Genomic DNA, 70,981 nt, shown 5'->3' on the forward strand with positions numbered 1-70,981 from the left:
TTTAGCAAAGTTTATCTGCCGGAGATTTAATCTATGGAGACTGGAAAGGAACTTGGTCCACAGTTCCTATATAGATAGCAGAAGAAGCAGGTTGCCCAGGACTCGCAGCTCTCCAGGCATGCTCAACACTTCCTCAGATTAGCGATAGGTAATTTGGCACATCTCAGAGTGGCATTCTTTTAAATGCCAACAGGAAACAGATCAACATGACACACATCCAAGCAGCCCCAGAGCATGTGAAATGGCAGCAGACTCATCTTGCTGCCAGGAAACATGGCTGTAAAAGCATTCCAGTAGTTTAGGCCCCGAGGCCTCGTTTGATGAAGTGGTTGCAGCACTTGAACAGAAAATTAATTTGCGACTAATAAGGCACAATGTCAAGCCGCAGGGCAGGGAGTGCCATCCGGGCTACTTGAGGGGGAGCCACCATCAAACTGGTTTGAGAAGGTGTTATGTAGGGTGTCAGCAACCAATTCCTTTTTGGTTTTCGTTAGTAGTGTACTTTACTTGTGCCATTCATGAGAGTGTTCAGGGTCATGGTCTCCTTCATTACAGTGGGGTTGCCCTATTGAAGTCATTGAGAGGAGTATTTGGCCCGCCGTGCTGTCCCCAAGAGACACTCTGGACTTACCCTACTAGAACCAAGGTAAGAAGCTGGCTGAGAAGCTAGTGATCTTTGAAGGGCCTTCCTCAAAGACCGGGGGGGGTTCAGTGAAGCCTGTCTGTTCCTAACCACAGGACCAGTACAACAAGCCTCTAATACCAGTGGGACTGGACTGTGCAGTGTCAAAATCAGTCCAGGTGAAAGTGGGCACCCAAGTCAATGAAAGGTGATACAAGTCAATACTAAGTGGGCACCAAAGTCAACCCCTGACCAACCCGATTGCCTTCTACAATCAGGTCACAAAAATCACTGGACGCAGGTGTCGCAGTGGACTTAGTCTTTCTGGACTTCAGCAAGGCCTTTGACACTGTCTCCCATCCCATTCTCATTAAAAAGCTAAGTGACTGTGGCACTGATACCTACACAGTCAGCTGGATTGCAAATTGGCTGAGTGGTCGTACACAGAGAGCAGTGGTGGACGGGTCATTTTTGACCTGGAGGGAAGTGGGCAGTGGGGTCCCCCAGAGCTCGGTCCTTGGGCCTGCACTGTTCAATTTCTTTATTAAGCAACTTGGACGATGGGGTGCAGAGCAGCCTGTTTAAATTCACAGATGACACCAAGATTTGGGGTGAGGTGGGCACGCTAGAAGGGAAGGACAGATTACAGCAGGACCTGGACAGGATACAGGGGTGGGCAAATGAAAATAGGATGGGATTCAACACTGACAAGTGCAGGGTGCTGCACTGGGGCTGTAGGAACCAGCAGCATACCGACAGGCTGGGAAACAACCTTCTTGAGAGCACAGTGGCAGAAAGAGATCTTGGAGTCATTATTGACTCCAAAATGAACATGGGCCAACAATGCGAGAACACGATCAGGAATGCCAACTATACCTTGTCGTGCATCCACAGATGCATCATGAGCAGGGCCAAGGAGGTGACCCCCCCTCCCCACGTGACACTGGTCAGGCCGCAGCTGGAGGACTGCGTCCAGTTCTGGGTGCCGCACTTCAGGAGGGATGAGGCCAGCATGGGGAGGGTCCAGAGGAGGCCACTCGCATGATCGGGGGGCAGCAGGACAGGCCCTACGAGGAGAGGCAACGAGACCTGAACCTGTTCAGCCTCCACAAGAGAAGGCTGAGGGGGGACCTGGTGACTGTCTATAAACTCACTAGGGGGGACCAGAAGGGTTTGGAAGAGACCCTGTTCCCCCAAGCACCTCCCGGAGTAACAAGGAATAACGACCATATTCCTAGAGAGTAGGTTCAGGCTGGACATCAGGAGGTGCTACTTCACGGTCAGGACAGCCAAAGTCTGGAACCAACTTCCAAGGGAAGTGGTACTGGCTCCTACCCTGAGGGTCTTTAAGAGGCTTGATGATTACCTGGCTGGGGTCAGTTTTCTCTCCTGCCCACGGCAGGGGGTCGGACTACAAGATCTACAAGGTCTCTTCGGACCCTACATCTATGAATGGAGTTGCTCTCATGTCAAGAAGATGTTTCTAAAGGAGGGCAGTTGTCACCCAGGAAGGCGATTCTTGGCACAGCTTTAACTGAAGTTCACCAACCCCACGTCTGTTGGCTGAGTCCATGTACCTTTCCTTAGAGCAGTTCCTGGGGTGCAACACAGCAAAGCTCTGGGGTCCCCCCCACCACACACCACAGGCAGGTGTGCCATCAGGAGGCTACGTAAACTAAGGGTTATAGCCAGAGACCTAGACTCAGGAGTTGTGGCTGCTTTGCTCAATTCTGCTATCAACTACCTAAAACCCCTCCGTCTTCTTTTCTCTGTCTTATTAATAATGAGCAAAACCAAAGGAAGATGGGTGCCAAGTCTGTGGATGCACAAGGCTGTGCTCTTTTCATGGCTTTCATCTGGCTGGCTTCCTTTCTCTCAACGGTTAGTCAGTCACAATCCCCCTCAGACCACTGGAAAGAGAGAGATAGCAAAGCACGCTCTTTGGGGCAACACTGTCTAGGCTGAGCTCCTGTCTGCCTGTGCGTCCCTCCCTGAGCAGTACCAAGTTACAGGTGAAATACCCAGGTCCTCCATAGGACAGATACCCTTTGTTTTTATACTAAAGCCTTTTATTCCACTTTGCCAGAAAAACCACTTAGAAGCAAGTCGCTGGATCATCTGCCCAAGAGTTTGAACTGATATCAGTTGAAGTGTCATTTCAGAAGGCCCTGACAAAGCAGTTAGAGAGGAGGGCCTCAACATTTGTAGCCAGGGGACCAGCTGCTTTCCCACTTTGAGAAAGGTTTAAGATGGTTGGAATAGTCCATCTTTTCTTGCCATCCCTGCATTCAAGATCATGTCAAGAGTTCACGATATAATTATGATACCAAGAGGTGAGTAATAGTTGAAATTCCTTGGTCCAGACTCTCCAGCCACAGGGTAGGAGTAAATCCAATTGACTTCAGTTAGAATTACATGTCGCCTGGCAGGGAAGAATAAGGCTCTTGCAGTCAGACACACATTCCTCTGAGTTCTTCAAGCACAACAGGGAATTTATGAGGCCAAATTCAGTCAAACGCATCCTGAAGGAAGCAGGTGCAGGTCCTCTGGACACTCACGGGTCAGAATCCATGGCAGGAAGCAGTGGTGCATGTTGAACACATGCTATACATTGGTTAAAAGCTGAAGAGTGGGAAAGCAGCGCTACATGAAATGCAAGCAGTCAGACCAACTAGACAATTGTAAAAAAAAAAAAAAAAACTTTATCTGCAAGCTTTCGGGGTCACACACCCTTCCTCAGGCATAGGAGAACGCAAAGATTATAACATTTCACCCATGTTACATGAAATGGAAATTTGAAGTTGCACTGAAATTTAGGAGCGTACGACCCGAGTGAAATGTGCAGGGAGAAGGGTACAGAGAAGGGCTTGTTTAGCTGGCTGGCAATGCAGTGAAAAGGTTAAAGATAGGCACGCATGACTTGAGATCAACCTGTCCCCCATGCTGCTAGGTCCAAAGTCCTCCCTGACATGAGCAAGAGCATGTCTCCAGAGAGAATGGACCAGGCCCAGAAGCAACTTGTGCACAACTACTGCATGCCCTGTTGGTACAAGTCACACACGTCTCTTGTTCCCTGCCTCCCTTGCGAGGGATGCCTCACCCTCCCCATCACTCTCTCTCTCTGGAGTACCACAGAGAGCGGGAATGCCCGACTCACCCCACACTCTTTGACCTGAGCCAAAGCAACAGACCGGTGGTTGACTACAGGGTCTCCACCCTCCACAGAGCTGGACGAAGCCGTACCAGGGCCGAGGAACTGCAGTGTAACAAGGGACAGAAGATTTTCCTCTTACCCTCTGCTTGTGGTGAACCTACAGCTGGACAGACTCATCAGTCGTATCAAACCTCTTCCCGCAGCCCAGTGGGAAAGGCGGTGTAGCCAGGCAGGGGGTGCATGGCTAGCCTGGCAGCTGCTGTGGAAGTGTCTTACGGAAACCAGTGTCAAGCACTTTAACGCTGGTTTCTGGTGGAGTCCTGCTGCATTCGCCATGGGAGGAAGATGCAGGAGGTCGGACCAGCTCCCTGAACAGTTCCTTTGGGCCTCCGATTCTGGGAACGTGCCGTTTGGAGGGAACGTGCCATCTAGGCCTCAATGGGCACATGCGTTAGCCATGGTGCTCTTTCTGGCCATGCCTAATTCCTCTCTTCCCCTTCATGTATCTATGTTCTCCACCAGCACAGAGCAATGGCATTGTGGAGCATAATTATCATTCCTATGCTTCAAAACTGCAACTGCTCCAGCTACAAATCAACAGGAAGCTTCAAGCAACCTGTTTAATACAGGAAAAAGAAGGTAGACATTCTTTATGCCTCGGGTGTCAGAGCATTACAGCTGCACATAGTCATTCTAGCAAGAGCAATATTATGGGGACTGACATGAAAAAGCTGAGCTCAGTAAAAGTGCCTCCAATAAATCCAGACTATCTCCTACATTCTTCAGCGGTTGGAGAGGGAGGAGTATACCTTGGATTTTCTTTAAATCCCAACTAAATACCAGCAGAGAAATGCTCGACATTCCAGATAAAAGTGTTGTTCTTCAAACAAATCTTTGCCTTGTTGCATTTAGACTCGGGGTGTTGTCTTCCTAGTTAACCTGAGCTGGCATGTTTTCAGCATTATGAAAGTCCTTGACTCTATAAATTATAAGCAACTACAATTTGGCTGTGGCTATCTGAGTGGCCCGCATCAGTGGACCTGGTTTGTTCCAGCAAGCAGAGTTGCTCTGAAGGCTTTCAAAGAGCCTGGAGAATAAATTGCTTTAATTTATTCCCATACAGCTGACATTCCTACCATGCCATCACTCACAAGCAGGGATTTGTACATTAGAAACTCAGACTCACCATCCCAGGCAGGCTTCAGTCCTGAGAGGGGAGTTGGGGCATTTGGAGGAATCTTTCCACTTCGACTCCGCGCTGGCTCAAGCTGCTGGGAGCAGGAGCCCAAAATTCATTTGATGGCCCAGAGAGGTAAGCAGCCCTTTCCATTTCTGGCATACTGTGCACTGCCTTGCATTGGGGTTTTTATTTTCAGTCCCAGGTCTACAGAGGCACCAAATCTGTCTTTCTTCAGCTACTGCAATGCAAGACATGCTCTGGCATGCAGTCAGGCATGCAAGGTGGGACAGGGGGTCTTTGTTATACGGGTGGGATGACCTATTTGGAGACCAGGACAACTCAGGAACAGAGACAAATCTACCTGGGACACAGGCCCTGTGATTCCAGTGCTTGATTTCCCCCACCACAATGCTTAGATGCTAGGGTGACAGCCACCACAATGACAAAATGCAAAACTCCAGAACTCTTGGTTCAGAGATGGCACCTTTTATTTGACCAACTAAGAAATCGCAAAAAAAAAATCTTTTTCTGAAACCTTTGGGGCATGCGCCTTTTCTCAGGCTCTGGGAAAATTAAAAATGGTAAAAAGTCCCCATAGGTAGAAAATAAACTTCACTTTTGCAGAGGAAGCTGAAGGTGAAACTGGGGCTTTCAGCCGTCAGGGCTCAGCACAGACAGGCTGAGGCGTGAGGAGAGAGAAGACATGACTCTTGGTTGCTGTTTTATACTTATCTGGGATTCAGAGTACCATGGCCTCCATCCTCAAGTGGCTCATTGGGGTATAAGGGCCCAGGGAGGAGGCAGCAGCACTTTTGGGAAGGGGGAGAAAGAAAGTCTTGAATCTGTATTCTACAGCAGCAGGGATAAGAAAACTCCTCCCTTAACACTGGGAATAACCCTCCTAATACATGTGGGAAAGCAGCTGAGACAAAGGTTCGAGCTGCATCTCCTCAGAGCCCTGTGACCCCACTGCTGCATTTCAAGTAGCCACGGCTATCCCCACCGAGGTGAGCATTTTCTCACTGACCTCAGGTTCCTGGGCCTGATCCTAAGTTCATTGCAGTCAAAGGACTTGCTCCTTTTCAGGCCACTGGATGTTGGATCCAGGTTCCCAACATCAGCATTGGAAAAACAACCTCTGGCACCAAATTAGAGTCCATCAGACTCAAAGGGAGTCATGTACTGAAAGGTACTGCCAGGCTTCTGCAAGGTACCTATTGCTTGTGTAGCCAAACCGGTGGCTCACTCACGCTGTGTTGCTTCTGTTTTTGACAGAGAAACTTAAACCACACAGAATTACATTGGATCCTCAGGATTTCCCCAGTTAATTCCAAAAAAGGAAGTACTTTGAACTTTACAGCCAGCATGGACTTTTTTTGTTGTTCTTTTAAACTCTCTCCAAGTTTCTATTGTATTAACTGGCACCACATAAAACCCCTCGGCTATTGAAAATATCACCGCCAGCTTCTTACGGCTCTTATACCAATTCCTTGCTTGACGTTTCAAAAAAATACCTGGGGAAAATTCATGGCTGGTATAACTCCAGTGCATGAGGGATGAACTCTGCTCAATTACTGAAGGGGCCAGTAGCAGAGATTTGAATTACACCCTTCCACTCTCACTGCCCCTTCCCCTCAAACCTGTGAAGTTTGAAACTTGTGAATTCACCATCTCATCTCTCTGAAACCTATCCCCATGTTTTTCAGTCACGCAGGACCTGATTTTTCACCGCTTAGCATGGAGCCGTTTATATTATGATGATTGCAAAGTTCATAAGCCTGATCCAAAGTACATGGAAGTCAGTAATAAGTGACTTGCTATAGACTGCAAGGGGCAATAAGCCAGGCTCAAACTGTGGTTGTGCCTACAGTTCACAGCCAGCTTGAGTCCCATTGTGCGAGGTGCTGTGCAGGCGTGCTCGTGAGATGCTACCAATTCTACTTCACACAGGGGCCAGGGAGCTATATAAGGGGCAGGCACGGGGGTAGGGAAAAATCATGCCCCAGGCTTTCTTCTATCATACTGTACATCACGAGGAAAATAGATCAGGTTAATTCTTTGGAAAATGTGGTCTCTCTCAAAAGAGCAAAGGGCTAGCTACGAAAGCGCTGGGTACTCAGTTTGCTGCAGAATTCAATGCCCAGGTTTCCTGGCTTCTCTTCCTAACAGAGCTCCCTATGTGGTGCTATGGAGCTTGGTATTGAGTAGCGCTAAGCATCTGCCACTCCCACTGAAGTCATCAGGACCGGTGGGTGCTGACTGCCTTTCAGTCAGGCCTGGATCCAAGAGAGGCCACGTCTGACTCATTTAGCAGCTAACCATGTTCCAGCAGAGCTGACCCTAGAGGCATCATTGAAGAAAGCCAGGGTTAGCAGTTCAAACAATTAACTGGGAAGCAAGAGATGTAGATCCTAGCTTCTGCTCCACCCCAGCCTTCCCAAGGGGTGTCCCTGCGCAGTCGCACTTTGCGCTTTAGTTGTACAAGATTAACATCTGGGGCAGGGGGCTGGACTCAAAGATCTTCTGGAGGTCCCTTCCAGCCCTAATGTCTATGAAATCTGGATTCTGGTGTCTGCCCTATTCAGACTCTAAACAGCTTGGGTCAAGGAACGTGATTCTGCTTCTTCACTGAATGCACTGGAGAAAGCTTAAAAATGTCCCAGATCTGGGAATCTAAACCCCATTGGCACAAAGGAAGCATCATAGTTAGGCCCTGACATTTGCTACTAGCACATTGTCCTCCCTGCTCATCTGTCCCTTCCCCCAACTCCTGTCTTGCCTATTAGATCCTAAGTCGTTGTGTGCTTGTGCCATGCCTCACACAACTGGACCCCATGCTTGATCAGTCCTCAAGCACTGTAATAAATGTAGTCAATAAATAATAGCAGAGGTCAATGTCAATAGGATTTAGGTCCCTGAATTATTGGCATTCTTTTGAAAACATTATCCTTATTATTATACAGTGATATTATGGTGTCTCTCTGGTAGCTCACCTGTTCCTTACCTGTGAACAACACTCACCTACCTTACAGTGAGTAGTGAAGCTGAAGTCTAAAAAATTGCATGAAAACCCTTGGGCTCTAGGCACTAAGGAAAAAAACAAAGCATTATTCTTGTCTTGTTATGATAAAAGAAAATTGGGGTTTTTTTCCTTCCTTCACTCAATTATTTCCCCCATTTTCAACATTTAGGCTTGAACATTATTATACATAATGATCTATCCTGCGATAAGGTCTACAGATCTACAGATCAGATTTATTTCTATAGGATATGACATTGCTGTGTAAAATGCCAGAGTAATGGACTCAGCTGGTCAAGACAACATCATGAGTTACCTGCATCACACACCAAACACGGTGCATTATGCGAACAACACTTGGAGATATTTTTCTTGGTGTGAAGTTGTCACTCTCACATGCCCCGAAGTCACGGGTGGTTGCGTGTGCACAACTGCTGGGTGTAGTCATTAATGCCCATTGGATGGCTGGGTTACGCTGCGTCCAAGGAGGAACACAGATCAAGGTTTTGTTTCACGTTGACACTGGCTGCCAACACAAAATAAGATGGCATCTTCTTTCACAGAGGTCTGAGTTTGAATTAATCTCGATGATTTTTAAGGCACATTCAGAACAAAATATCTTTATAAAGTTTCTTTTTAAAAGACAAAGGGACTTAGACCTTGGCCAAAGTTCCCCACGCTCACCTTTTACATATTAGCCCTGGCATCGAAGGTTAGGATCAACACTGGACTGCAGTTCCTCTCAGGTTTCCAAGGCCTCGTGTAATTAAGCATTATATTTTGTCTGTGGAACACAACAGCAAGAGTTCAGTTCACAAGCAACCTCAATAATCAGGCTTTGGCACACAGAAAACTTGATCTCAGCCGTATTTTTAGTGCTTTTCTACCTAGGAATCTCATGTCAGCTGAGAAAAAGCCAGAAATCTGAGCACACACTGAGATCACTTCCTAGATTTATCCTTAAGTAATTAGCATGACATCCAGTAACTCAAGAGACTACCAGCAGCCCAGTCTCAGATCATGGGTGGCTGTCAATTGAAAACATTCGCAGAGTGATTTGCATTCAGCACTGCTAAAAGAATTTCCTGAACCAAAGTGCGTGGGTTCAGATTTTCACTGTAGGCACCTTTTCACAACAGAGGGGCAGAAAGAGAGAAAGTATGACCAGAAAAGGTTTTCACCACTTGTAAACAGAAACAGGTATGTACTAGCATGAAATTTAATCACTGGGCACGAAAATCAATCAATCACGCCTCTGTTTGCTAATTAAATGGCATTAAATTCTAGTGCTCTGGGTACTGCACATGTTCTGAGTACCTTGGAGAAGCCATTGCTTTGACTGACATTTAGTCGAGTGTGAGCTAAGACCAAAGCATTGCTTTCTAGTTTGCCTTTGGGGCTAAATGCACATATTTGATTTAGCAACGCACTTGGGCTGCTTGACAGGCCAACAGATTTATACAGCGCCAGCTGCTTCTATATTAGATGCTGCACATCGTTAAAATTAGAAATTAGATGGATCGGATTTCCTAGGGGGGATTCTGCTCGCCAGCCCACTTCGACCTCTGCATGGACTCCCAACAACAGCAGACTTATCTCTTGGCCAATATTCAGTAGCAGCTATTCAATTAAAGCCCAAAAAGTCTCTTTTGTTTGTTGAACTGATCATATGTTTTGCTGAAATGTAAGTTGCAGCATGGACAGCCACCCTAAAAGTCAGTGTTTTAGGGCCTAGAGAGCAATTAAAGTTTATGCTGGGTGAAGACTTGGCAAAACTGAATTGGATATCATTTTATTTTAAAATCCTCAATTTTAATTCCATTTCTATGCTATTGTATGTACCGGGACACTTTTGGGGGTCAATCTAGTTTTGTGTTAAACAATTCTGGTTTTGAAATGTTATTTTTGGAATCTTCATTGAGAACTGGGTCTTGGTATCCCGAACAGGATTGACAAAAAGGGAAGGGAAAAAAGAAATATTCAAGTTTTCCAAATAAGTAAAGTAATTAGCATGACACCTATGCAAGTATTCCTTCTAACTGCTTTGTAACCAGTGCCTTAGCACTACATACATGCCTTGCAGGGACCAACTTTGATATTCTGTGCGCTTGCTCTCAGCTTTCCTGATTTATCTAAGTTCTTTGGAGCAGGAACTGTTTCTTGTTACATCTTTGCTCAGTGATGAATGCAATGGGTCCCAGATGGGAACTTCTCGGCGGCATTTCAAAATGCATAATGAGTGATTGTAACTCTTCAAAATGTATCATTCCTAACTGGTTTAGAGGATATGAGCTGTCAAGCCTGGATGCCCATTAAGTAACACACTTACAGCATTTTTAAGTCTTTGGTGTCAGCTCAAAATTGTGGTAGCTGATTTTAATTTTGTATAAAAACATCGGCTAATTACGAACAATTAAAAGTGAGTGGTAACAGGCTCATTCTGTTTAAAGCAGACCTACAGAGAGAATGATGGTAAGACTAGATCAGTGGTTTTCAACTGGCAATCCATTGATGCCTGGGGGTCCGCAGAGTATGTCTAAGGGATCTGTGAAAGATGATCAATCAGAAGTATGTGAATACCCACACTTACAATTCAAAGGAGTCTGCACCTCCATTCAAAATTTCCAAAGGGGTCCACAATGAAAAAAAATGTAGAAAACCACTGGACTAAATACTTTGGTACAGCAGGAACTCTGCTTCTCTTAGGGATCAGCAACATGTGAAGCTAGCATGAGGGACGGGTTTTTCCCACCAGCTTCAGTGGGAACAGGATGCAGACATTTGATTTTCACAGTAATGATCTGCCAGCAACAAGCTGGTCCTAAGTCACTCTGGGGAGCTTCACATTAACTGCAGCCTCCAACCAGGGAGAGTTACAATGGTTGGATCTAGGGGAAGGTCCAAGGACTTGAAGTCCTACTGACGATGGCCAAGCAACATTTCTGGGGTCTTACCCTTGTCTTCCTGACTGCTGCCAATAGCCAGGATCTACACGTTTACTGCAGATTTGAAAGCCAGTATAATAACACTGGCTTTCAAAGCAGTCCCTACAATGTCAGTACATATAGGCACACGAGAACTGAGCATAGGCCTGCCAGCAAGAAGACATTACATTCAAATCCCGGCTCCAACATGGAGTCATTCCACAGCCTTTAGAGGAGCCAGGCCAAACCAAACTTCAAGCCACTTCCCGTTGCATTGGGGACTATTCCTTCATGGACTGAGGGAAGCATTATCTCTCCATGTGCACCTCAGCCATCATGATCAGCCAGGGTATGTGGTCCTCTCCACAGAATAAATATGAAGCTGTGCTCCACCAGAAGCAACCAGACACCACTTCCTGGCATCCCAAGTTAGGAAGGGACCAAACCCTGGCTTCCTCTTTTGTCAGATCCTGTTCTTCAAATCCCCAAACCCATCACGGGATCAATTATACTGGGGGCAGGTGGGAGAACAGTTTCCCAAGCCTACCCCTTGATGCTAAAGGAAACTGTTTTACACAAAAGTCACCCCCATCCACAGCATCTCGCCATGATGCTGCACTGACCAGTGGGAATTCCAGCTGGTGGATCACATGTGGCTGGCCCTCTGTGTTCAGGACACGTCTCAAGCTTGCCCCAGCTGCCGACCTCGACTCCTTCAGGAGCTGAAACTGGCTGCACCAAAACAGCAGAGATGGATTCTTTTCTTCCAGGATGCCAACAGCCTCAAGCAACTCCAGACCCGGTTAGCAGCAATTGAAACTGGAGAGCTTTGTCCTTAAAATGCAGCCTCCAGGGAAAGGGACTTGATGAGCTTTGCCCTAGGACCTAGCACAACTCCAGCCAGGGGAGCCCTGGGGTAGCGGTAGATGTTTTCAGCTGCTTTGCTTACTGGAGCTGCCCTGAACAGGCTTAAACCCTAGAGGGGCACAGCAGCCTTAGAGCAGTCATTACCAGCCTTGCTGCAGCCATCCTGGCTGTCCTTAGGGAGGTATTTGGAAGAGAGCTCAGTGTTGGCTTGAAGCAGCCCCTTCTGGTCTTTCAACAACAGGTCTCCAAGCCAGGGTTCTCAGCATTTCTGGGCTGTAAGGTCACTTTAGGGTCCTGAAGCATTAAGGTCTCCATTGCTCTGCACGGGCTCTTCTGCCTGGTCTGCGAGAGAAGCAGCACAAGCAGCAACCTTTGCAGCACAGGTGTTTAACTATGCACATGGGACTTAGTCAGAAGTCTCCTGTGTCCCGAGCAGGGCAGGAAGGAAGCAAACAACCCCTTGACTCCTCCTTGGAGACTCACTGCCAGCTGCCCATAGGGTGCAGAGCAGCTATTGCAAGGTGCTCCTCCTCCTACCAGTGTAGTGGGCAGGGAGGGCAGCAGAGACATGGCTTAGACCCCAACACACCGGCCTGCACACCAGAGCCAGTTTGATGACAGAGGCCATCTTTAGCAATAAGAGGGCTAGTGCCTGCCCCCACGGGCCCAGGACTGGGGGGAAGCTGTGGACTGTCCCCGAATTGTCTGGATCATACAGTTCGAGCCCAAAGTACCTACCTTTACATGAGATGAACTGATAAACATTAGGGGCAACTGGTTCTAGGCCTGAGCCCCTCTTAGTCAGGGAACTGCCTATTGTTTGCTTCCCTGGAAGAGAAGCAATAAATAGACATACTCTTGATAGCAGTTTTCAGAGTAGCCAGACTTATTCTCACTCTGTTTTCTTGCTCCTCTTCCTCTGCTGTTTGCATCCTTCCAGCCACCATCAAAACGTTGGTTCTTGCCTCTCTAGGAAGAAAAGAAAGTCTCCCAATAAATTTTGAAATGACCAGAGAGAAGCCCATGTCACAGAGCTCAGATCCAGACTCTGAAATGATCACCCAAATCAAGGGGTAAGGGAGTGGATGTCATAGCACCAGGCACTGAGGAATGAAATTCTCCAAAATCCAGAAATCTGGCCCCACCTCTGGAAAGAACAGAAAAGGTTTTTTAGCACAAGCCTCCAAATGTTTAGCAAACCAGAAGGTAATGAGCTATATAAATGTCTCCCAATCACAGAGTTAGTATGGAAGATGCAGGTGTTACACATGGTCTTCAGTCACCGCTACTCCAGGGTGATCGCAGTGTCCACATGGCCACTGCTACTCTCCACGGCACTGGAAGCTGAACTATTCCCAGGCAGTCTCAGGACGAGAGGCCTCAAGCTGAGCAGCTTGACGATGGTCACAGCACAGAAAGGAGCAGAGGTCTTCCAGGGGACTGCCATGGAGCTACAGCCAGGATCAGAGAAGTGGGAACATAGCAAAGTCCGCTTCATTCCTGTGCTGGGCTCCAAGCGGCAGCCCGGCTCTTTTGAACGAAGGGTCTGCGAAGCTGCTGCGGTCTCTGAGGTAGTGCTGGGCACATACCGCTGGGGGGCTCCAGAGCAGCAGCTAGAGGATTTCAAGGAGGACACTGAGGCATCATTAAAGGGGCAGGTTTCAGCAGGGAATGTATTTCAGCATGCATGGGGCCCTTCTCCCCAAAAAATTCAGCACTGGGACTGCTCTGCAGCCACTCCATTCCTCCACTATCATGTATTATCTATACCCCTTCCTCCCCTGAACCATCAGTCCATCTCAAAACGGCCATTCCACCTCTGCTGTGGATGCAGCTCCACAGAGCACAGCTCAGGCACCCAACAGCAGGACCCCCTCCCTCGGTACCAACCCCTGGCTGCTGCCACCCCCCCCCCCATACAGCCTTTGACATCCCTGCACAGCATGCACACGCAATCACACAGAATCATAGAAAATCAGAGTTGGAAGGGACCTCAGGAGGTCATCTAGTCCAAACCCCACGTGCAGGTTTTGCCTCTAATGCCCTAAGTTATTACTGTCTGGGAAATTCAAGCTGTTCTAGGTTATGCGGCTCCTGTTGCCCGGATCTATGCTTTTGTCCAACCACTGTTCTGCTTCTCTTTATTGGCTATGATGGCACCAGGTGTTATGATGCAATTCTCAACAACAAAGACTGTAAAATGGGTCTCTTGGAAAGCTAGGGGACTTTAAATCTCCAGTGTGGAGTAAGAACAGGAACTCCCCGGGAGCCCCTGGAGTAAGGGTGGTAGTGAAAGGATCACCAAGAAATCTTTTTTTTTTTTTTTTAATACATAGCTAAGATGCTGCATGCTTAAGGAACATCCATGCCACTGTATGTGAGCTTTGAAGCACTGCATGCTAATGCTGCAGCTTTTCATAGAGGTATTTAAAAAAGAAAAAAACCTTTCAGTCTTTGTGACAGTTCTCCTGACATTTTAGGCCAGTTTCAAGTCAGCAAAACTAAGTATCCTCAATGTGTATGTCACAGGAGGAATTCAAAGCTACTGTAAGTGCTTCAAGTACTGCAGTAACCATTCAGTCTTACTGACAGTACTGAAAAAAAAGCCTCTCATTGCTTTCTGGTGTGTGTTCTCCTCCCAGCCCACGCTCAGGATGATAAACTCAGTTTAGCTGCCAATAATTTGCTCTAAGTGAAGAGCAAAACAAATGAAAAGGGTGAAACCATACTTAGATGAGTGTCAGTAAAAAAAATATGTAGCAGTACTTAGCTTTGATGTAAAAGCTTTGTCTCTTCAAAAAGTCTTAAACAAACATCCACTAATCTTCATGAGATGTCTGTGTGGGAGGGTTAGATAATAAATATGAAATATATAGTTATAATTCTAGGACAAACAAACAACATTATTTATGTGAATTCATTCACTCTTTTAGGTTTCAAAATCGTTCTAAGCCTTTGTCAAATGGTACTGTTTTTTTTCTAATTCCTTCCATAACTTGCAGGAAAATGCCTGATAGTGCTAATCAATTGCTTGATAGTACTAGCCAATTGCTCCAAGTTTTTCTCAGGAAGGGAAAAAATATCAATTTATTTTCCAGATTAGAAATTCTCCCTTTTCGCCCTCCATGAACAACAGACAAATCACCATCAGTAAAGAACCTGCATCACCTAATAAGAAGTTACAATTAAAGAGTTCACCAGTTCAATGGTTGTAATTCCCCAACCCAGCCTTCTGGCACGAGAAATTGGACTCAGGACAGAAGCTCCTCTAAGTAGACCACCTCTGCTAGAGCATCATGCTGTCATTTAATTCAAAGCATCATAAGATTGTATGAAGCAAAAATTACAAGTTTAAAAAAAACAAACTCAAGCACGTAAATTCTAAAATGATCCCACAGCGATTGTTAAAATGTAACAAGCACCTTAATGTATGCAAATATGCCTTGCAAAATGCTTTGCATCCAAAGTTAATGGAAGGTTATGCACCAGGTTAACTCAGGGTATAAGTTATAATCAAAAGACATACGCTGAAATTATCATGCACACTGAAACCTGCCTTACCTCTAACTGGAGGTTTAAGCGGTACTTCTTTTTTTTGTTTGTTTTACCCCTCTCACTTTTTATAATGCAGCTTATTTCAGATCTGTCTGTCAGATGTTCAGGTTGTTCCTAAAACAGATTTAAAGCACTTTCCACATTTCAAAGCTCTGGCAAAGTGCTCCATGCAGCTTTAATATTTTCCTAAACCACCCGCATTATATTTGTCCTAGTATTAGATATAACATAAATCTACAGACATGTCAGCCATTCCAGCAATGCTAGAATGTCGTCATTATTGTTTGTGTCGACACCATGATCTGAATGTACCTTGTAATCATTCTGGTGTTGGGTTGCAAAGGTCCTTGACTCTTCATTTGGCAGGGTCTAATTCTGTCCCCTTCATAAAGAGCTAGGGTTACACTAAGTAAAGGTTGCCATTTACGTGGAAAGCCAAGGTTGCTAAAATGACTCACTAAGGTAAAAGCCTCCACTACTTATTCTTTCAAGGAGGGAAGCTATATAGTGCTACCCGTTCCGCTAATTCTTCATGAAAGATGCCTGATGGCCTGCAATACACAAGTGACAACAGAGTAGCATCCGCTTGGTTCCTCCAAAGTACGTGAGCATTTCTAGCTCCGTGATACCACAAAGCTGTCTTCCAGGGGAAAAAGGTTCCCAGGATGTTTCTTTTTTTAAACCTCTGCTTTCAGTCACTTGGGAGTTTCACGGTTGGAGGTAGGCAGGAAAAAGCTGCCTTCCAGCTTGATTGTAGCTCCTGCTGGATCCTCCCCTTCCTTTGCTTTTGCAAAGTTTGATTCAGGCCTTTTTGATATACAACAGAAAGAGTCTTTGAATGATCAAACAGTGGCGTTGCTGAAAAACAAAACAAAACAAAAACTTCACATGGGATTTGTCAGAAATGATATGGAGTCTCAGTAACTGGCAGACAGGTTCAACATTAAGGTGGCAGCAAAGCTGGGTATAGTGCAATATTCATAGCGTGCACACCATGCGGCCTGCTGTGTTCCACAAAGAAAGCAGATCTCACTTTGGGAGAGGGCTTTCCATCAAATGACCTGGCTGGACCTTCAAAATCAACAACAAGAGGCCATTTTACATTCCTGAAAAATCCTAAGCATCAGCAAGGACTTCCATGGACAGCAGCAAACCTGACAAAACTCCTTTCCTAGGAATTTCCCAAGACGAGCAAGATCCACACCTAAATACAAGCGCAGAAATGCTGGCAGCATTCTCGCCCAGCCAATATCACCCTCCTCCATTGCACCTGCTGAAACTTGGCAGAGCTTGTCCAGTGCTTTCAAGACATAAAGGCTTGTTTCCAACGTTGGCCACAATTTTAGCACCCAAATCCATAATTAGGCTGTGAATCAGTGAAACAGAAAGCACTTTGGCACCTTCAGAAAACACTTAGGCACCTTCTTCTAACGTGCTTAAATGCAGACCTGGAAAGTGATGCTTGCTGGATTTGGGACTATTTGTGGCCTGACTTTCAGATGCAAAGGAAGATGCTTGCAGCCTGACTTGGCTGGGGGCTGCAAGTATTCTGCGCCTCTGATTAAGGAGGAATAATAATGCCCAGCTCCGATCTAAATCTGTGCTTCTCCTCACTAGATATCAAAGTGCTTTTACCAAAGCAGTCAGTATCATTTCTGCCATTTTGCTGTTGAGGAACCTAAAGGAGAGAGAGGGTAGGTGAATTGACCAAGACCAATTAACAGATCAGTGGCAGGGTCAGAAGTAGAACCCCCACAAGTGTCCTGGGTCCCAACCCAGTGCTCCGCCCTTCAGGCCACATTACAAACAGGCTGCTCTGAGTACTTAGTATCAAGCATCTGATAATTTAGCTGTTACCTTCTCCAAGTATCTTTACCTTACACATTTCTAACATAAACAGGCAATGGATCAAAGCAAAGGGAACAGATGTGAACTTTGCTTCACAGAATTGGCAATGAAACCTCCTGAGATATGTGGACCTGGGGTGAACCTACAGTACTGCTGAAGCATCTTGAGGGATATGCAGTGGTTTAGGAATCAGAGCCCTATGAATGAAGATACCTAACGTAAGCAGAAGCTGCATTCGCTTGGGGTATGAGCGAGCTGCACAATCTCTTCCAGTCCAGGACTAAAGATAGAAGGTCTATTCCGCTGCAGCTGAAAGCTTGACAGAAGCTATGAGGGATACTACACTGACCACACTTTTCTTTTAGCTCGGTGGGCAGAGCTCACAAATTGAGATCCAAAAGGTCTCACTCCAAATTTCAGAAGGGAGGGGAGCCATCCATTTGGTTGCCTTGCCAAAGGCTGGCCTGCCACAGGCCAGCTCTTCTGTTACCCTCATTTATTCATGTGAGGCTGCACCTGGGCATTTAGTGTTCTTCCATAGTAGCGTTGTAGGTAGGTCTGCAGGCCGGGAGGTGAAGAGATGAACAGCTAAAGGATTCTACATGTCCATACTATAAAGGTGTCTTTCGCTATACGTCAGCCATGGAGTGGGGGTGATGGCAGGCTATTTTTTATTAGCTGGCGTTCACTAGGAGGTGGAGGCACCTAGAAAGACATACTCCATCTTCAGCTGCTTTAAACCCCAGATTTATTCTGGATTATCAGGAAGGACAGAGATTTACCTGGTGAACAGTTATTGCAGGAAGAGGAAAAGCCACCTTGTCCTGTTGCTCCTGTGGAACTAGGGAGACCATGGCATGCTACCGCTCCATTTCTGGCAGGAGTTTGACCTTACTTAAACCACAGAACAGGCAGTCTGTACAGTGCTTACCATGTGTCACAGTATGTGCTGAAGTGCTCTGTTGGGTCACGGCCGGAGTGCTCAGTACACTGTGGGATCTGAATGGAGCACAGCCCTGGAAGTGCCAGTGGGCTAAGGTTGTAAATGCTCTGAGCCTATTTCTTCCCCTCAGCCGTTTGGAGCAGGGTGACTCGGTCTCTCACGGGAGCCGGCTGGCTCCCTGCAAGTTCTCTCCATGCTGCAATGAACTGAAAGAAAAATGTTTCTTTACTGAAATCCAGTTACAGCTTTATTTTAGATGGAAAGACAAATAAGCAGCCTAGAGAGACGACAGCTCTAATAGACTGGTATAACTAGATTAATTAAGGTGGTCCCTACCAATGTGCCAGGCACAAGAACTCCCCAGTGACCATGATTTTACTGGAGGAACAAGTCAGGGCTGATGGGTGTCAGGCACCTAACCTGCATGGGAACTTTTCCATGTCCCCCTAGGCACCTCTGCATCTTGTCACTGGCCCGTAGCTGCAGTCCCAACCTGTAAGGCTGAACAGAGACTGAGCCATTCATTCCTGTGTCAAACATGACCAGAGAGAGCAAGGACTTGTGTGCTGGGTTTCTACATCACTGGGGCTACTTGTAATCTGTTAAGAACAAGCCTAAACATAGGAATAAAGCCCAAATGACCACACAAAGCACAAGGTAGCCTGGAATCAGGCTCACAGTGTCCATCCAACCCCACGATGGATGCTATAAGTCTTTGCCTCAGGCTTTTGCCTACATGATCTAATAAAGATTTATAAATCCCTGAGCAATGCTTTAAAGTAGCAACCATGCTACTGTTACATGCTTTTTACTTAGGGGTCTGTGAACATCCCCACCGTGCAAATCCTATTCAGTCAGGAGAGTGGGAGTTTAATTACAGTGGTAGCCCTGGAGGGCTGTAGACACCTGAATTCCAGTGTCACTCGTCATCAGACAGGGGACATAATCCCGGAACTTTCTTTAAATGCCTCAATTCCATGAGGCAGAAACGCATTACACCCGTCAAAGCCAAGCGGAAGGCAGTTTCGGCTCTTCCCTATTTGAAAGGGGCTTTGACACTTCCAGTTTCCATCCTCTCCATGCTGACGCACAGGCCACACTCTTTCCTCCTGATGTCAGTGGAGGAATGTGATATCTGTGTCTCTGCCCTTAGAGTAGAATATTGAAAAAAAACTGGTGCAATGCCTGTTTTAAATAGGACCATATAAAAAAAAACCTAGATCCACACCCCTCCAAGCCTGGAAACACAGTGGAAGTTGTGCAATTTTGCACAATCTCATATAGGATGCTGCTGCTAGCACACGGCCTTACACTCAGTTACACACTGCTTACCTTCCAATCAATGTACCCTTCATTTGCCAGGATTTACTGCACTGAAGTTGGCTCAAAATACAGCTGATTTATGTTTGTTTCCTGTAGGTTTATAGCGTGACCAGAAGGCATGCTTCCCTGCAAGTCTGTATCCTGGCAGAGATAAAGGAATGTCACAGTAAGTGAGGAGATCAGAGTCCAGCATGTTCAGCCCTCTACAGTTCCTGTCCCCATGTACCCACGCTGACTTTTTTCCCCCAGGACAAAGCAGAAAGCCACCAGTGTTTCACTGACCGTGACATCTCCAGCAACAATACCTCGTCAGAGTTACTCTACTCTAATTCAGCCATTAACGCTTGACCCTCAAAGAGTAGGTTAAACTTCTTTTTTTTATTGCTCACAGTACTCTTAAAGCAATCTATAGAGACCAGCTCTCGAGTTCACTGAAGCCAGTAACCAAATGGCAACAAGGCTTCATGGGCATCAAGATCTGGGTCCAAAAGGAGGGTTTTCTGTATGTGTTTTCCTGACTTAGAACATTTACCAGCCGCATTTCCTAAAGGGAACCTAAATAAATGGTTGGGGAGGGGGGAGAGAAGGGTGTTAGAAATAGCCGAGTGGCTGCCACATAGCTTAGCCATTTGTTGTGCTCCTCAAAAGGCACATTTCAGCAAGGACAGTTGCTTTGGAGCAGCTACTTGGTCTAGTGTTGGGGAATTCAATGTATCCGAAGGATTGAATTCCCTTTGAACTTAGTGGGGGAAGGGAGGAAAGGATGGATAAGAAAAAAATTATATAGACTACTGAGATGGTATGGGACAGGCATTTCAACTGTACATTAACACGCAAGTCATTCAGCATCCAGACTCATTTCCCAGAGAAGAGAGATAGATGAGGAACAGACACTGTTCAGGAGACATCACCCCCATGCTTCCTTCACGTTTATTTTTCTTTCACTGCCTTTTACAATGTGGGCTAGAAATGCAGTAGGGCCCAATCCTACCATCCCTGTTCCATCAAAACTCCCAGGGAGCCACAACCTTTCAGTCCTTGCTGTTTTTACTTTAGCTAAACGTCAAGGTGATTGTAAGGTCTGGACACCAAACTTGCACACACATTTGTATACCCTGAAGCTATCACACTATGAAGTTCAAGAAGAGATGAATACAGAATCAAAAAACCACTGTAATAAGCATCTTTGTGGCTGTGGGCAGGATACGTCCATCTGGATATTGTCCCTAGTCAATGGCAGAACAGATGTTTGCATATGGATTAAAAAATGGAGGTGGGGGGCATGGCACCAAGCAGTTCCCTCATGGCTGTAAGTCTCCCTTCCAATAAGTTGTTGTCTATAACCAAAAGAGACATTTTCTTACGGGCCACCTAAAGTGGAGTCTATCCCCAAAATATTTGGTAGACTGACACAAAACAGCAGGAAAAATAACCAGGAATCACCTCCTAATTTAAAATACAGGGCTGGCTGTCCAGTTGCATTTATGAACCTGAGAAATGCTACCCATGACATTGCTCCTCTTGGTTACAGATGCAGAGCCCAACTACAAGCCAGACAGGCTCGACCCGTAGAATTGCACCAGTGTTTACCAAGGTAGAAACTTCCTCACCTTACACTTTCTGCATGCCTGGATTGAGAGATGTGTGGGAGAGGGGATAATACAAAACTCCCTGTGAATACCGCATTTGTCTGTCAGTACTAGAGGATCAGCACTGTAAGATGCAGAGGATCCTCATTCACATGAATTAATTTAATTTGTTCGGCATAAGGAAGGCAGAAGCTTGCATGCTCCGTGGGAGCACAGGGTTACACTTCCACTTGCTTTGATGCATTTTTAAAGGTACATCAATAAGCAATAGATTTTCATCACAAATTGTTGTCCTTCATAGCACTCCTAACCCAGCAACCAGCATTTAGATCAAATCTTTAAGATCAAAGTTGCCTTTCTTAAAAAAATAATTTCTCCACATTGGATGTGGATAAGTGTATGCGTGGAGTGCTAAACATTTGCTACAGAAAGTGTTGCGGTAGTGAAATGTCAGACACTAACACCCTTTTTCCCCCCTTTCTTGAGGGGCTACAAAACATCACGGCTGCAAATGGGCAATTAGTGGTATTTGAGTGTCGCATACGTGCCAGCCCCACCCTGCAGGTTCGCTGGTACAGAGACTACAGTCAGATCATAGATTCCGCCGACTTCCGAATATTAAGGAAAAGTAGGTATTGATAACATGCTTGTTGAATGCACGGTTATTTCATTCATAACAAAATCAAATAGAAGATCAGATCAGATCAGAAAACAGCTGGTCATTTACACAGAATGATCATGGCCTGAATATGCCAAAAAGTTTAAAGAAATAGAAATGACACGCAAGGCCCACCCAAGTATGCCAACTGGGCTGAACAGGAACAATGGGGCTACCTTTCAGGAATAATGCTGCAGGAGTTTCTGGCCCCCATTAAGTTAATCATTATAAAAAAATCACAGATAAATAACTGATGGATCAAACTTTTCATTTATGATTAATTCAGGGGCAATAAAAATGATATCAACTCCCATTTCAGACAAGCTAACACATTTCCAGATTACTGTTCATATACATCATTGGTGTCCCCCCACTGACATCATGCCAAAAACGACCGCATTGGAAAGGAACTTGAACATCTGAGTTCAGATCCAGATATGAATTTTTCCTGCTGGTTACTGTATTTCTCTTTCGAGATACATGGGGGCATTGAATAAAAGAGGGTCCTTGAACATGACATTTCAACTTAAACTAGCAGTCCTTCTGGACTGTGGCATTTCTGACACATCTGATTGATCTCAAGTCATTTTTACAGTATAGCAGTGATAAACACTTTCCCCTCTTTCCTTTTCTTCTTTTAAACAGAAGCCTGCCTGTCCACAGATCCTGGTGAGTACATGGGAAACCTTTTGCTAACTATTCTTTCAGGTAGCTTGCAACAGGCTGGTTCTCTCAGATAATCCAAGATAAAAGCAGCTGATCAGAAGTCACGAAGAGCAAGACACACACAGTCCCTCTACTTTTTTTTTTTTTTTTAGCCTAAGCAATTAAGAGGTGCAACGTATCTAAAAGCAAAGAGTCTTGTCTTGTTAAGGTTCAGCTACGTAGGCCGAAGGCTATGTTCAGACATCGCTGTGAACATGCCAACCTCACTGTCCTAAGGGTTTTTGGGGGGTTTGATCTTGGCCTATGGAGCAAGGCTTACCTTCCCCTACCTAGCCTCAGGCCCAAACTCAATAAGAATTGTTCCAACCCTGTGCCCCACATCCTTTGTGTTTTATACGCCAACCTACTCCACAGAATAAAACCCTGACTGTCACAAAGATCTATTTCCATTTCTACAAGGAGCATCTCCCAGTTCGCTCCGTCCTTCTCTGTAAGTGGAGGACTGGCATTAACATAGAATCAGAGACTATTCGAGTTGGAAGGGACCTCAGGAGGTCACTTCTAGTCCAACCCCCTGCCTGAAGCAGGACCATCCCCAATTATATCATCCCAGCCAAGGCTTTGTCCAGCTGGGTCTTAAAAACCTCTAAGGATGAAGATTTCACCACCTCTCTGGGGAACCTGTTCCAGTGCTTCACCACCCTCCTAGTGAAAAAAGGTTTTCATATCTAACCTAAACTTCCCATGCTGCAACATGAGATGTTGTCTCATGCTGCAGTTTACTCCTTGTTCTGTCATCTGTCACCACTGGGAACAGTCCAGCTCCACCCTCTTTGAAACCCCGCTTCAGGTAGGTGAAGGCTGCTATGCTCTCAGTCTTTTCTTCAGGCTGAAGCCCAATTCCCTCAGCCTCTTCTTGTAAGTCATGTGCCCCAGCCCCCTAACCATTTTCATTGCCCTCCACTGGACATGCTGTAAGCAAGGCTCCTCTGGTGTGCCCCCATCTCATAGCACAGGGACCAAACATGTCACTGCGGTCCAGGGAGGCAGAAGATGCACGAGCACAGGGCTGGGATGACCACTTCCTTCATTTCCATTATTTTTCAGTGTGGGCTGCTTTTCCATAAGCAGCTTTCAAAACACTACATAAGCCTCCGGGTGCACACCGCCAATCTGGGAGGGGTTGGGGTCTGACCTGGGCGTCCACTGTGTTTAAGCCTAGCTAAAAACACTCAGCACATGATCCACCCTTCAAAGGGGTGGCGATTCAAAGGGACAGAAGAATTTCTCCATTACCTCTTGGGGGGCAGCATTTGGCTGAGGGTCCTGCCCAGTACCGACCATATTCACCTCTCTGTCATTTCAGAGGAAGTTTGCACCTTGGTTATTACCGAAGCCTTCCCAGAAGATTCTGGGATATTTCAATGTGTGGCGGAAAACGAATCTGGAGCTGTGGCATCCAGTGCATGTCTTTTCGTTTCCCAAGGTAAATACACTCATTCGGGTCACAAGGAGGTGAAACCGCTCAAGGGTCTTATCTCCACTCAGTGCCAGACTGTCATAAATACCAAGGGGAGCCCCAAATGTTTGTTTAGACTTGGTCCAGCTCTAGTAACAAGGGAAGTGGCCACAAGCTCACCTTATTAAATAAGGACACACATTGGTGGATTCTTGCTTACAGTAGAAAATACCCAAGAGGACTGAGAGTACTTTGGGAAGTTGGTTCACATCAGGTAAGGTGGGCATAATACAGTGGAGAAGCAAACAAGACATGCTGCCCCTGTCTCTTCCATGAATTTCACCTTCTTGTGCACTCCCCGGGTGACCCTACATGTACCCCATCCTCTGACTTTACCTCTTCTCCCAGAGGCCACTCATTGAGCATCTCCAGGCACTTGCACTTGTGATCACCACGGACATCTTCCCTTATAGGGATAGCTCATGGGCCCCTGTTGATAGCACTTTCAATCTGCCTGCTGGTGCTTCACCACATCTATTGGTGGTCCCTATGCCATATCTGGTGCCTCTATCACACCCTGAATGCTCCTTGGATGTTCCCTACTGCAGAAATTCCTGCTGAATGCTTGCCATCCCGACAAGGAGCATCACAGCTAGTGGAGAGCTTGGCATTTCAGACCACTCAGGTATCCAGGGTGTTTCTGAGGGTCTCCAGAAACTTACTGCTTTCTAAACAGCTCTTCTTGGGGGTTTTGTTGGTCATGGATACAACAGAAGCATCAGAAACACTCTCAGGCCACAGATGATACTGCATAAAACACTCTTGGCTGACCCTAGGAAGGCCTATAAAGTTCACCAGAGTCCCTGTTTGTGGAACGTGCTGTGTCTCAGTAAGTCACTACTAGTTTCTGTCTGACTATCACATTTTGCAGGAACAAGAGAGATGGAAGAATTTGAAGCCATTTCCCACCTACCAGCTAGCATGAATACAGCCACCTTGCCAAGTAACAGCCAAAATGTGGTAAAGGAAAGAGATATAGCTAGCAACCCTTCATACAACGTGCTGCAAAAGACACCAGACCCAGCCGTGCAAATGGAGCACGCCGGTCCTGAATGGCAGAATTATCAGGGGGAAACTGAAGAACGTTGCAGTGTTTATGAAAACTTTCCTGAGACTCCATATCCTTGGTAAGGCAACAGCCTACTTAAGTCTGTTATATGCCACAAGGGGGGACATTTCTAGTGGCCCTCACAGTGACAAAAGAAAAATGCAGCAGCATACACCAGCGAGGCCAACACAACTACCCACTTGGGTTACACACATGCAATTATTTGATCTTAGTAGGCATATGGACATGTGCTAGTATGCATAACTCACTGGTGAATAGGCTTTACAAGCTCTTTGGAGGACAAAAGTCAGTTAGAGACTGAAAAAGGGAACTCAAGTCAGTAATGTTCATTACTTGTTTGCCTCAATGCACACAGGCCAGGGCTTATATTTTTAAAAGGCCTCAGCATTCAAGGCTCCAGTTCTTGAGAATGCACAGTATTTAACAGCATCCAGCTGTTGTCAGTGAGGGCTGCTGAGTGCCAAGATCTGGCCACCAAAATGCCAGGGGTGGATTTTTAAAGGTATTTAAAATACCTAAAGATGCAGATGAGCACCTCTTGGGATTTTCAGAAGTGCCTAGTCAGAAATGCCTTTAAAAATACAACTTCCGGTGATTATAGTTAGAAAACCACCCTACAGGATGATGAGACAAGGAGGCAAGCACACCCACCTTGTAATCACAATTCTTTCAACATCAACTTCATCCCTCGCTTGAGGCCAAGCATGTCACCCACATGGCTCAGTTTCCCCATCTGTAAAACATAGATGATCTTTGGAGCTCTTATAAGTGTGTTGCAACTTGCCAAATGCTCTGAAGGTAAGGAGTGCTACCTAGACAAGTAGCAAGAATGAAGTAGGAAGCTCTACTGGGTAGACCCAGAACCACTCCTTGATGTGACATAGTCCCTGTATTATTTATAGCACGTGAGGACTGTCCTTTAATATCAAAGCAGGTAGGACCTTGTGTTTTGGGAGCTGAAAGCTCAGCATTTAGTTTGGCCTCCATGGAGTTCCAAGTGGCCACTGCATGCAGCGTAGTGAGAAGAGTGGTCTAAGTGGCCATAGGTTGTTTGCAATATTATTAAGTCCCATTATTTCTTTCCGACTGATAAAGAGCAAGCTATTGTTACTATTCTTAGCAAGCCTGTCCCAAGTTTGAGCAATGATGCTGAGATGCTCATTTGCACTGTGCAGCTCTCCAGTGGCATAGCCATGACTTTATACCAGGGAACTGTCCCATGTAATATATCTTGCGTGCTCTCTCATCGTGAAACAAGTCTGCGTCTCTTGTTCAGTCAGCTGAACACCAGCACTGCGCTATATCAATACCTTTACATCATGCACAATCCGTTGTCGGTGAGGGAAAGCAATTTCTTCTGCGTAACAGATTATTTTAGGAAGCAGTCTTCATCCTCTTCCAATAATGTGGTTATTATAACCGTTCTGAACAAGCTCACCCCATGCCGACAGGTTTTTAAATATAGATTTCCCTGTGCACAGGAAGAAGTTTTATTTAACAGGAAGCTAAGCATGGCTTTAGTTTAAATAATCTGCAGATTCCTGGTAAGAAGTCACCGTCTTCGATCCCAATCCTGGCATGAACTCCCTGCACACAGATTACTGTAATAAGGTCAGTAAGGCTCCCCACCAGCCCTGTTAATGAAGCAGTGTGCTAATTGAAGCCAGTTTAGCTGTCTTGATGAATTAGTCAGACTACTATGCATCTTGATAGACTTCAGCTTTGTGGAATAGGGAGAGAGAGATTTGCTGTAGCCCCTGCTAAAGTTGTGAATATGGCTTAGTTACTGAAGCTATTAAATATCACAGACAAAACCCAAATATACAAATACTACACAGTGGGATAAATCAGGCTTGATCACCTTGATTCTCACTGCCCAGGTATAAGAGTGGGGGACATATTAGGCTTGTACCATTTAAAAAGGGGTTGTTTCAAATCAAAGCAGGCTGTTATGACCATCTGACACAGCCAAAAGTAAAATCCTTATAAAAGCTCTGACTGACAAGAGAGAGCAGAGCTGGTGGAAGGCATTTTCCAGCTAAACTCAAGGAGTTAGGTTAATTGCTCTATCCTGTCCTTTGCCAGACTTAACAAATGAGGTAGGAAATTTTGCATTTTGCTTTTCCAGTTAAGTTGAACTTGGAGCGGCCTCTCTTTCAGATGCTGCTTTGCTCAAATCTGTTGGTTCCAGCTGGTATGACTTTTACATGCTGCTTTGTGGTATGTGCTATTTCTCAAATGCAGGCAGAGTAGGCTGTTTGCATCTTGTGTGAGATGCTGACTGCCATCTGGAATCCCAAACCCAAAGAAGTCTTTCACTGGGGGCCCAAAAGCCATTGTTATACATGCTTTTAGATACCAAGGGATGCAGCTAGGAGCTCTCTTCAGTTTTCAGAAGCACCACTCCTTGGGGTGTCTGAAAAATCTGGTCCCTTCATAGTAACCTTGAGTACAACCGGAGGGATGTTTCTAGTACTCTCTCAGAGTTGAGCAAAACAGCGTTTGCACACAGGGCTTCTAATAATACAGCAGCCAGTGTTGTTGGGTTAAAGGTTTTAAAACTGCAGGGGAAGGTGTACAGCCATGGAACTGACTGGTTCAATGGTGACCTTACAGAAACGAAAGGAAACTCGAGAAGATTGGCAGAGCACGAGGCTCTTCCTGGGAATGATTATCGCAAAGTTAGCTGTGCTCATTCTTCTCAGAACTACATTAGCGATACAGTCTCTTCCACAAGACTAGCAACTAAAAAGTGTTAGGAAACAAGCTGGTAGCTGTCAGCCATCTCTCAAGCTTTATGCTTCCGGCACACACTCCCTTCAGAGAGCATAGCATGTCTCTTCCCCTTCCCCAAAAGGGCCTGTTGAATTAGCATGCTAGAGATGTGATCAACGTAGCTGAAGTTAAGAAGTAGTTTGTAGGCATTAAACCCACTCCTAATCACTGGCTACTGTTGGTTTTATTTATTTACTGGATTTTAAAAGACCTTTCCCTTTCAGTCTAGTTCCCCTGACCTTCCTGCTGTGGGAACTGACTGGATACAAAAATGGTGTTGGAGAATAAACTTAATCTCCTTCACTTGAGGGTTTTTTCAAGCAATTAATGCTTCCTTATCATTTATTCCAGTCTTCCCTCAACAAACTCTGCTCTCTTTCAGCTATATCCTACCTTTGTGCTTCCCCACTTCTGTTTCCATCCTAGCGCTGTCCAGCAGGTTTTTGGATGTACAAAGCTGCCCTTAAATCAATGCCTTGCAGGCAAAAGTCTGCTCTTAGATAAGCACAATGCGCCCCTGTAAAAGCAAGCAGGAGGCTAGCAGATCTATCCAAGCACCAACGTCTATGCTGGCAGGTGATCAAGCTACTATTTCCTTGCCTCCCCTCCATTCACAGGTAATGCACTCCCGCTCTTACTTGCAAGGGAAGAGTTTTGATTCAGACTGAAAAGCATTTCCTCCCCAATTGCTTTCATCAGGAGGAATTTAAATATATTAGCACTCCATGAACACCTGTTATGGAGAACTTGTTCACCAAGTGGTGGGATGGTATTCAAGAGGAGCTTCAGGTGTGGATTGGTTGTTGTGCCTTTTACATTAGCCACTGGAAATCAAAAAAGAGAAAGAGCTAGGGAAAAATGTGAGGTATTTTACACTGCTGTCCCCCATAGAAATCAGTTCAATAACAACTTCCTTAGCATGACAAGCTATTCAAGTGTTGCCCAAGTGTAAATAAAGGAGACTGAGTAATTGGGTCCCAGACAAAGGGAGTAAAATTGAGTCAGGACAGGGCAAACTACTGTGAGGGCTGACAACACGCATCCATTTCTCTCAGCTCTGCCTGTTCCTGATGTGATGAAGGTTCCCTAGTTAAATCCCATAGTGCTTCTGCCTGTGTCCTTCTATTTAAGCCACCAATCCTTCAAACTCTTAAGTATGGGCTTCATTTTATTCTCATGAGTAATCACATGGACTTCAAAAGGAATATTAAAGCTAAGCTTGGGAATAAGTGTTTCCTGAGTCGCGGCCTAGATGCTTCGTAGCAGGTTATAGGCAGACAAGGTTCTTTGGGTAAATCTGGTATCTTTTATCAGACTCACTAAAATAGTTGGAAAAAATTCTTCGTTGCAAGCTTTTGGGTACAAACACCCTTCTTCAGGCAGAGGGAGCGTCTCACCCATGCAGAATTATGTACCATCACGGAACTTAATGCAAGGCCAAAGCTTTCTAGGTGCTAACAAATTGGTTTTTTGAGCGAGACCTGCATCTTCACAGGTCTCGCTCAAAAGTGAGCAGAAAACCACTCACCTGAGGTTGGAGTTTGGCTGGCTCAGAGCAAGCTGTCTAATTCATAGGACAGGGATTCTTTGAATTGGGCTATGATCATTCTTTAAATTGGGGCATGAGCTCAAGTCAGGGCAAGAGATTCTCACATTTTACCTCTTCCATTGGCTTCTGAGTTGTGATGGGCCCAAGGCCTTTTCAATACTGAAGCCTTACACATTTTCTCCACCTAGCATTCCTGCAGGTAAAGGAGGGAGGTAATACTGCAGGAAGTGCTGTGTGGACCAGACGAGGGTATTTTCTTGTCCCTCTACAGTATAATTAAAATCCTCTGTGAATAGGGTTAGCCCGTGGAATGATTGAAAAAGCCTGCAGCAGAACTAGGCTGGGAGTGGGGCAGGCAGAAGGAACTGAACAGGCCGTCCAAAAACAGCGCAGAGGTGGTCTGTGCATGTCCCTCCTCCAGCTGCAGGAGGAGGCAGCGAAAACAATTTGTTTGGCTCACAGGAGCTTTGTGGTGACTGCTGGCTGGGCAAAACAGATGTGAAATGCTAGACAAGTGCTTGGTATTATTGAACAGAAATCTCTTTCACACCTCAAGTGGCGGAAAGAGTTTCCAGGAGCTGGAGGAACTGGCCCACCCCCTCCTCCACCTAGGTATGTGCTGGGCTTTTCAAGTTGTGCTTGAAACAATCCATGTCTAGGCACTTTAAAAGCTGAATGGTAAGGCAGGCAGAAGGGTGCATGCTATGTGCTGGAACAAAGGAGTGCTGTGACTGGATTTGCCAGGGCTCCAGTTTCAGTCCCGCCACAGACTTGCTTCTTGCACCTATTTCAGAATCAAAGTCCTTGAAGTTGGGGGTGCCTACTCTGGGAAAAGCAGCTGCTTAAATACAAGCAAGAACTTAGTTTTTACTCCCAGTGCAGCTTCCTGTGAACCTCGCATCACCTTGGTATCCATCTGTGCCTGTGTCCATTCCCAAAAGTGACCACCCACGACCACAGAAAGAAGTCAGGGGACTGCACTGGGAGGGGGACTGCGCTGCCTCATCCCTTTTTAAATTTGATGTTGCAGGGTGACCTGCAAGAAAGGTTGAGATCCGTTGATCCCCAAAAGTTGGGGACCCATTGCCCAAAGGTTGTGACATGCACTCCATTGGCACCCCTCCTCCCTCAGCAGTAGGAAGCACTTCTGTTTTATTCATGTGAACCCCTGAGTGGTGTAAAGCTTGATTGGGCTGCTCTTGAAATCTCTGAACATCTTAGCATAGACCTCAAAAGGGGCAGGTGGGCGGAAGGAAGAATTGCCTCTATATTCACTAAGCCAACCCTCTCCATTTCCCCTTTCTCCCGTTGAGACACATGAAGCAAATGGCTACATAGATCTACTCACCTATGACTGCACCATGCAGTAAGCATCATAGATTTTCAGACAGCAAATGGCCACTTGCAATAAAGAGCTGGAAACACCAGGGCTGCTTCCTCTCAATCAAACCCTATTGCAAGTGGCTGCATTTGAGGTTGGGGACTTTTATTCTGATACACTTCCATAGGTAGGTGGACAAGCAAGTACATCAGATGTCATTATTTGGCAGCAGATAAAAGTGAGTGGTCTTATAATATTAAGCGGAGTGCTACTATGATTACAGCCTGTGTCCGTGAATGACTATCCCTTCCCCAAAATACCGGTTAAAGCCCAGGTGACAACTTTTAGTGTTTTTAGGTAAGACTTCTTTTTTTTCCCTCCTTTTACTTTTTAGTTTGAATAACTGGTTAGTGATCGGGGAGGGGGGATGAGAATAGCATATTGCTGTGAAACCCAATGCTTTAAAGTCCCACTCAGCCAAACTGTTCACATAAAGAGGGGGCAATTGTCAAAAAAGGATAATAATAATTTTAGAATTTAAATCTTGCCTTTGACTCTTCTAAAAAGCTGGGGGAGGCAGGTTATTGTTTGGGAAGCAAATGCAACAGATAACTCTTCCTGGAAGAGAAAGGAGTGATCCATGAGGTCCAAGATAGCCACTTGTCTCTGCGGTCATGCTCCCTAAAGCCCTTTTGTAAATGGATATAGATATTTAAACTGCTGTTTCTAAAAGTTACCCAAAACCAAGGACTCAAGCATTTGAATGGGTGAATGAATGAGAAAGTAGCTTGGATGTGATCCACAAATCTGATTTTTAGTTTCACATTCCAAGCATATTTGTAAGGGGGAAGTTGGGGACTTTTTGCTAAAAAACAGTTGTTTAGTTAGGGTTAACTTGTAACTATCCCCACAGCAGTAGGAAATGGAAGCTCTAAATCTTCTTTAAAACAGAAGAGAGATCTTAATTTGATCTCTCCCGGGGGAATGTATGACCTCATGGAACCCTTCTTTGGGGTCTCCTATGAAAGGAATACAATATACCATGTATATATAGAAGCAAAACAGCTGATCTCAGTGGGACAAGATTGCAATTTTTTCCAGCACATGTAACTCTGTAGATTTATAGGTCTCTGCTTAGAGGTTTTTACAACTTGTAATTTGCTCAGTTCACTGCTCAGAAGCTTCCCATCTGCTGCACAGAAGAGGGAAGTTTTGCTTTAGATATCTACCTTATGGATAGGATGTAATCTAGCACCTTTCTTCAAGATGTTTTATTTGTCCGGCTGTATTTTACAGCAGTGCTTTGATTAGCCATAGTTTCTGGCTTAGTCTGTGCATTATCTGGCAAGAGACGTACAGACTTTACTCTGGCCCTGCTTCCAATTACCATTTATTCAGGGCAACTTTGTCCATAGTGCTCTTGATTGACAAATCTCTGCAAACTACTTCAATGGGGTGAATGGTTTCTCTTCGCTAAACTTTATATCTGTGCACCGGATCTCAGTTGGTCACAAAACTTTTGTGCTCAGATGGTTCCTTCCCCTTCCCCTCTCCCCCACCCCTCCATCCTATATCCACAAATCAGCAGTACACAAAGCATGGAAAACCCAGTATGGTAATTGTGTGTGCAAAAGAATACTGAAATAATATCGTACCCCATGTGCATTCATACAATGAAAACTCCCGTTGAAAAGTGTTACTATAATATGGGAGGTTTTCTTGTTTTGTGTAAAGTTACTAGCCTGAGACAGAAGCTGAAGCAAATTCATGCTTCCCTAGCTATATGACAAAATTTAATGAATCTCATAGCAAAAAAAATAAAATAAAATGCATGTCCTGTGGCGCAATAGGGAAAATATGTTAAATTTTATGGGTACAAGGTTACAATATCCATAGGCCCTTATGATGGCTGTGTGGTAGCTCATGCTTGTGCAGTTATCTCAGGCTGCTTGCAGATTTGGGCCAGAAAAGTGCTATTAGTTCATGGCTATTGCTACAACCTTCATTTTATGCTGGAACTTGCTTTGCTGTTTTAGATGAAATTGTGGTACTGCTTATGATAATGGGAGTAGTATTTGATCTTGTAACTAAAGAGAGTTGTTAGCACAGATCTGCACTAGAAATTGCAGACCTGACTTGTCACTTTTATGGGACTGCATGTTGGATCTTAAAAATCCTGATGCTCTCACAGCAAAATGACTGCTTGCTACACAGTGCTTGCTAGTCAAATTGTGACGTGCAACTTTTATCTGTGTTATCTTCCTAAAGGGATAATCCACCATCGAGGCAAGGGTTCCACTCTACCCAGGAACCCACCCACGAAAGTCTTTGTGGCCTATCATCTAACTTACCAGCCACCACCCCAAAGCCCATTCTCACCTACAAAAGCTCAGGACTATCTCAAACCCTGCCCCATGAGTGTCCATAATCTCCCATCAGTTTCCTCTATGTACCAACCAACCATGTTTAACTACGAGCGTCCAAAACATTTTCTCCAGTCTAAGAGCATGTACCAAGGGAAACACCAGCCTCCAGGACCTGAGACTTCTACATCGCCGAGCAGACCAATCAAACAGTCCTCTATTCTCATACAGCCTCATAACCCTAGCGGGCAGAAGTTTGCCTCCTCTCCGTCGCTGAGCTCTTCCATCTCTCTCTCCTCACCTTCCTATAGCGCCCCTAAGGAATCTGCACAATCTCCTGCTAGCTCATCATCTGGGCAAAGGCTTTCGACCATGCATAACCAGTCCCCTGCAGCATTCCTTTGCTCTGTGTTGCCCTCACAGTCTATTCATAATAGCCAAGCTCCTCCTCCTACAGAACCCAGGTAAGTATGTGTACTTACTGACTTCCCCTTGCTTTGAATCTTTGTTTGGCTGGCCACTGCAAGAAGTCCAGGTTTGGGGTGAAATCCTGATCTCAGTCATGCCAAAGGAAGATTCAGTTGATCTCAATATGCCATTCAGAGGACAGAATTCCCCACTTTTTGCTTTCCCTGGGCAAACATTTGTCCACGATGCACAAGTGGGAGAGAGACTTCTTAGAAATTAACTTCACATACCTCTCCAATGCATGGTCATTCATTGGAGCATGATGAGCAGTTGTCTCTAGTGTGGTGGAAATCATTTGCATTAACATATTCAGGGCAGGGGACAGGCACTTTGCTTTAGTTTTGAGTCCTGCAATTCTAACTTGACTACTTCTGGGCACAAGGATGGCACCACCTGCAATAGCCTTCATGTCTTATGATAAAGCCCTGAGAGAGGTGATCCCTCCTTGTCCTAGACTTATGTATATAGCCAGAGACTGAGAAACTGATGTACCAGCATTTTCTGGAGTTTCAGGTCAAGGACTGATAGGTGCCAAGTGATTAAGATGCTTTGAAAGCTTTACCCCTTCAGACCAAGGACAAAATTCTTCTCCCTGGGACATGCATTATCTTGATGGCTTTTGGGGTGAAATCCAACTCCCTGTCAAGGGCTTTGGAAGGACTCCCAGTGACCTCAATGGGAGTTCAGTCTGGCCTTGTTCTATACCTTGTGTTACTGCCACCGCTGCTAGGTGTTCACATGGAAGTAAGGGAAGCATGTTCAGTAGAGACCGTATTGTGGAAGATGGAGGAAAATATGCATCTTTTGTCTTGGTTACAAATGGAGGTTCAGTCTTTGCATTCTCAAACTTGGGACAGTAGCTGTGCTTCAATAAAGCTGCCAGTTCGATTGACTAGCAGTGGGAAGGTGATGTTAGCAAGGACAGTTGTCATTTTGATCAGCTCCATCTTTCTACAGGGAACTACCACTTTTGTGTGTGACCTATAAATGCCACTAGGACAACCACAATTTATATGGTAGGGTAGTGCACAGCTTTTCATCTAAGGGCTTCCTAAATACCATACTAACCTTAACACATACCATTGCTGGTGAAGCCAGGGAGCATTATTATCCAATGAATTTTGCGGCTGGACAAACTGAGCCACTTGCCCAAGGCTATGCGGTGAAGCAAAGCAAACTCCACTTCCCCTGCCCCAGCGAGCAGAAAGGACCCAGTCACTGGAGGGAAAGGAGTGCTAGGAATGGGGCCCACCATAAACAAGCAGTTGCTTCTTGCTCTTTATAGAACAAATAGTGTAGGGAGTGACTTCAAGTCATGTCCAAAGGGAGGTAAGATTTGCTGAATATGCACACAACATCCAAGGCCTTGCCATACAGACTGCTGCTTTGGTCAGGTTCTGTCAGCATTTAACCCGTACGGTTGGTGAAATCTGTCGAGTTCACCATGTATTTCAAGGGATGCTGTCCCCTTGCAATACATTCACCAGGAAGAAAGAGGCAGCAGCAGTTTTGGCTAACTCCATCTAAACCACCCCAATGCTTAGCAAACCGTGCTCGTGGGGGCATCTTTACAGAGTTGTCATTTAAATGTTTGCTTACTCCACCTGAGCAAGGGTTTGGCCTATAAAGGCACAGCTTCATCTGGACAGACTCTGTTCCAAACCCAAACTATATAATTGCAATGTCCCAAGAACTAAAATGAGGGGCAACAGTGTCTATACCTAAGGTTTCTTAGCCAAAATCATCTGTACTGTTAAATGAAGTATACAACTTGGGTATTTCAGCCCTTTCCTGCAGCTACATGATATCTGGGAATTAAATTGGCTAGGTCCTATGACAAGAAGGCCCTAGCTCTTAAAAGACTAAGAGGGGAACGATGTGACAAGCAGTGTTCATTTGGTGTCTTCACACTTTCCTGGAGACGGCATCAAGAGTTTGTATAGCTTCCATGACTGGGACCAGTGAGAAACTAGGATGGGAACAACTATTTCATCCTTTAGCTAGAGGTGGGACGGACAGAGGGTATGGCTGGATAAACCCTGGGTAGCCCAAAGATTTATGGGTTCCTTTTTTTTTTCTATCCTTCTCATCCCCCTAGCTGTCAAGGAAAAGCCAGAGAGACCTATGCAAGGTCTCTGCTTTCCTCACAAATAAGTTCATTTACAATTTTTGGGGTCTTTGGGAGGCAGAGGAGAACGGAGAATTCTCCAACTCAGGCCCCAGCATAACTATTTGAGATGGCAGAGCCCCAGCCCTTTGAGGTCCCCCTCTCCCTCTTCCCCCAGTTCTTTGGAGTGGTGAGTACACAGAACCAGGATTCCTTCTCTTCTGCATGGCCTGTTTCTGCTTTTACGTGGGTGGGAATTCCCCTGTATTACTCCACTTCTAACCCTGGCAGAGCTGATAACCAGCTCTTGTCCTACACTATAGGGAGTATGACCCTTGGTTACACTGGAAAAGTGCTGAGTAGGGGTGGGGGACACAGTGCATATGGAGGGCAAGAGGATTTGGATATCTTAGCTGGACTTCAGTATTAACCTACTGGCTTCAGGGAAGCAATTCATGCCGGAAATCTTTCTGCCGACAGGCCTTGCTTCCTGCTCACAGGGAAGTCCTACCACAGAGGTTGCATCTTCTGTGTGTACCCCTCGTTGTGCCACCGGTTGCCTCAGACTAGAGAAAGCCCTATTTCCCCAAAATATTTGTCTTCTAATTCCAGTGTGTTTGAGCAGACTCAATTAATCGAGTCTGCTGGAGTGTGGTAATTACCACACTTCCAGCAGACACCAGCATCACATGCAACAGCATCCCTGCGCTGAAAAATGGTGATAGGGCACCTTAACTAAAGCTCATTCAGTGACCTTTAAAGTGCCCTCGCTGCCATTTTTCAGCACAGGGACACTGATGCATGTGATGCTCCAGGTGCATTAATTAGAGCAGCTCTCAGAGCCACTCTAACTAAAGCACTCCTCCCTCCCAGAGCACAAGTATAAATGCCCTAAACGCATCCTGTTCTAGGCATTCTACAAGCTAATCTGGAGCCACTGATCTGTTGGTGGGTTCAAACAGAAGCCTGAAGTTTGTATACGTTCTCTAATGGGACTTTTCACAGCTCTAATGACTAGCTGGGCTGACTCTTTCTTTTGTCTCTTGCTTGAGTAGTTACCCAAAGCCAATGTATCACAAACAAGCTAGCACAAAGTCAGTGCAGAAGACCTCAGACCAAGAGATACAAGGAACAAAAGAGGCCCTCATTCAGGACTTGGAAAGGAAGCTGCGCTGCAAAGACAGCCTTCTGCAGAATGGCAACCAGGTAAGAACGTGCTGGTACCAAGGATCTCTTTGCTTAGATTCTCCTCCATAGATTCCAACCAATTCAGAGGTGCTAGAGCATTTCTGCTCATGGGAGTTGTTAGACCCATGGAAAACACAAATGAAAATGCCCCCAGTAACCCTAAAGGGCATGAGGATAGACTGCTGCCCAGAATCTTATTCGATTCTCTTAACCTTGAAGTGATCCTATTTATTCAAACCACTAGGGCAGATTGCGCTCATTATAATGAGTGCAGAGTCTACCCTCCTTGATGAGCAGGGGGAGAGAATATGGTAATCGCTTGTTCAGGACTCCAGTAACTCATAGATTTGGGGTTGGTAGGTTTTGGTTTGTTTTTGTTTTTTTAAATCTGGTTGCTTCATTTCAAACATGCTACACTTCTCTGCATAGTAGATGGGATGGGTCTTGGCCCCTGCATGCAGCTCTAGGAGAACTGCCCTCTGCGAGCAAGCCGCACAGACACACAAGCCTACACAGGGGGCCTGGCAGGACATGGAGTGCTCACAGCATTACCCCCTATGGTTATTTTGGGTTGCAGATCTGTCCGTAGACAGCTATTGCGAGATGGCTGCAGCGTGGCATCTGTGCCAGGACCAGACATCTGTGTAAGCTGGCTGCTAAAACAGGCAGCTCTGGGAGGTAACAAGGTCACCTGAAAGCTACTCTATGCCCTCCTGTCATCCCACTTCCCAGCCAGGCTGAGCCTTCCAGGTTGTGCTGTTAGGAGGTGCAAACGAGCGCTAGACTTTTCTATCAATCGGAAAGCTTGAATTCAGGAATCTGATCCCTTTCAGTGGTAGAATTGTTGCTACCAGCCTAGACATGGACCCAACTGAGAATTTAAGAGCCTGCCAAGGGTTTGGGCAACTAAGTTTATTCAGCCTTTACTGCAATGGTACAGTTGACCAAAAGCCCAAGGGGAACATGACTTAAACCCTGCAAACTGGAACTGTTCTATCCTGGTTTCTAAATGCAATGACTTCAGTACAGGCATTGTGACTCAATAGCAAATAAGAACCAACTGCCATCAATACTAGAAACAGTCTTCAAATACCTGAAGGGCCATCATGAAGAAGATAGAAATAGACTTTTTTCTGTGGCTGTAGGGGACAGGACTAGATTCAAGCTGCAGCAGGGGAAGTTTAGGTTGGAGATTAGGAGGAATTTTGCCCGTGAGGGTGGCCAGGCACTGGAATAGGCTACCTAGAGAAGTTGTGGAAGCTCCATCCTTAGAAACTTCCAAGAGTAGCCTGGGATGGGTTTGTTGGGAATGATCCTGCCTTGAGCAGGGGGCCAGGATGACCTCATGAGGTCCCTTCCAGCCCTACACTTCTATGACCCTATGAAAGAAGGAGGAATTGCTGCTCAAGTCACTTTCTTGGCTCAAATTCTTTACAGAGAGCATCTAATTGAGCCCCACAGTGCTTGGTATCAGACTGTAAAAAGAAACGAAAGAGTTGTCTAAAGAAAACTCTGCAGCCACGCAAGTTTGAAACAATAGGCTGGAAGTTAATAGCAAAGGAAGCATTTTGTGTAGGAAGTTGACTCACATTTGAGAGATCTGGTACAGCTTCAGTAGGGCCAAAACTTAGCTTTCCATGTCCAATTAACCCAATACTGTGGAAATGGTTTTATTGCTCTGAGGCTTGGTAAATCCACAAAAGGTTAACCACTTGGCCCTATTAAATCGGAGATGGGTTCTCCCCCTCAGGAGTTTATTATAGTCTGGCATATTGTAGGTGGTGGGTAAAACTGGACCCACTGTGTCATTATCAGAATGTCTCAAAACTGTTATCAGATCCAGTCAAAGGTGCCTCACTTGATACCTGCAAACTAACTAACTCTCTAAAGACTTCTAATCTGGAGGGAGGGGAGAAGTCCTCCAACAAAATTTGGACCAAGTTCTGCACTCCAGTACAGACTGAAACTAGCTGTTAGCTGTAGACAACCTGATTCCAATGAATTTGACTACTTTTGCTCACGAGAACATGGAGCATTTGAAGGTGCTGGGACTGCATGTGTGAGAGAACAAGCACATGCTTGGTTTTAGGATGCATGGATTTTCTAGCACCAAGTGGCTAGTTTCTGAGGAAGATCCACAGCTGATGGAGTTGGAAAGCCCTCCTAGCACTGATGTACAGGACCCCTGGGAGCTCATTCCAAATTCCCCAATAATGCTGTCATAGTTGCCCATAACTAATCCCTGCACAGGAAGAATGGAAAGCCAACGACTGTCTAAGCTTTTATGCATTTCAATGCTGTATAAATGAGGATCAAGCTCAGATGATGCCAGGACATCAAGCCTTGTTGAGCAGCCCAGGTTTGCCCATGCACTCAGTCCAAGAGCACTCTGAATCTATGGCATATTAATACTGCTGAGTGACACAGCTGCTGAAACACCAGCAAAAAGGCCATTCACCATGACTAGCCTTGCTTTTTATCCTGCTTTAAAGAGGTTAACCTATGAAGAAAGAATGGCTCGCAGGCTGCTTGGACCAGAAAACGCTGCATCTGTGTTTGACACGCAAAATGAGGAAAACGTGCAGAACTCGCAGGTAACTGCAGTCTGTCCATAGGGCATACTGTTGTCCGGTGTTTATTTAAGGGTTTGATTTCACTGGGGTGGGGAATTGTACATTTTCAGGAGGTGCAAATACGGGAAAACCTAAGACTTGCACTAACAATAGACTTCTGTCTAGCCTCCTACATGGGAAGAGTTCAGCATGCTAATTACACCTTGCAACATCCCTTGTTAGATACCTATCTGTAGAAATGAAGTCTCTGGGAGGGAACACAATAGCTCTTTCGCAGCACTCGGCAGCCTCCTGCAGTGTAGGACAGGCAGAAGGAATTAATACAATAACCAATTTGAAGAGCAGGGGAGCACAAGTAGGCAGTATGTAACAGCTCAACTTAAATTTGACCAGGACTAAAACAAATTAAGATGCTTTTTTTGTGCTGACTACAAGCAGGCAGGACTTTGTGGTTTGGGGAGTGTTGTGTGGTAGGCTTCAGTTTAATTGTGTGCAAGCCGGTTTCCCTCACCCCTGTCTGAATAACGCCAGACCTAAAGAAAGGAGCATCGCAGAAGCATGTTAGATATGCCTCTCTGAGCTGACATTGATTGCCTTGAGACCAGTTTTGGCTAACAGGAGTCTGGGGAGCACTTTCCCAAGAGTAGGAGTGTTGCGTTGCCAATATTGTTCATACTTTCACCACTCTGTGTAAGCTCGCATTGACCCACCCAACTGCCAGGTTTTTTTTGGCTAGTCGGACTATTTTTGGAAACTTCAGCTCTAGTGCATCACCTTTTTAAAATGGATGTTAGTGTTACTAGATGCTGCACGTCTAACATGGGGAGTGTAGAGAATAGACCTCAGAAGGGATCTGCCATAAGCCAAATCCAGCAGAACATACAAGCACGCAGTAGCCTGCTATAGTAAATAGACTACATGTGTGGGTATGTAGTTAAATGCATGCTAGTGAGAAAAGAGAAGGAAGCAAACTCAAGCTTATTTGTCTGAATGTTGCTGTCATGGATTCTGTAACACCACAGAAGTTTCTGTACTTGATATAACTGGCTCCATTGCTAAAGTGGTAGAAATGCTCTGACTTGGTGACATTAAAACACAGTTATCCGCTCTTCAGATCTCTATAGAAGTTTCTGTTGGAAAACCATCCTGGGTACTTGAATAGATCTAATAACTTGATTGTGGAGTTATCAGCAAGCTTAGCTAGTGCTGTGATCTAGTAGGGAAAATATTTTCCAGCTCAACATGTGTTCGTTGCTCTTGGTACCATTTCTAAGTGGGCACAACAGTGTTCCTGCCAGCTCTGTATAAAAGTGACTTCACTTCTATTCCTGCTGTACAGAAGGACACATTGTACCTAGGTTCTCATTTCACATATTCCAGCAAGACTATTTCCCCACTAACAAAGGTTATATCTTCGCCAAGAAAGATCTGCAAACAAAGAAAATGGCCATACCATTCACCTGTGCTGCTTAACTGAAAGCTGCTCTAAACTATTAAACTATTACAGTTTTTAGTTACTAGGGTTGGAAAAGAGTCTGGATGAAGTGTGAGAAAATATTTGCTCACAATGTCCATCCAGTATTTTATTAGAAAGGCATCTGAGGAATCTGCAATTGGTGCGTTTGAAAAGCAAACTGCTCATTTAAAATCTTTACCGAGAGATTGAATTGAGAACTTTGCTACTGCATATTAACTGACTTTTTGCTTTTACTCTTCAAAGCAGCAGACTACAGAGAACACAAGGTTACAGGTCCCTACAGGACAAATAAGGTAATCTTTGAATCTATACCCAGCCAATCTTGTGAGACAGCCATTCAATATTCCTATGTGACCAGAGTCTTTATCTAAAATGTGTATGAGGTGGCTACTATATTGGGTATTCTTATACTTTTATACTCAAAAATGAACTTAAACTTCATAGTTCATAGAATAATTGGTAATTTCTTCAACCAATTATTGAAAACTTTTTAAAGAGGCAGAGGTTGTTGGGGTGGAAGCTTGTGACCCATACACTATAGTTAAAAATACTCTGAGAATTGATGGTTCCTCATCTCTTTCCAAGCAAGGTTCAGTGAGGTAAGGAATAACCATAGGGCATGGGATATGACAAGACTCTGTGGACCATGCCTCAAAGGCTTTGGGATGTGAGCTCAAAGATAGGAGCTTCACAACTGCTGGTGATGCTATTCCATGCAGTCAGAGGCGGATAATGGGATGCTTTATCCCAATTTGACAGCTTAAGGGATGGGAGCCACGTAGCTATTAGCCTGTCTTAATTCTAACCTCTTGAGTTGAGTAGGTGTCATGTACGGCCTTGTAGCAACCTTGCTGAAAGTAACTGTAAGCATTCACTCTACAGGAGCAGACCCTCTTCCAGAGGGGAAGAGAAAGGACAGGGCTCGATCCAGGAGAAGTTCTTTCAGCCACGTTTTACACAAGTGCCAGAAGATATAACCATTGAAGAAGGACACTTCTGCAGGCTGGACTTCAAAGTAATGCTGCTACTTGTACAGTCCTCTCCATACAACTACAGCACTTGGTTTCCCCTTGGCATCTACTACAATCTAGGCACAGCAGAGATGTTTGAGCTACAGTAGCTCCGTCGCAGTCACCTGGAGCACTGTCTCTCTACCATTACTGGCTTTACAAGTACAGACTCCTTCTTGGACAATCTTGCAAGCCAGCACCAAGCGGGGGTGGGAAGGGAAGTGACAAAAAAGCACCAGGGAGAGAAATTTAGCCAGCTCCACAGCTTTTAGCCCTGGGAAACTTCAAATTAAATTGGCTGTCGCCACTGCATCCCTGTCAGGATGCAGCAGTTAGGAGCTAGGGACAAGCCTGCTCTATAAATCTGAAACGTCCTCCTGGAAAGGGGCTTTGCAAAACATGCTGGCATGGGCATGTATTAGGGCCCCAATTCAACAAAGCACTGAGGCAGGGTCTTAAATGCTTGTCTTCTGTGAGGAGGAATGACTACTGAGCACATAAGCACCTGGTTACAACCTGATGAATTGGGACCTAGATGTCTGCCACGTTAAGGCCACTTAACAGTCCACTTTAATATGCTAAGTGATAGCTAAACTAAACAGACAGGGACCTGCTTCCAAAAAAAAGCTATTAAAATAGTTCTTTCCAACCATTAAAACACAGGATGAAACTCTGTGAGAGCTGTACTCTTAACACCTGTACCTTGTGGTAAAAAAAGAAGCTAGCTCGTGTTATTCAAGTTCTCTTTTCATACAAATGACCATAGTTCAGAAGAAAAAAAGTTTTTTTTAATTTTGCACTTACAGAATCAAATGCCTCTCCTTGTCTTAATGCAATTCATACCTTACTGAGGTGATAAAACCTATAACTCTTTTAGGAGAAAGTAATTTGTCATACCAGTTCAACAGGCTGCTGCATTTCAGAATCTAGAATAAGTGAACTCCGTTACAGATCCAGATTGGTATTTAAAAAAAAAAAAAAAGGTTTAAAAATGTGGTCTTTATAAAATGGTGGGCTTGCCCACAACTGATCCCACTGAGTTAAACTGCACAGGACATGGGTAATGATTCAGGCTTGTGAAAGCAAGGCTCCTCGTCTTGTAGCTAAAGCTCTTTGAATCAACTAGGTTGCTCCATATGCTTTACAGTTTACATGGGGCTAGAAATGCCACAGGTAGCTTCCCAGTTTGGGCAAAGCTAATCAAACTTTCCTTTAGGAAAGGATTTTCTTAAATGTAAGAACATCAATGATTGCATATCCTTAGGTCCTTCTTCCTGTTTGCTCATGTCTTGTTTCTTCCCCCTTTACAGGTTAGCGGACTACCAACTCCAGATGTGAACTGGTATTTAAATGGAAGGCTGGTTCACCCAGATGAATTTCATAAAATGATAGTATCCGAAAAGGGCTTCCACTCATTCATTTTTGAAGTGATCAGAGCCTCTGACGCAGGGACATATGAATGCGTAGCCACCAATCGCGCTGGAGAAGCTGCTTTCACAGTAAAGCTGGATGTAATTGGTAAGACATATGGCTTGGGTGACACCCTGGAGGGGAAGGAAACCTTCCAGCTGTGCATTCTTGAAAGGCCAGTGCCTTCTGCATGCACCAAGAGCATCAGACTCAGGAAAGCTGATGCTGCCAGTGCCTGCAGGGCTTTTCTGCCTGCTTCTTGATGTCCAGGTTTAAGAACTACAACCAAGTCTTTGAACTCAGGATGGAAGGTTCTTCCCAAGTGCTCACCACCTTTCTAACCATGCTCCTGGTGAAGGAAATGGCATTTTTGCCTCTGACTTCAAACAGGAACACTGACCAATGATGAGCATGCAGGGAAGGAAAAGGGCACCAACCTGGATGTCTGTTATCTCAGGTTTCAGCTAAGAATGGCAAAATTAGTGCCCTTCATAAAATACACTATGCATCCCCGCCCCCCTCCACCAAAGTGACTTAATCCAATAACAGCCGGGTGAAAGACTGTACCTTCCCAAAACTGCCAGAGTCAGAGCCGAGGAAAGCCATCTGTCATTTTAACTCTACCTGAACTACTGGTTGTATTGCCTCCCATGTTAGCGGGGCAAGACTATTTGAGGTGGAGAACACTGCTGAAATTTAAGACCCAACTCAAATGGCAGTTGGAGGGGTATATCTCCTGCCTCAAGCTTTGAGATGCATGCACAAATTCTGGGTAGTGGTCTCTGGACACCTCTTGAATCTTATCCTAGGCTTCTTCAAGACTTTTATTCATGAACTGGGCAGTGACCCTCGCCCCCGACCTCCCATCCAAAGAAGAATATTGCTTGTTAAAATGCTGATGTCTAGGCACCTGAAAACCAGGGTAGCAATATACATGGCATGTACCCTCCAAAGGAGGATAGGATAAATATCTGCCAGTGTAAAACAGCTACTACCACTTTCTCTTCTCATTTAGCAAAACAACATCAGAGACCTCCAACTTTCATCTTCAAACCACAAAGCAAAAAAGTTTATGAAGGAGATACAGCCAGACTGGAATGTCAGATCTCTGCCATCCCCACCCCACGGATTTACTGGAAAAAAAACAATGAAATGGTACAATTTAATGCAGACCGAATAAGGTATCCTCCTAATGAGCTGGCCACTCATGTGTTAGAAATATAGCCGGTATATCTTAATGCAAAATGTAAATAACATGGTATCTAAAAAGACAATCTGATATCTAAAGGTTGAATGATGTGATACCTAAAAGGTTGGATAAAGAAAAGTGCAAAGTCCTGCACTTACGATGGACGAATCCCCATGCATTGCTACAGGCTTAGGACCAACTGGCTAAGCAGCAGCTATGCAGAAAAGGACCTGGGGGTTACAGTGGACAATAAGTTGGTTATGAGTCAACAGTGTGCCCTGGTTGCCAAGAAGGCTAACAGCACAATTAAGAGCATTGCCAGCAAATCAAGGAAAGTAATTATTGCCCGCTCTCTATTCTGCACTGGTGAGGCCACATCTGGAGTAGTGTCCAGTTTTAGCACCACCCCCCCCCCCACTATGTGGGATGTGGACAAGTTGGAGAGAGTGCAGTGGAGGGCAACAAAACTGGTTAGGGGGTTGGGGACATGATTTGTGAGGAGGAGGAGAGGCTGAGGGAACGGGGTTTATTTAGACTGGGGGGGGATTTGATAGCAGCCTTTAACTACCTACAGAGGGGTTGCAAAGTGGATGGAGGTGGACTGTTCTCAGTGGTGCCAGATGACAGAACAAGGAGCAATGGGCTCAAGTTGCAGGAAGGGAAGGTTAGGTTGGATATCAGGAAAGAGCCCTGATTCAGACTTCAGTGCTTACAAGAAAACAAGTAATTGTTGATTTCATCCTACCTGTTGCAAGTAAAACCTGTGCAACAAACTGTTTCTGAATCACAGTAAGTGTTTTGGGGGCTTCTAGCCTTCTCAGCTATAAGTCGTTCCTTTTAAATCAACTTTCATGTATTTTAAACAAAAACCCCTCTAAATCTTTCAGCATGCTGCATGACACCTCTGGAAGGGTTTGCCTCCTCATTCATAATGCTAACAAAAAAGATGCTGGCTGGTACACTGTCTCTGCAGTCAACGAGGCTGGCGTGGCCACCTGTCACACCAGGCTGGAGGTTGCATGTAAGTAAAACTTACGTTGTGAGTTAATGTAGCTTCCCCTTTGGTCAGAGCAAGTCTGAGTGCAAACCTAGTTGAGGTCTGAGCACTCCAGGGCCTTGAATTTCCAAAAGGAGGTAACAGATATATCGTGCATTTTGGTGCAACTATTCAAAATGGGCATTTCTATTTGTATCTGGGCATTGTCCGATGGGGATGGTTTCTTTGCAGTATGTCATCCCAGTGGCTATCCTCAACAGAAGTGAGCATTCCCCTTAGAGGGAGCTTGCCTGTCTGTTCCTCATTTCAGGGACAACTTCCTCTTCTCTAGATTCAGAATATGTGAGGGTATGAATTTTGCTATTTGATAAAGCTCCTAAAACAGGGAGAACTGCAGTGCTCAGGAGCTGAATGAGGTGTCTCTGTTCCAGCTCACCCACACAAGCCACTTCCAAACCCCAGGAAGTTGAAGGTTCGGCCGACTTTTAGCAAATACCTAGCACTCAATGGGAGAGGACTGGATGTAAAACAAGCTTTCTCACCGGAAGGGGAGTTCCAGCGTTTGGCTGCTGAATCAGGACTGTATGAAAGCGATGAACTTTAAAGAAGAGGAGAAGGAGAAGGAGGCAGCGCGCTCCAGTAACAGACACTGGTGACACCAAGAGATGCAGCCGAGTGGCAGTTGCTCTAACACTGCAAACGTACCTACATGTTTTTACTCCTTTTGACTTTTGCACACTGCTGTTCCAGTTTTATCAAGGTAGAACTCCTATTTATATGGATTAGTGAATGTAGCCATTTACTCTAAACCTATATTGTATTTTAGCTGTGAAGCCTAAGTATACAAGGCAGTTAGCTCTCATAGAAGTGTAGCAGGTTTAACTACACCTGTGCTCCACTATAAGATGGAGTATGCTGGCTTTGTTCTGCTTTCTGTTATCATGAGTGATGATATACATCAGAACTTGTGCTGCCTGAATACTAAAACCAAATATAGACTACAGTGGTTTTTCTGAGGGGTTATGCCAAAAGCAAATAAAATTTTAAATACCCAGTTCAGGTTGTGACTTCTGTTTTATCTATACAAGACTACTTCAGGGGTCTGGTCCCTGACAGCTAGTCAGTTTGCAAGTAGAATTGACTGCGATCCTCCATGCACTGTAGCTTCTCTGGGTAATGCTAAGTATAGCATCCAGTTATCTGCCTTCCGAATCGCTCCGGTAGCTCACAAAATGACACACACTTGCATAACTTGTCCAACCACTGTAAATCTGTCTCATCCCTAAGTCACAAGTTAACACAACTCTTCTGTTCAAGGCGCTCGCTTTTAATGGCAGCTGCTATCGGAAAATTCCTTGTCTTTGATCCTCATAGGGGAGTCCCAAAAATCAGCAGTCTCCTTGCAAGTAGCAGCAGAGGGATGGATCAAAATCTTCCTGAACAGCATAAGAAGGCCTGAAGCTTCTTTAAATAGAGAGCAACCAGCAAGCTGGGGCCATGGCCTGCTCTGCAGCAACAGTAGCTATGATGACCACAAGCACTACAGCATCACTGGACTTCTCCTTCCTTTCTAGTCAATGGGCTGCTAGAGCAGGAGATTAATGCATCAGATGTAGCCTGTTTAGAGATGCCTGCTGTGATGGTTCCCATATTACAGACAAGCCCTCTGTGTCCACTTCCTCATGCTCTCATTTGCTCTTCCTTACCACCAAAGTAGATTTTCAACTACTGTAAATCACTTGAGCCTCCTGCACATCAAAAGAGAAATGACATGTCAGCAGGATGTTCCTAATGGTCCCCTTGGCCTTTCAGAGCCATAAAATAAAAATCTGTTTCTCTTTCCAGATGATATTACCTAAACAAAACAACCAGACACCCATGCCTAGAGTCACATTTCAGGATTAACACTGGAGCCAACTTCCGCCAGCAATAGCCAACACTGCCTGAAGCAGGAAAACGGGTTTTTAATCGACTGCTATAAACCCAGCATATTCACACAAGATTAATAACAAGCATTTCGTTTAAAAACGCTGTGGACACCATAGCAAGTCAACCTGCTGCGGGGGGATTACTCTGTGCATCTAATCTATTTTGATGAATACCCCAGAGTATCTGAAGAGCAAATATATTGTGTAAAATGTGGATTTTTAAGTGAAACAGTTCACGAAGGACTCAAAACAAGTTTTCATACTCCTCCCTTGCACAGACGCAGCTGTCGCAGTGACGTGGTCAGGATAAGCACTGCCAAGGTAGCAGTAGTGCCCAGGTGATGTTGTTGCCCCAGGAAACTGAGAAGCAAGAATCCATGGGGGGAAGACACCTTGTATTGGACCAACTGTGCAGGTGGGATAGACACAGGCAAGCTTTCAGATATCACAGTACCCTTCACTTTTGCAAACAAGGAAGCAACTCTGGAAACATGCACACCCACACACACCTCAAAAGGGAGGATGGTATTTGCTGAAGTTGGTTCAAAACAAGTGAGAGTCTCTAGTTACTCCCTTATAAAACAGGCACAGGCTTACTTATTATGTTTCTATTCCACCCTCCCCAAAAGGCGCAGGGCAGCTTACAAGAACTTAATCCCCTGAAAAATGTTAAAGGTAGGATGCAATCCGATACGGGAACCCCAATCGCACTTCCTGCTATGTCACACGTATATGGCAGGAGATGCGATTGTAGGATCGCACGGCACCATATATTGCTGTTGCAGGACAAGCCTGACCCCGGGCTCCTCCTGTACCGGAGAGAAGCAAGCTTGGCTCCCGTGCTCCCAGCTTGTGGAGCATGCGGGCATCTGGCCAGGCTCTCGTGAACTCCAGAGGGTGGGTACCGTCAGCACGTTCAATGAAAAGCATTACAAGGAACACCCACAAAATTATTATGCATATTTTATATAATAACTTTATGGCTTGTTCCTTGTCCGATCATGCTATCAAATTGACCAAACGTGTGGGCCAGGTCATGACTTAACCCACCATTAACCAGATAGTCACGGCTTACGTGTACCATCTCTCAGGTGCCTTTGCTGCTCTGCGCTGCCCTCGTGGACCACGTTCATGGCAGCTTAAAAAAAAAATCACACGTCTAATGCAATGGTCACATTACAGCAGCGATGCCCAACCAGGAGCCCAGTCACACACGGGCGGATCTAGGATTTTGAAAAAGAAGGTGAAGACGATGTGATGCAACATCACGTACGACGCTACCCGCCATTTCTCCCCAGGGAGAAAGATGCTTTCCTAATACACTGGGGGCTCATTTAGCAAATCCAATAAAGTTGTGTTCATGTTCACTGGAATTGAAAAATGTGGATTTTTAAGTGAAACAGTTCACGAAGGACTCAAAACAAGTTTTCATACTCCTCCCTTGCACAGACGCAGCTGTCGCAGTGACGTGGTCAGGATAAGCACTGCCAAGGTAGCAGTAGTGCCCAGGTGATGTTGTTGCCCCAGGAAACTGAGAAGCAAGAATCCATGGGGGGAAGACACCTTGTATTGGACCAACTGTGCCCCCGGTGTATTGTTCATTTTCACTGAAATTGTTCAGTTTAATTGAACACAACTTTATTGGATTTGCTAAATGAATCTATTAACAAAATATACAACAAGCAAGGCAAAAGTGGTCAGAAACATATTATTAGTTTTGCAGTCATTACGATGACACATACTTCCCATTCAGATTCATAACACAAGACCTAGCCTTCAGCATCTTGACAGGGCCTCCCACATGTCACGCTCAGCCGTGGTTTCAACTCCCCCGCACCTGAGGCAATGTCCCCATGCCGGAGGCAACGTCCACCTGAGGTACCATCCCTGCACCTGGTGCCAGATGCAAGGTCCACCTGAGGTAACATCTCTGCCCTCAAGGCAAGGTCCCCATGCTGGAGGCAACATTCACCTGAGGTAATGTCCCCCTGAGAAAATGTCCTTGCACCTGAAGCAATGTCCCCATGCTGAAGGCAACATCCCGGCCCCCGAGGCAACGTGTAAGTAGCCCTCAAACCCGACGGCAGGGCCCGGCTGGGCAGGGCCGTTAACCAGAAGCGAGGCGCTACCAGCGGCCCCCACCCCACCGGAGGAGGCTAACCAAGCGAAGGGCCGTTAAAAAGGCTCCGGGGGTCACTGGACCTGGAGATCAGGCCAGACCCCTGCAAGGGCTCACGGCGCTGCCGGGCCCGAGCAGCACAGCGGACAACGGCAGCGCCCCCCGACACAACCGCGCGGAGCGGCTGGTGCTGGGTTATCGTCACCGCCGTCACAGCCGCGTTTCACTTCCTCCGTGCGGCTGCGGGCTGCCCCCGGGGCGGCGCGCTGCGAGAGGCCGGGCCGCCATGGAGCCGCGGCGGCCGCCCGTGTCACCACGGGGGAGCACCCTGCTGGGCCCGGCCCAGGCGGCGAGCAGGTCCGCCGCCGCCCTGTCCAGCTCCGCGCTGTTCGCCGGCGAGCCGGGCCGCGGGCCCAGGGACGCCCCCAGCTTCTTGGCGCCCGCGCCCGCGCCGAACCGGCAGGAGCGGGCCAAGGCGCCTCTCCCGCCGGGTAAACAAATCAGTCAATCAAGGAGCGGGCCCTTCCGCGGGGCAGCCGTGTTCCCCGCCGGTCAGGGCCGAGGATGATGCCATGAACCGACCTGTGGCAGCCCGTGTCCGTTGCCTTTCCTCGCCCAGGGTTTGGGGCTGGCGTCAAATGGGTTTGGGCAAAAAAGTGAAGGTTACTGTGAGGCCTGTGACTGACCAGAGTCTGTCCCACCCACCCGCACAGGAAAGCTGGCAGGGGTCACAGTAACCTTTCGTGGACAGGTGGGACAGACACACGCAAGCTTGCAGGGGTCACAATACGGTTCACTTTTGCAGACCCATGGGATAGACACCGGCAAGCTTGCAGTCTGGTGTTGAATTGATTTGGGATTCAACTGACAAGCAAGTTTGGACTATGAGTCAATCCAGGTCTCACAGCAGCAGATACCTTTTATTGTATGGGGTGGGGATGGACACAGGCGAGCTTGCAGGTGTCACAGTAACCCTCACTTTGTCCATCCCACCTGTCTGCAAAAAAGTGAAGCTTACTGCAACACCTGCAAGCTGGCCTGTGTCTATTCTGCCCATCTGCAACAGGCAAGCTTTCAGGTGGCACAGCAAGCTTCCCTTTTGCAGACAGGTGGGATAGACACAGGCAAGTTGCAGGCGGCACAGCAAGCTTCCCTTCTGCAGACAAGGAAGCAACTCGGGAAACATGCGCACACATCTCAAAGGGAGGGTGGGATTTACTGAAGTTGGTTCAAAACAAGTGAGAGTCTCTAGTTACTTCCTTACAACAGGTACAGGTTTACTTCTTATATTTGTATCCCACCCTCCCCCAAAAGGCTCAGGGCAGTTCACAAGAACTTAATCCCCTGACAGATGTTCAAGGCACAATGCGATCTGACATGGGAGCCCAATCCCACTTCCTGCTTTGGGAGACGCAATTACGGCAGAGCTGAATGGGAAAGGAAACAGAGCATGACCGGCATTTTCCCACCTATTCCTCTCTCACTTGCAGCCTCCAGCATTTAGGGTCTAGGAAGCTCTGGTTCAGAGGACATACCTCTAATGCCCATGCTCAATAGCTACCAGTGCCCCTTTCCTCCAAGAATTTGTCCAAACCCATTCTGGATCTGGTTAAACTATCAGCCTCTGCAACCTCCTGTGGCACTAAGTTCCACCCTTTATTAACTAGTCTTTGACCAGTGTATAATGAAATATCCTCAGGTTTTTTTCCCCTGCAGATTGGGAACCCAGTTATGGTTCCCCCAGAATGAGTAAGTACCCCTTGCATCTGGCTCTTTTCCTACAGCTCTGCTTTTATCATTTCACATGATTAGGTTTTGTGAAACCACGGCTGACCTACAGCAAAGAGCTGGAACTGAAAACAACCCTTCAGGAGCTACTTGTCTACATCATCTTCCTTGCTGATCTGTGCATATGTAAGTCCACAAAAGAACTTGGTAAAAACGTTCCAATAACCCAGGAGAAGTTAAGTCTCCCAGAGTGGGCTGCCCCTCTTTCAAATCAGTAAGGCTGAAGCTCTGATAAATAAACCTCCCAGCCACCTACAAAATTGGCCAGAACAACTTTTCTGGAATAATGACGAAAAACAACGTGCTAGAAGCTGCTATTACCTTCACCTCTCCAATTTACAGTCAAGCCCTCCTGTCTTTCCTCCTTTTAGTGACATTCGGCATGGTGAACACTGACATGTATTACTTGAACAAAGTCATGTCCAATCTCTTTCTGGAGACTCCTGTGTCTGAGACAGATGAGGCTAATTTTGACAGCATAGGCAGCATAACAGATTTCTGGAAGGTAAGGTTGCAACTGTAACAGTTCTGCTGGGAACACACCAGTCAGGCAAAGCCTCTGGCACCATTGTATAGCTCTGCAAATATTAGCAACGTGGAATATTTTACCTGCAGAGTATGGAGGCATCTTGGTGTAGTTCCCAAGACAGCACCTCAGACTGAGGCAACTGCATATCATCTTTACATTTGCAAGAGATCCAAGTACAAGTTTAGGCTGACCAGAGCGAGTAGTGGATGTTTTCATCTTAGTGTACATAAAACAATTGCATCAATGCTCTTTAGTGCTCCTTGTCCAGGATTGGGATAGTAAGAGGAGAAAAGTGCCCACTTTTCTTGATTTTTCACTTGCCAAGAAGCAGCTTCCCTGGGATAGAGCCAACTTGATTCCTGCTAGCGCCTTTTCACTTCCATTGTAGTTCACCTCTGAGCCTCTTTGCAGCAAAGCTGGATGCAGGATGCTTGTGCATATTCTGACCGCCAGATGGGGGCCTCAGCCAAGCTTGCCATTGTGCGTAGGCAAGCCTAGAAGACAAGGTTCTCAGTGCTACAATTTCTTCTCCTAGGGGAGATTTAAAAACAGTGGGACCTGGCTTAGAGAGAGGTTTGGGTGCCCCGGCCTCCCTCTTGATCATTACAGTCAGATCTGCAAAACAGCAAGCTATTCCAGTGAGCAGGTGAGCATTGATGCAAAAGTCTTCGCATGGTCCAGACAGAGCAAGTTCAACTGCTGAGCCACGTTAACTGTATAATTATTGGCTCTGATATGCTCCCCCCAAATCTGCATCATTCTTTTATCTGCAGCTACATTGCACTTAAAGGGATGGAGGGCTAGGTAATCGTTTCCCACCTTCAAAACAAGGAATCATTTTTAGTCCAAAGCATATGACTAAAGTTTTATAACCAGGAAAAAAACCCAAAAGTACATAGCAGACCTGTAAGATTCCATCCCAAATAGCCAAGTGATCACTATAGAGCCACTGTGTTGCCTAAATTCAATAACACTAAATAACAGGTTCAGTGAAACCCCAAATGGCATGAGGAGTTGAAGTATGGAGGGGATAAACACTGAACTCACAAAGATGCAAACGTAATTTCTAGGTAATGGGGCTTTCCTTTCACCATAAGCTGGAACTTCTAGTTTTTAAAACCCTCTCGGAGTACTCAAGAACAGATGTGAATCTGAAAAGGCTAACGCTAGAAGTGATCATTTCAACTTCCTTTAAATGTCTAATCTCACTCTGTGTGTAGTTTGCAGAAGGTCCCCTCCTGGATGGTCTGTACTGGGACACATGGTACAACAACAAGACAATACCCGACCCTAAGAACGGCAGCCACATTTACTATGAGAACTTGCTTTTAGGAGTAGCCCGGGTCCGCCAGTTAAAAGTCCGGAACAATACATGCTCCATCCATCCCCTTTTCACTACTTTTTTAAAAGAGTGTTATTACAAATACCGCCTTGCAGCTGAAGACAAATCTGATTTTGGTCCAAGGAACAAGCCTGAGTAAGTATTGCAGTATTTCACTGTGGTCTCTCTGCCTGTTTAGTATGAATATAGATTTATAAAGATGATTAAAGAGGAATTTTCAAGCTGCCACGACTTTCAATACATTGGGGAAGTAGGGGGCCAAGATCCCACTGATTAAAAAACAAAAAACAAAAAACAGAAGTTACATTAAGTATCCAGGTTGTAGCTGTATTGGTCTAGAGGCAAAAGGAATCATACCTCATGGTAGAGGTGATATCTTTTATTAGACCAACTAGATATTTGCAAACAACTTATTGTATTTATCTGCAAGCTTTCATGCACACACACACTTCATCAGGCATAGGAGAGAGCAGAGATTGTAAAAGCTCTCCTAGGTTGCTTAAGCATTTTTCAGTTACTTTATGATACAGAAGACCTCAATAGTTGAGGATCTAGAACTTCTTTTGGAGTGGATAAGAATATTCACTTACGCACATGCAGGCCAAATTCTTCTCTCAGCTACCTTGATGTAACCCCACTGATTTGGTTTGGCACATGCATGGCACGAAAGAACCCCTTCTTCCTGCCCCTCCTCCCCCCCAGCCAAAAATAAGAATTATGGACCAAATTCATTACTGGTATAAATTAACTTCTTCACTGACATCACTAGAGAAATACAGATATACAAGGCCTGAATTTGAACCAAGTATTTCTGAACAAGTCTCACATTAAAAGTGTCATTCAGACAGATAACAGAGACTTCTCCGATCTCCAGTTGTTAACACAAACCTAACATTATCACACCATGATAATCGATAAAGAGCGTATAAACCAGATTACGGCAACAGTAATAAACTACATGTAAAACAATGGGCTGTCCCATGTAGATATAAAAAAGGGTTAAACTTATAATTCATCTATAGTGTGCAAGATCCAGGCTCATAAGTAATAGTGGTCTTTGCAGAGTACATTGACTGGCCAGATGAATTGTGTGCAACCTTTCTAAGGTTGCATATGCATTGCATGCTTCCTAGTGAGAAAAGGGTGATTTAAGGCTATGGATTACAGTCCTAAATGCAGTAGTGATTTCACGGGGCACAGGAACTAGAAAGGAACATTGTGCATTGGAAGAGGAATACCTTTTAGCCCAGTGTCTCATGAGCAAAACTGCTCTGTTTCCTGTCTCCAGATGGGTGTACTCAGTTGCCTCCTCCTTAGCACCATGGCACTGGGGGTCCATGGGCATGTACAGTGCTGGCGGATTTATGTTCACTTTACCAAAGTCAAAGGAGGAGAGCATAAAGAAGCTGGCATTTCTCAAGGAGAACAACTGGCTCACCAGAGGGACCAGGGTCGTGTTCATTGACTTCTCGGTGTACAATGCCAACATAAACCTCTTCTGTGTAGCCAGGTGAGCACTTACATAAACTCCACTGGAAAGCACATTTTCTGGGGCACTGTGCTCCTTTAAAGATGCAGAAAAGGGCTTTTCACATCCTGCACATGGTTCTCATATGATAGCTGGCCAGATGGCTGGTTCTTTAAACTACAATGACACCTTCAGGGAGCAGGTACAAATACCCCCCCCCTTCCCCCTTACAAAGTGGGATATGTCTGGCTGTACAACTAGCTACTCTTATTAGGCAGAAATGAACTATATTACCTTTTCTGTAGTCAGAGCCCAAGACATTAGTCTTATTGGCTACTCAAGGAGAAACACAGAACCCTGAACTCAGAACTTGGCAGACTGTCTGATCTGCTCACACTGTTTTCTTGAAGACTAATGCAAAATATTTTAAATTTGAAAACACCCATTTGGGTTATTATATAGTTTCCTTATTCTGTCCATGGCTCTCCTTTCCCATCAGTTTCTTCCTGGCCAAGGGGAAATTAACTGTTACAGGAGTCATTAAGCTTTCCATTTTCACATGAACATTTTGGTTCAGTGAAATATTAGTACGTTTTGAAAAAAGGAAAAGGGCAAGGATTCCAGCCAAAGCCAGCTACAAATGTGTTCCCCTACAAATCCTTCCACAGACTGATAGTGGAGTTCCCTGCCACTGGCGGTGCCGTTTCATCCTCGCAGTTCTACTCCGTAAAGCTCCTCAGATATGTCTCATCTACCGATTACTTTCTTGCCTCCTGTGAAGCTGTCTTCTGCCTCTTCATTTTTGGTTTCATCATCCAAGAACTTGTGCAAATGAGAAGAATAGGAGTGGAATATTTTAAAAGCGCCTGGAACTGGCTGGACCTGCTGCTGGTGGCGGTGAGTACTGCCTGGTGGTGGTGTTTTCCTGCATGATTAGTATCTTCTCCAGAAGCTGTCAGATCAGCACAGAGGGCCATTGTAATTTGAGGTGCATTGCTGGCAGTTGCCTTGGAATTGTCACAGTCTTGTTTGATCCAGTGGCCGGCACTTCAGGTGGTAGAACAGTCACTATATGTTTGCATAGTGTCTGGCACAACCTGGCTTGTCAGGGCCACCATTATAAAAATAATTGAAAATAAATCCAACATCATAACAAACTGATGATAGTTTCATAGTTGGTAGGGTCAGAAGGGACCTGAGCAGATCATCAAGTCCGACCCCCTGCCATGGCAGTAAAGAGTACGGGGGTCAAACAACCCCAGCAAGGTGTTCATCTAGTCTCCTCTTAAAGACCCCCAGGGTAGGAGCCTGCACCACTTCTCTTGGAAGTTGGTTCCAGATCCTAGCTGCCCTGACTGTGAAGTAGCACCTCCTGATGTCTAGTCTGACTCTACCTTCTGCCAGCTTGTCACCTTTATTTCTAGTCAACCCATTATACAAATACATGGAGTCCATTCTAAACTAGAGCCCACTGAAGTAAATAAGGGTCTTCCCATTAGCAGACTTTGAAAACGAATTCTGATGTGTTATCACAGAGGGTAAATCTGGATGCCCTTAACCTACAAGCATACATTTGTTTGTTTTGAAATCAAAGAGTGAATCACTGCATGGGGTCACACTGGCCCCTCATGCCAGTTTCCCCAGGACACAGAGAGAAAAAACCCCCACAGGGAGTGCGTACAGGGTGTTATACACCCAACAGATCACAGGACAGACAAAGAAGTTAGCTCATGCAATGCTCGCTAGCATTTGCGGCCGGACTCCAGACCAGAGCTCCAAGTAAGAATCATTCTGATACGTCCTCCACAGCAACCTATCATTCAAACCCTACTTTGAGGAGATAGCTTGTTACAAGAGACTGAGGAGGAACGCTAATTTAGTGCCCCCCACTTGCTGTCATGGATTGTAGACTGTAGCCCTGTCACCCAAGCCTCAATCCATGTTGGCTATCTGGAAATGGGTTTTTAATGGAGTCAAGAGCAGCAGATGATACAATGGAGCTATCCATTTCCCCTTCCATGTGCCATTTCCCTGAACCTGTCAGCTTCTCAACTCTCCTTCTGTGCTTGTACCATTCTTGTTCTCACTTAATTTTTCCATTCATTGTTCTGGATTATCCTTGTCAAACTGCAGAGTTTTATGGTAATGTTTGTGCCAATGGGCATGACAACAGATCTGAGGACATCTGGACTGTGGTCTGATTAGTCTTTGCTTTTATTTAGCTCTCTATTTTTGCCATTGCCTTCAACATATACCGTACAGTAGAGGTGTCCCTGCTAATGGATGATCTTCTGTCTGATGCATACGTGTACCCAGACTTCTATTTCCTTGCCTACTGGCAAACCCACTACAATAACATGATTGCTATCAACGTCTTCTTTGCATGGATAAAGGTACTGGCTCCCAGTTTCCTGTGTTGTGCTTGGCAATCCCAGGACCCCTAAATCACACTGTCAATCTTACACTTTTAAGAGGGAACAGGATAGCTGGGCTAAAAAGGATAGTTTTGCTCATTCCAGAAAGAGAAGACTATCTGGCTATTTCAGATACCACCCCCATGAACACAGGCCGGGCAAATTCCCAGTCCTTGTACTTCCTTGGCTCATTTAAAGATAAGGGGGAAGAGATATATTGAACAAATGTATTGGGCCTCTTGCCCCTAGATCACCCCTCTCTCCCCACCAAACATATCTCCTCTAGCACCAGAGGAAGATTCCTGCTGCTGCTATGACAAAACTCATTTCAAACATTTAATCTGCAAATTCCTGCTAACAGATGACCTTCCATATACCCCAATAAGAACATGCAGTATATTTTGGTCTCCTCCCACAGTAACTTATTTTGTTCTCTTCCAGATATTCAAGTTCATAAGCTTCAACAAGACCATGACTCAGCTGTCCTCCACATTGTCCCGCTGTGCCAAAGACATCATTGGCTTTGCTATCATGTTTTTCATCATATTCTTTGCCTATGCACAGTTGGGCTACTTGATCTTTGGGTCTCAAGTTGATGAGTTTTCCACATTTCAAAACTGCATGTATGCTGCTCAGAACCTGACAATGCACACACCCTGTTTACTGTATAGCCAAGCAGTGCTACCTACACAGAATTTAAAAAGCACAGGCCCTTATTTCTTATGCTACCACAGTAATTACAGCTTTCTTCAGGCAACACAGGTGCTGCAAAATTCAGAGCCCCATAATCCCATGCACAGCTGCATCTGCTTTCTCCTACAAAGCAACCTCTGATCTTGCTGCTGCAGCATCAGGCCAAACCTGGGGTTGAATGGGATGCCTCTGGGCTCCACAGAAGGACTAACACACTAACCAAATCAATGTTAAATTCCCACTGAAGTATGATCTGAAGTCCATCCTACCCCCGCCCTCACTGAGAGCAGGAATGATGCATGTTGGCATGTGTGCATAGACCTGCCTCCTCACTGGGGACTCCATACACACACATAAGGTCAGTCACCAAGTCCTAGGCCAAGGTTCATTAAACCCAATGGGCATTCATCACCAAGAACCTCCTGAGTAGTCACTACAGCAGGCAGGATCCTGGTAACTAGCTCTCCGCTGTACTGCCCTTCTTGGTTATAGATTTTATAGCAAGTACATGTATATGCTCAGAGCTAGCTGGCCAGCCTCAACAAATTTTTTCAGTGTCGAATATCATTGCAGATAGGCTTCTACATGCAAAGAAAAATATATAGATGTAAGATACACTGATAAATATTTTTATGGTGGAATGTTCTTGCAGTACTGTACAAATTTTTATACAAAGCTGGGTCAAAAACAGGAAATTTGAGCTTACTAGGATAATATCACAACACTGCACTAAACAGTTATCTTCTCTGCACTCATGACTTGTTTTATATGTGGGAAAGTTTCACGTCTTCTAGGAGTTATGAAGTAGCTTATCAGCACTTACATTATCGTCTGGTCTAAAAACAAGTTCTTTATCTTTTCAAAGGCATGCACATTCTTTAAAGGTCTGATTTACCATGGCAGTTTTATGCTGGTATAATTCCACTAATTGCTGCAACTAAATACCTTTTATAATTAATTGAGACAGGTGCCTAGAAATAACACTTATAAAGAACTTTGCTTAGAAACAAGGGCTCACAGTCACCACATTTCTGTTTTTACCTCCAAGTTTTACACAATTCCGCATCGTGCTGGGAGATTTTAACTTCGCAGTCATAGAGGAAGCCAACCGAATCCTTGGGCCCATTTACTTCATCACATTTGTGTTCTTCGTGTTCTTTGTGTTGCTGGTAAGTGGTATTGAACGATATCAAGCTCTTTGTGCTCAGATACATTTTCTTGCACGCAGGGAAGTCTGGGCACACCACAGCCAGCCAAGTCACTCAAAAGTGTTGTCATGGCTAGGGTCTGCACAAGCATCTTGGGGGCATGCCTCTGCTTTAGGATTACATTGGGCTCTTATTCAGGTTGTCCCCAACTCCCCTCCCAAGTACACATGTATAGCATCTCTGCCAAGTTAACCTGTACTTTAAGCCTAAACCAGGAGGGGGAGTTACACCCAGGTAGATTACCATCCCCAGCCCTCTCATTTGATAACAAAGCAGGCACTCACTACCAACAGTCCACTGATGCCTTCCCACAATTTCCCTCCCTCACCATGCACACAGAAGGACAGACAGGTCACAAGGAAAAGAATCACTAGGCAGATCGGCTTGTGGCAGCACAAAGTACCAGGGGAGGTGTCCCCAGAAGTCCTAGTGACACACGAAGGAATGCAGCACCAGCTCTGACCCAGTACCTCATGTTAGGCTTTGTAGTGTGGATTCTTGTCCTTAGGCAAGGCCTTCCCAGGGGCCAGTTACTCAAGTTAACTGCATGCAGGTGTACATTGGCAAGCCAACCACTCTCCATCAACAACCCATCACAATAGTGAAGGCATAGAGAGACCAAGAAGGCCCCATTGAGGGTCTCCCACTTCCAGCATCCTTTCCTTTTTTACCTTGCTGCACCTTGGGTTTAGCATGCGATTCACACAAGCATGAAAGTCAGCAGAATCTGGCCCAGCAAGGAAGGGAAGGGAGTCTCAGCATGCAGATGGGTATAACTGCTACCTCTAAGCGTCCCAAAATTCAGCAGCTACATTTGAGGGTGGCTTCAGTGCCTAGCCCTGCCATGCTAAGCAGAGAAACAACTGTGAGCAAGTCAGGAAGGAGAGGGGAGACCTGGAGGAGGAAGAAGAGAGTGAGGGTGCATTCTTTGTTCTCCCTCTGTTCCCTTATGAAGAGCCAAGAGGGACTCTCAAGGCGTTTTTAACAGGCTGGTTTGACCTGTATACAGGGGCAGCTCCAGGGTTTTTACTTCCCACCCACTCTGATTGTATTTGAAACCCTTGACTGGGGATCATTAAAGACTGCCCATTTCAGATTTCCTAAACTGTCTGAGTTAGAAGCAAGCACTGGGGGCAGTTTGTGAACACTGGCAGGCCTCACCTGCTAGGGTTAGTACCTCCGAGGGAGGCTTCAGGTATTCCACAGGGCAGAAAGCACTTTCTACCAACACTGCAGGCAGGAAATAGGCAGTGTCCATCTTCCCCAGAACTTCCTCCCCCAGGCCCTAAAGCAAACTTCAGAGTTTCTTAAAGCTAGGATGCAGTTAGGTATGGGCTTTAGTCAGCACAGCTCTTCTGTCCTCTATTAAGAGCAGGTTAAGTCATTTACCAAATTGTTTCCACCCAGGGTCTGAACAAGGCCTCAATTTTCACTAATTAGTTAAAAGCATACAGGCCTATCTTCCTTATATCCATGAACAGAGCCACTGTAACCAGAGCAGTTTCACACATGTGGAAAAGCTTTATGCTTGTAGGATTTTTGCAGTACACACCCAGCTGCCTCCTGGAGAAAGGGGGCTCCAACCCGAGTTTGCAGATCTGACCCATCTACTTGCATCAAGTGTTAGAGGTGCTGCTTAAAGCAAAGGTTTGCTCCCTTCCCCCCCAATTTGATATTTTTCTGCCACATCCATGCATAGACTCAAACAGGCCCTGAGTAACAGAAATGGCATTTCCATCGAGAAATTCTCTGTGTGCTTCTTCCCTCTGCAGAACATGTTTCTGGCTATTATTAATGACACCTACACCGAAGTGAAGGCTGACTTCTCAGTGATACCGAGTCAAGAATTTGATGTCAGTGACCTCATTAGGCAGGCAAGTGCATGCCCCAAGGACACTAGAGTTTTAATGATCGCACTCAAGATGAATATTCCCTGGTCCCACAGAAATGCTTGCTCCAAAAGTCACCATTTCAGAATAATTTGCATTAGTTTCTGTATTTTTAGCCAACATGACAGATGCTTTCCTCCTTATGTACACTTAATCACTGCCAAAGGGACTATAAAGAACATTAGTATTAGCCTAGGAAAGCCACCCTCTCTAGGAAGTCTCTTGTTATAGTTCTTCAACATTTGGGTGGCAGATACAAGGCATACCGCAGCAGTTCCCCATCTTGGGGTCACGACCCCATTTGGGGTAGCAAAGATAAAAGATGGGGTTTCACACTCCTGGGGAGGGAGGCATGGGGGGCCCATGCCCCTCAGATTTGTGCATGAGGTGAAGGCAGGTGTGGGCTGCCCATTACAGACTTAGGGCTCCCAGCCTTGCTGCTCTTGCCCCAGGACCTTCTGGCACAGCAGGGTGGGGAGGCTCAGAGCCCCACACTGACTGTGCTGCCATGCCAAGGTGATCCCTGTCACTGCTGCCCCAGGGGCAGCAGGTACCTTACCATAGCAGTGTGGCTGGTGTGGGGCTTCTGGCAGCAGCACAGAGCCTCCTCTTCCTCCTGGACTGGTTTCTGGGCCTGTGGAGGCCCTGGGGATAAGGCAGCATGGCAGGGAGCCTTGAGCCCACAGCGGGCAGCCTACATCCTCTACACCCCATGTGGGCTGTGCCCCAGCCATGCTGCCCAGAAGGGAAGGGGGTGGAAATGAGAGGAGGAGCTGGGCTCCAGACTCAGCTCTGGCTGCAGCAGCCACCATGGCTACAACCAAAAACCCAGCAAGCCAACTACAGCGTTCTTGGAAAGCTGTCAGATTTCCTTTGGGTGTTTTGTTTTGAGCCACTAGTTTAAGACAAGAACTGATCCTAGAAGGGACTTAATTTTCAGTTTTGGTGGGCCTTGGCCATAAAGTACATCACACCTTCGTTTTAGATTTGGCTGTTCACATCCCAACACCTTTTGCATTAGCATTGCGTAGGCATCTAGCTTGTTGATTAGGAGCTGTCTACAGACTAAAACGAACCCAGCAAAAAAAACAAAAGCCTAATTGATTCAACTCATGTCACATCCAAGACAATCCCACAAGGCATTTACATTTAAAATAGTAAATTCTCCAAGCTGAGTGAAGGGAACTGGGAATTCATTTCCATGAACACCCACAGGATTTCTAAATCGCCTGTGCAGCCTACTGACATACAGTCGAGCATTTCAAGGTCTTCATGCCATTGCTTGTGTGAAAGCATCTCTGCAAAATGTGATTAGATATTTAACTCCTTTACCTTGGTGCATTTGGATTTATGAGTGTATGTGCCTGTGTTCAGAGCTGCAATAAGGCCCTGGTCAAACTGAAGCTGAAGTCAGAGATGGATGATCTGTGTCAAGAAGGTGGAGGTTTAAGGAACACAGAAAGGTAGGAACCCAGCTGTGGCATTTTTCCCTTCTCCTCCTTAGTTTGCAGTAATAATTTTAAGCCATTTGTCTAGTTTTCAAACTGCCCAAGATGCCGAGAAGGGCTTTGGTTTGGGAAGACTGATTAAACATTAGATCAGTGGTTTTCAACCTGTGGTCCATGGACTGTGTCTAAGGGGTTCACAAAAGATAACCATGATCAATCAGAAGTATGTGAATACCCACACTTATAAATCAAAAAGGATCCGCACCTCCATTCAAATTTTTTTTAGGGGCCCACAAATGAAAACAAAAATAAGGTTAAAAACCACTACATTAGCTCTCATGAATTAATTGAGGAGACAATAAAAAATATTGGAGTAAATACAATAGCTTCCATTTAAGAGTTAAGGGATGGATCTAAAAAGGTCTTATGGACTTTGGATGCCCAAGTTCAAAACAGCAGTCTTCCTAGGCCATGTTGGTACAGGGAAGACTCATGAAAGTCCTTCAGGGTCTCTTACCCATTGTTCCTCTTTGAAGAAGTGAGACCCTTCAGTCCAGATTAGTGGGGCTGCCTTGCCAGTCCATCAGAGCTAGTTAGAGCTGTTTCTCTGCAGAGAGCCCCAAAGACCTATTCTCATGGGATTTTTGCCGTCCTTTATTTTGCATGAATGAGAACAGGATCCATTCTTCTGTCTCCAAGATACCTGATAGTCATAAGCCTTCCAGAAGAAGCAGTATCGAAGAAAAGGTAGTCTTTGTCCTCTTCTGCCCCTTACCTGGTTGCAGGCCAACACAAGGCTGCACAGACCACTGGATGATAGTTTCATAGTTGGTAGGGTCAGAAGGGACCTAAGCAGGTCATCAAGTCCGACCCCCTGCCATGGGCAGGAAAAAGAACACTGTGGGTCAAATGACCCTGGCCAGGTGATTGTCTGGCCTCCTTTGGAAGTTCCCCAGGGTGGGGGTGAGCACTACTTCCCTAGGAAGTTAGTTCCAGCTTCTAGCCGCCCTGACTGTGAAGTAGAGACTCCTGATGTCTAGCCTGAACCAGTCAGCTACTCTCAGTCAGCTTATGGCCGTTACTCCTTGCAACTCCCGTAGTGCTCAGGGGAACAGGGACTCTCCCACTGCCTGCAGGTCTCCCTTGGCCAGTTTGTAGGTAGCCACCAGATCCCCTCTCAGCCTTTTGTGTAGGCCAAACAGGTTCAGGTCCTGTAGCCTCTCCTCGTAGGGCCTGCCCTGCTGCCCCCTGATCATGCAAGTGGCCTTCCTCTGGACCCTCTCAATGCAACACACTGACTTTATACACCTGGGGGTACCATTTGAGCTGGATTTAAACACTCTGCCTCTTAATGAAAATTCACCCTCAGCTTAGCACTGTTCAGGTAAGGCCAAAACACTAGAAAAGCAAACCTGCAGCAGGTCTGAACTGACCATACCTCCCCCAAAATGCAAGGCCATGTAGACTCCCTGGCAGCTCACAAGCAGATTGCTTACCCAGCTGCTGAACAAATACATGTAAATTGAAAAGCACATGCTGTACAAGGACTAGACTAAGTATATGCCAGTCCCCATCGGCATTCTAGAAACGGAGGAGGAGGAGGTTCTTCAGGTTTGGTCTTACTTACCAAAGGAAGGAAAGTGTCCCTAGCAAACTTGGGGATTCTCTAACTAAGGCAATGGCACACCACAGCTCCATTATAAACCCATCACCTCTTTCGAGATACTAGGACCCCACAAGAATTGTGTTTGCTATTGCAAAGTAGGGAGGACTGTAGGAGTTTGAAGGGAAATCACCACCTCCTTCCCCAGGTGGAGTTCTTTTTGGGCTTCTTCCATCTTGGAACAGGAACATTTATATTCAGCCCCCCCGCCTGCACACAACACACTTTTGAAGGAAATGGAGGCTAGATGCTCTTTAAAATAGAGGTAGGTGGTCAAAAAAGTCAGGGACAGTTCTCTTACAACTACATCTTCCCAGTCCTTTCCTCTGGAAATTGTGCCCTTTGTGCCTTGTGTCGAGCAGGATTATCTGAGCTCACCACAGCTACGGAAGTGGAAGAAAAAGCTTGACCATAAGTATCGCTTTTCTGAGGACAAGTTGCCCACCCCATCTCAGAGCTACATCTCCCCTCAGGATTTTCAGCAGTAAGTGTTTGTCATGGCTGGACCAAAGAGCTGCCCTATCTGTCCTTGTGGGTATACTGCACCGACAGCCTAGCTAGCTCCCTGTCTGGGTACCCTTTCCATATTAATACTTGATCACCAGGGGGAACTCAGCTGAGGTGCCTCAACCTGTTACCACCAGAAAACTGCTCCAGGGATTAAGGCAAGGTCTTACAAATTAACCAAGGAGCAAGTGGCTGATGCAATACTGGTTATATTATTTTAACTGCCAAGGCTTTTGCATTGAATCATTCCAGTCAGAGTAGGTAAAAATAAATAAATAAATAATCAACAGCTTAAAAAAAGACAAAACAAACAACACACAAAACAGATTTTTTTTAAGTCAGATTCTTTTTGAAATTTATGCATTTTTTTAATCTTTATGATTTTTTTAAACAAAATTTAAAACATGTTAAAGCTCAAAGATATCATGGAATAGGGATTATAATTTCTAAATATATATAGTATTTGAGACAATATAGTCATGTAACCATTTTAGAAAAGTCTTATAAATGGGTCACAGCAGGACATGGATTATATTAGGGACCCAATCTCGTGGAGTTCCCCAAGGCTCCTCTACAGATTAGTAAAGATTAAAAAAACCCACTCTAACCCAGTGGGACTCAGTGCTCAGACTCCAATTAAGCATCACTGTGATGCTTAGTTTCAGTTCTCAAGCTGTGTATGTCTCTCCAGTGATTAACATCCTTGTTAATAGCAGTATATGGAGATGAGAGACAACAGACCTGATGATTACCCCCCCATCCGCCCTCTTGTCTCTGCAAGTTTGTGTACACACAGTCAAGCCCTTATCTCTCTCTAAGTGCAGAGTTTCAAGAAGTTAAATGAGTAAAGGATATCAAAACAGAAAACTGCGATTAAATTCAGGCTTCCTTACCAGTGATATAAATCAATTTGATTTAAATCAAATCCACCCTGATGCCGGTTACTCAAGGACAAGGGGTGGAAAGGTGACAGACAGTCACAAACCCCTTGTTGCCTTCAGAAAGCCAGAGAGGCCCAGAAAACCTGCATGGTAGCAAACATGATGGATGAGGGCAGAACACAGCACTTTCAAGAAGGGGACCATTAGCCATAAATGCTAGTGTATAGCAGCAGCAAGAAGGTGCTGATGTTTGAGTATGCAAATGTGCAAAGTGAAGTTATTCAACAATAAGTTTGGATACAAATTTAAGCTGCTAGAGCAACAGCTGAAAAATTGCCCAGGCATGAGTTCTTCGGAACAGCAGGCAGTCAGGGAGCAGGATGTTGTGGTAGATGCTTCCCGCTATGAAATAATTGAGTGAGAATAACAACGATAGTGACCCTGACAAGTCAGGGCTGTACAGGCCAGACAGTGCCCATCTGCTTTGGGGTGGTTTGCTGTTATCACTGTCATTGTGTTCCAGACTTGCAAAAAAAGTGATGGATCTGGAGAAGCAACTGGATGACGTTAACACAAAGCTGAGTCAAATTACGAAGTCCACGCCTGAGCCGAAACACTCAGACAGGAAGCTGAACTAGCAAGGAACAAGGGATGAAGGTAGGTGGATGCACCAAGGGACTAATTTCCCCATCCACTGACACTCCAACTCAACAAGAGGAGAGTCACAATCCTATACGCCTTACATTTCTGGACAGAAGCCAGGAACATGCATCTTAAAACACAGACTTTTCAATGGGAAGCAATTGCTGGGTTTTGGTTTTTTTTTTTTTTTTATTTAATCTGCACCTCAGGGCTTCTAGTAAATCCACCCTCCTCTTCCCCTACCACATGGACACACACACGCGCCAGAGTTATGTCAGTCAGCAGATCTGGGGAAGTCATCTATCCTCAGGCTGCAGGCTAAGCCTGTGTGAAGCCTTATTGTTGTATGCAGCAGACTGAATTCATTCCTAGTGGGCACCAGTTTCTGGGTTCCCTTCTCATGACAACTGTTGCCTGGTGACAGGGACCGAAGCATCTAGCGATGTTTCTTAGTGAGCCTTATTCTAGCGCCCAGAGCAGGTTATGGATGTCCTGGCAAAACTCTGATTTACCTTAAAAGTGACCAGAGAAGTGTCTGTTCCAAGTGTGTTCTGCAACAAGCAGCTGGGGGAAGCCGGCCTCTTTCACTCATCACCTTAAAAGCAGCATATAGCAATTTAAAGAGAGCAGATCGTCCAGGCATGCATTGAGGGGGGTTATTTTTAAATGTACGAGGCTCAGGAGAAGGGCTGGAACAACTGGCCTGGGAACCAAAGGCCTTCATGCATTCAACATGGGCAGCACATGGTTCCTGCCTGCTGTGCTCTGCAAGCCCAATCTGAAGGGACCAGCACTGAGGCATAGAAGATGCTGCAGGAATTAGGTTTCTTTAGATCCATGCTGTCTTTGCTAAGTGGCCCTCCCTGTAAAGCTTACCCAAGCTACCCAACAGGGAGGGCAAAGTTTTGTTTAACACCACACAGATCCGGCTTGCTCACCACTAGCTGGTCGTGGGGGCATCTGTTCTTGGTGACATCTAGGAGAGAAACAGATGAGGCAAAGCCAAGAGGAGTTTGCTGCCCAAAGCTTCTTACACAGACCGGGAACTCGCTTTCCTTCACAGCTGGCTCTAGAAGAGCCCAGCTGCAGGGCAGATGGGAGAGGCTGGTAACCAGCCTTGGTCCTGGAACAACAACACAACTGATATTTTTGCCTGCTTAAACAGCAGCCTTATTCTATGCACTGGATCCTGGCTAACTGCAGCATTTGTATCCAGGATCTACATCTAGGGCATCTGGACACCTGCAGGGGAGAATTGTGAAAGGCTAATGGGGTTCAGTTTGAAGGTGGATTGCGCCAGGTAGTCAATGCCACTTGCAATTTGCAGGCTGGTCTGCTGCGGTGTCCTCACCAAGAGGGTCCCTCCTGAAGACAGCACATCCCTCATGCTTTCTGTACACCACACCACCTGCTTTGGCCCTAGGTGATGTGAAAACCCTGTGGAGAAGATCCAGTCCAGGCCCTTTTACAGTCCTGGCGCTTTGTCACATCTACTTTTCAGTGCCCCACACAATGCTAGTTCTAGATAAGGAAATGCATGTTCCCTCCTCACAGTCACTCTCCCCCAACTGACAGTGGGAGAGTTTTTACCAAGCCACATAATTCCTGCTCTCCTATTCCATGTTGGCTGCATGCCCATTCCATACCCTCAGCTCTTCTCTGGGTCTCTACAGGTCGTCTGGAGAGCCGCGTTACAGGAATCACAAGTCAGCCCACTGGACCCAAAGATCTTACCATGTTGGTCAAACTATTTTGCCTTTCTGCTGAGATTCCAGGGGTTAGTAGGGCCACATTTCCAAGTTTTTTCCCCCTGTAAACTAAGGCCCAGGACACCTCCATTTCCAAAAAGTTCTCATCTCCTTGACTTTAGTTCCCATCAACACAATCCACATCCAGACTGTTTGGTGTCTGCAGCTTTTAATGATGAAACACGCCTGTAGTGCTGGCTGCTGGAACGATGGTAGCTGCCCGCCCAGACTACGGTCCAGTGGTGGCACCAATTACAGCGATTTCAGTTCCAAGGGGATCCTTTTTGGGAGCAGTAAAAGGACACCAGTAGGGTGTTGGGGCACCAATACACGTGCTCCCAGGTCGGGGGGAAGGGGGGAGAAGGGGTGTTTTAATTAGAGCGGCTCTTGGGAGATCTCCAAGCGAGGTGGACCACAGCTCTGTATTAAGAGACACAGCTCTAAATCAATACCATGCTAGCTTTTTCACTTGTCTTTGGAGATCTAGGCAAGAAGAGGCTGCTTATTAAAGTACATCTATTACCAGTTATGGGACATGACCACCAGGACAATCTAGTATAATGCTTCCTACTTAAATATTTAAATTAGGTCCAGAACAGCCTTCTGGCTACAGACTGCTTGTGATGACTGCCAACGCATCCAACCACTTACCTTTGTCCAAAGGGAGATTTGGGAAGAGGAAAGCCTGTTACCAGCTAGCATTGAAAAATAACTACTGTATTATTTTCCAGCCTCTCATCTCCTGACCATTGCCCAAGCATTGCCATGCTGCTCGGAAAACCAGTTCCAAGAGTTTTAAAGCCAACGCACAACGCTGCCGCAAAAACCGTGGTGTCATCATTCTGCACGGCACATCTTTGAAGCAAACCCCCTCTCCATTACTGGTGTCAGCCCCAATTTCATCATAGTCCTCGTACCTTGATATGACTTCCCCATGCTTCACTTTGCACACAGATACCAGACAGTGAAAACACCCTTTTTCTTAAGTCAGAGACCCTTTCCACCTACCGCCTGCTTGAAGTTAGCAGTCTCAGCACCATTAGCCTGAGGGACGGATACAGCTGGGCTCAGATCAGGTGGTTTTTCACACCGACTCAGTACTGCTTGCTATTAAGTGAGGCCAGCGGGAAGGCTACACAAACCAGGGTTCATACAGTGGTTCTGAAAACTGTAACTGCTTGGTGATCGAGCCCCTCTCCCAGTCCCTGCTGCCCATCTGGCAGCCTCCGGCTCTCTACTTCTACAACCAGAAACACAGAGAGGACTGAATACTTAAGCTTCTCCCACAACACGCTGGGTGCACCAGGAAAGCAAAACCAGAAAGCAACTGCCCCAAATCACTGCAATGCTGCAGCTCAAAATGATCAGCAGCAACGATACAACCTTGGTCATGCCTGTGCACAAACTTCATTGGGATCAACAAGCTGTGACAGGGTGCAGCTGTCTCAGGACCCTCAGCAAGGTGCACAGATGGCAGCTCTCAACTCCCACTGCATGAAGAACCTCAGGAGTGCCAGAAGCAGGCTTGACCCAATGCAGATGCAACAGAAAGATGCATTTTCCCCACCCTTCCCCTGCCTTGCCTGGCTTTATCACCACTTCCAATTGTCAAAAGCCACAAGCCAATCGCCCTCCCTGTCAAGACTGGCTGTTCCAGTGCAAACACATTGTTACGCTGTGCTCACGCACTCTTACCTCTGCCATTTGGAAACCAATTTCATGGGATCCACCAATACTTCTGATTTTCACCTGGCATGAGGTGTGGTCAGGATGTTGATACACGGCAGGTAACAACCATCCACAGCAGCACCTCATCGCTAAAGAACTGCCTCGCCCACTGCAGAAATGGGCCCGGCTAAATCACGGCTGCTTCTGTGAAAGGAATCCACAATAGAGCACTTACTTCTCTCATATCAGGTCGCAGCCAGGCTCCACTTCCCCCGGCTCTAGCTCATGCAGCAGGAGCTGGCGATGTACACCTCTTGGGTCAGTGCTGCCATCATCTGGGGCTATTCAGCACCCCCAGCTCCACTGCAGTTCTTTCTTGCAGGCCCTCAACCCTTCCCAGGCCAAACTCTCCTGCCACTGGTCTGAGCAACAGGAAGCTCTTTTTACAGCCTGACCCCGTTCTCCCAGCAGGCCCCGCTGCCAGGCTGGTCACATGACCCTCAAGTGACAAGCCCCACAGCCCCTTAAACAGCTAGAAGATGAAATAAGATGCATGTTCTGCACTGGGCCAGGTGTTAGCCTCGATGGGAACACACAGCCTGTCAGTCTCTTCTGCCAGCTAAGATGGCTTCATTATTTTGGTTGGGAATTGACTTTGCAGGGCTGTTTGCACTGGGAAAGATCTTCTTCCAGAGCAGCTGGATATGCAGCACCTCTCAGCATTTTCCAAGTGCTGTTTTTTCACTATTGCTCAGACTTCCCATCACCAGAGCAAGTAATGCCGGAGACCGAGACAGGGCTCTGCGAGAACCGAGTGGGAATCCAAAGGAGCAGCTCCCCTTCCCCAACCTTGGGTTTCACATTCAACCGCAAAGCAACTAGTGAGCCAGGATAAGCAGCTGCCCCTCCTGCTTGCTTTTCTAGGCTGCTGTCCCACACCCACCAAGTCCTCTTCTTTCCCTTCACACCTGCTCTCCCAGCCCCAATCGCCTGCACATGGGTTAGCCTGTTTCCAGCTCTCTCCTCCACATCAACCTCAGCCACTTTCCCACAGCCTCCCTTAAAGCCCCCTTGACCCTCACCCAGCTCTGCCCATCAGGTCCTCCTGGAAACAATCAGAGAGCGTTTTGGTCATTGCTAGGGGAAACCCTCTTCCATCTACAAAGGCCGACTTAGGACAGGCCTGTGGCTCGAACGCTTTTGAACCGACTAGAAAATGATCTTTGCTGAAAGGATCTCCTTCCCCTCAGGTACCCAGATACCTGTGGAGGGGCACGGAGGTGCCACATGGCAGCTTGCAGCTTCCCTTTGCATTCAGAGGCTCCAGGGACTATTCTACATGAATCAAGTTAGTCAGTGTTAACATCTAGCATCAGCCTGCTCTTCCTCACACTATCACTTAGATTATTGCAGCTTCAGAAGTCACCAGCTGTCATCTCAGTTTTGGCAAAGCCCTTTTTTAACAAGGCAATAACCACAGGTATGTGCAGAGGTCCCGATGTTCAATTCGTTCACCATCCTCCTAAAGCCTCGCAGAGCCCCATGAAAAGCAGCGTACACGAGATGGGGTCTTCTCAAAGTCAAGCCTGTCTTGAGCACACGTCCGACAGCGCAATTCTAGTTTACCAGCAGCTGAGGAACAATCTGTTTCTCCTTGAGCCCATCGGTTTGGGTTTCTCACAC

At 45.9% G+C, this 70,981-nt stretch overlaps 2 protein-coding genes and 1 long non-coding RNA gene across 10 annotated transcripts in view; 2 read left to right on the forward strand and 1 right to left on the reverse strand.

The window, feature by feature from the left end:
* The first annotated feature begins 4,470 nt into the window (after positions 1-4,470).
* MYOT (myotilin) lies at positions 4,471-46,419 on the forward strand. 8 transcript variants are annotated; one of them, XM_019535142.1, is made up of 16 exons: positions 4,471-5,088; positions 19,532-19,601; positions 19,685-19,793; positions 20,967-21,029; positions 21,511-21,652; positions 22,328-22,351; positions 23,715-23,834; positions 24,739-24,994; positions 36,575-36,725; positions 39,200-39,301; positions 41,001-41,050; positions 41,640-41,772; positions 43,078-43,285; positions 44,193-44,358; positions 45,254-45,387; positions 45,795-46,419. In XM_019535142.1, exons 2-16 carry the CDS (start codon positions 19,594-19,596, stop codon positions 45,965-45,967), a joined length of 1,839 nt encoding a protein of 612 aa, XP_019390687.1. In that variant the 5' UTR covers positions 4,471-5,088; positions 19,532-19,593; the 3' UTR covers positions 45,968-46,419. The 8 variants fall into 8 exon arrangements, with proteins under 8 accessions (XP_019390687.1, XP_019390689.1, XP_019390688.1 ...); XM_019535144.1 differs by having other exon boundaries at positions 4,532-5,088; positions 41,004-41,050; XM_019535143.1 differs by lacking the exon at positions 4,471-5,088 and adding an exon at positions 9,095-9,175.
* Positions 46,420-48,985: 2,566 nt separating this feature from the next.
* Positions 48,986-49,279, reverse strand: LOC109310292. Its single transcript, XR_002101185.1, has 2 exons — positions 49,208-49,279; positions 48,986-49,164 (listed from the first exon to the last, which is right to left on the reverse strand). It is a non-coding gene; the product is annotated as an uncharacterized LOC109310292 (long non-coding RNA).
* Positions 49,280-49,696: 417 nt separating this feature from the next.
* The window catches only part of PKD2L2 (polycystin 2 like 2, transient receptor potential cation channel), a 21,433-nt gene continuing 148 nt past the window's right edge, over positions 49,697-70,981 (forward strand). The window contains exons 1-15 of the mRNA XM_019534733.1: positions 49,697-49,901; positions 51,223-51,324; positions 51,570-51,703; positions 52,948-53,204; positions 54,358-54,579; positions 55,206-55,434; positions 56,760-56,930; positions 57,393-57,574; positions 58,693-58,813; positions 60,625-60,726; positions 62,116-62,204; positions 62,867-62,936; positions 64,215-64,336; positions 65,764-65,897; positions 70,712-70,981. The exon at positions 70,712-70,981 is cut by the window's right edge and continues 148 nt beyond it. Of these exons, the coding sequence (XP_019390278.1) occupies positions 49,697-49,901; positions 51,223-51,324; positions 51,570-51,703; positions 52,948-53,204; positions 54,358-54,579; positions 55,206-55,434; positions 56,760-56,930; positions 57,393-57,574; positions 58,693-58,813; positions 60,625-60,726; positions 62,116-62,204; positions 62,867-62,936; positions 64,215-64,336; positions 65,764-65,878 (2,121 nt within the window). The 3' untranslated portion in view covers positions 65,879-65,897; positions 70,712-70,981. The remainder of the gene's footprint in view (positions 49,902-51,222; positions 51,325-51,569; positions 51,704-52,947; positions 53,205-54,357; positions 54,580-55,205; positions 55,435-56,759; positions 56,931-57,392; positions 57,575-58,692; positions 58,814-60,624; positions 60,727-62,115; positions 62,205-62,866; positions 62,937-64,214; positions 64,337-65,763; positions 65,898-70,711) is intronic.

This window comes from Crocodylus porosus, unplaced genomic scaffold (assembly GCF_001723895.1).
Source record: "Crocodylus porosus isolate Cpor-Errol unplaced genomic scaffold, CroPor_comp1, whole genome shotgun sequence".
NCBI lineage: Eukaryota > Metazoa > Chordata > Crocodylia > Crocodylidae > Crocodylus > Crocodylus porosus.

Coding starts and splice junctions, on each gene's coding strand:
- MYOT (XM_019535142.1), top strand. Junction 24,995..36,574: donor CCTGAGACTCCATATCCTTG/GTAAGGCAACAG, acceptor TTGCTTGAGTAG/TTACCCAAAGCCAATGTATC. Junction 44,359..45,253: donor TTTAATGCAGACCGAATAAG/GTATCCTCCTAA, acceptor TAAATCTTTCAG/CATGCTGCATGACACCTCTG.